This window comes from Lepidothrix coronata, unplaced genomic scaffold (genome assembly GCF_001604755.1).
Source record: "Lepidothrix coronata isolate B3197 unplaced genomic scaffold, Lepidothrix_coronata-1.0 Scaffold56, whole genome shotgun sequence".
Classification (NCBI taxonomy): Eukaryota; Metazoa; Chordata; class Aves; order Passeriformes; family Pipridae; genus Lepidothrix; species Lepidothrix coronata.
In genome coordinates, this window is record NW_016690236.1 from 2,451,366 (window position 1) to 2,523,454 (window position 72,089).

Sequence of the window (72,089 nt, forward strand, 5' to 3'; positions counted from 1 at the left end):
AGAATTTTGTGTTACTGAGAGGAGCAATAACAATTTCAGGGAAAAAACAGTATCTAGCTATCATCCATGTAAATGTGACCAAGGCGTATTTAGGGGATACATATGAGAATCAGAGGAGGGACTGTTACTTTGGTACATAAAATCTTTAGTATATAGATCTTTTGATTATAAGGCTTAATGCTTTCTTTCACTTCTGTACTAAATTTACTTTTGGAATAAATTAGGACAACTTGTTAACCTTTCCACTTCTTTCAGTGACATGCTGAAGTGGTACTTGATGCTCTTTTTCAGAATGTTGTTTCGTTGAGTTCTCTTCAACTCATAAATATTTTAATAACATTTTATTATGCCGCTTATGTGTTTTCCTAGTACCAGCAAAGCAAATAAGAAGATCAAGGACTGGAAAATCCAGAGGACACAGGAACAAATGATTGTTGGAATACGTTCTTTGGATTTGAAATATGGATCTTTGGGAGAGGAAGAGCAGGAAAGAGAAAATACTGCCGAGTGTACCAGCTCCCTAGAAAGTAGGAAACAGGGGGTATTAGCTTTTTAATTTAATTAGTATTAGCTTTTAACATGAGATCTGTACTGTCTGCTCATATGCTATCCTCTTTGTACAGACCTCAAGAATTCAAATTGAGTCACTTGGGGTTTATTTAAGAAAGGAATGAGACAAAAAAAATCCCTCCTGGATTTGTAAGAAAGTGTTTAACTTCAACAATCTTTGATTTAAAATAAGGAGCAGAGGAAACAACCAGAACAAAAAACCCTGATAGATACTCTGAATCAAGAGTGCACAACAGCCTTTCTCCAGATGTGCCACTGTGCAGAACCAGACTGGAAAAAAAACTTCATTTGAATCCTCTTTGGTCAGTTTTGGGCTACAATTTTATTTCAAAAATAAATCAAATTAACAGGCGACTCTGCTCAAGCACCCAGTGTTTAAATATTCCCCTTCAGATTTCACTGTGGTCTTTCTATGGGTAGGCTTCATGGCTTTTATGTTCAATTAAGAACACTAATGAGTGAATAGTTTCAGTTTGTGCATGAATTGACTGGGAAATACTTTGTTGCCACTGCAGCAAGTACCTGTTCTCATGGTCCTGCTGAAATACAGACTTAATTCTATGCAGCTGTTGTTGCAGGTCAATATGTACTTTTGAAACAGTCCTTGCCCTGTGGCTCAAATGAGTTCCAGTATTTGCTTTTCTGCTGATAGTACTTTACTAAGACAACTCATTTAACCAACCAGTGAACATATCCATGCTATTAAGTTCTGGCTAGCTATAACTGTATAAACAATTCTTTATGCAAAATAATTGAAAATTAACATGGCCAGTGACTTAGTGAGAACATCCAGGCATCAGGTTTGAACTGCGAAAGAATTCAGTTGATCTGTTTCAATGTAGAATATTTATTAATCTACTTTTTTCAGTTATAAACCCAGCTGGTGTGGCCTTCAGATTCAATATGTGTATGTCCATTTCTGATCATTCAGTGAAAGTAACTGAAAAATAGCAGACACTGTAAACAGTTATTTGAGATTTGTCTGAACACTAAACCTGTAGCTAACTTTTTTAGACAATAGAGACATAGATCCTTGAAGTCATGCCCTATAATATCTGTTTCTTTTATTCAGTATAAAAGATAACCAGACAACAGCTCTTGATGCAAATGTAACTGTAAACACATAACAACTATTTAAATCTGATCAGACAAATCCCTTCTGGATAAGTTAAATTAATAAAATACAACACACAAGCAACATTTTTTGTTGTAACAAGGAGTCTGAGTGAGAGGGTTTATGTGTTATTTTAAAACTGAAGAATTTTAGATGATTTGAGGTAATGAGCTTCAGGTGGAAAGTATCTTGTCTGCAGGATAGCAAAACAGCAAGGATTAATTTGTCATGCCCCAAGAACAGACATGTTTGGGTTTCTGGAGCGTATACCTGTAGCTGCCAAAACTGAATTTTGCTGATGGGTGGGGTCACTAGAAAAATGTTTCCTATCCTTTTATTTGAACTGTTGCTGGACATGCGGGTAACTGCCTGTAACTCAGGTAGGGGTCAGCAAAAAAGGCTTCATAATTATTAATAGTAAGGTCTAAATAAATCTGCAAAGTACTCCATTAACCTGGATGTGAGTGAGGCAGGTGAAATTGGGTATAAAAACATGAAATTCATAGCTTTGCATTCAAAGCTGAGCTGGAAAACCTGCCTCTGTCTAATGCTTGAGCATACAAGCAATGCAGAAGACAAAAAAATGCAGTATTATGATTTCATCAAATAATATAGGAGTCCTGTTGCAAATCTAATGCAGGATCATAGAACTAAAGCTGCATAAAGGTGCTCTTGCATGAAGAGGCAACTAATGTGGGTAGATCACATGACTTCAGGCAATATTATTCTGGCATTTCCAAACAAGCCACCAGCCTTTGTATTTGTTAGGTATCCTCTGTATTTGTTAGGTATACAGCGTTTACTCATTTTGTACAAAGTGTTGTGAAGAGTTGGCTTTGCTTTTACCTATAATAGTTTGAATATTTAGATTCAGGAAAGGAAGGGTGATTTCAAGTAGAAGCTGATGCACATGATAAGAACTCCATCATTCCTTGGTATCCTTTGGTTATAATTAATCATTTTGCAGTTCTATCAGAGATTATCTGCATCTAAATGCATAAAATATTTGTTAATGTTGAAATGTATGATACTACTATTAACACTCATTGAACAAATGTATAGACCTTTGAAATATTTAACCATCCTTGTATTGTACTAGGCCAAAAACTCATAATATACTGTTTGGGTCCTTTAAACTCCACTTTTGCGCAGACTAGATACTGAATCTGAGACATTTGATACTAATAGGAAATAAACGGCAAAGCCTGAATCAGGAAAGCATCTGAGTGTCTCTGTAAGCCAACTCCAACCACATTCTAGCTTCTTTTGAAAGAAGGATCCTCCCAATCCCTCTTACTTCTGTGACCTAGGAAGGGAAAACCTAGACACAGAATTCAGATGAGAGCTACATCTTCCTTCTAGTCTTCCCTTTCAGATGAACAGGGGGACCTTACTACTCTCCCACATACTACTCTAAACATATGTTACTATATCTGGTGTGACTCTTGTGAAATCTTGTAAAGGAAATTAGGGAAATTGTTTGTTTCCTATTTACCAGAATAAATGATTAATAGTCCATATGCACAGGGGAGGTGTGTTGTTCTTTATTTGTATTCTTATAGTGCCTTAATTCTAAATGTTGGCCATGAGACATTGCAAAAGAGGATACTGTGTAAAACTACAGCACTTGAGCCAACTAATATACTATGAACTTGAAAATCATGCGGTTTCTTTGAGGTTGCACTTTTGAGAGTGATGCTTAAGTTCTTCCCTACAGAAAATTTAGCAATTCATTTTGTCACTTTAGAAATACCATATTTGCATAGAGAAAAGATTGAATTACTCTGAAATGTGCACGAAGTGCTTTCCTGCGTGTGGTTTTGGCACATGATATGGTAAGTAAGTCTAACACTACTGTTGTCTTGATTCTGTATCCTGGTGAAGTCAATAGAAAGCTTTTATAGTTACACAGTGCCTCAGGATTTGTATCAAAGTTTTCAAAATTTATCTTAAGAAAATTAAATATATGGGCGTACAAATAAAACTTAGAGAACTGTGGATAACAATATCTGTGTAAATCCAGACTGTGTTTCACCTCTTTCAGTTTCATTTCCATGCACAATGTACACAGTATACTCCTTGGTAGTCACACACATAGTGGCCTGTTAAATTTACTGGTATCATTTTTACTTTCTCATAAACATGAGTTTTTTTCATGAAAGTAATTAATGAAAGTGAGATTACATTGCAGAATCTTAGCTGGCGAAGAGATAAGAAAAAAGCTGCAAGATAAATATGTCAATATCATTCCTGAAGCAGAACGAAAATCTGAACTTCGGCAATGTCAACAAAAACATGTTTCTCTTCAGATTTAATTTCCATGAGAAACTATGTTAAATTAAAACCTTCTAGTGCAGTGTCCTTCCATTTTTCGCATTTTTACTACCTAGAGATCAAACAGTTTGACACAGCAAAAATTCTAGTGAGTTAGGAAGAAATGCTGATTGGTTTGTTGGCTGGTAGCCGGGGGAATGTTATGACCGAGTAATTATGTGTTCTGGACAGATGTATTAACCAGGCTTCGAGCTGGAGCCACTGGATATTATTTTAGTCATAAGACTAGAGGAACTGAATCATTTTCAAAGAGTTGGCTGGCTGACACTGCTTTAGTGATGCCTGTTCCAATGATTCTTTGGCAACAACTTCCAATGCTGCACTTATGACACAGTAAACAAAAACTACATTAAAGGTTTGTTTTTTAATCATAGAGAAGTTGAACATTTCCACTGAGCTTTTTTTGCTATTTATCAAGAAGCACTGAAGGTTATTGTAAAGCTCCCATCCTTGTTTCTCTTACCAAAGAAGGGGAGCCATTTAGCAAAACTGTTTTAGATTTGGTGATAGTAAGAATACTTCAAAATGCAAGGTTTTTATCAATTAGTTGTCTTCTTATCTCTAAACCTGCTGCGTCATGTTCGTTAAATCACTCACTTTGTGAGGTGAGTAACAATGGGGGTTTTTTTATTGGACTGATGGGAGTAGGATGAGAGAGGCTTTCATTGTCAGCCTCAAGTTAAGAGATGGTGAGATTTCTCCTGTTCTGGTAAGTAATAACATTATTTTGCAAGATCCTGGAGTATTATATTGATAGATGAAGAAAGAAATTGAAAGGAAAAGAAATCTGTACTAAATGCAGTCTTTGATGAAAAAAAAAAGTAACTTGGACAAATAAAAAAAGGCATAATGTGTGCATATATCAATATTTAATATGTTCTAAATGTGATTTGAGATACTTCAGCCAGATTTGTCACCTGATAATCAAGTATTAAAAGGCCTTTGAGTATTGGAGAAAAATTGTTTTATCAATTTTTAAGCCACTTGATTTTTGCATTTTGTAAATGCGCATTGCCAAGATGCAACTAATTTGCAAATGCACATTGTCAAGGGGTTTTCTGGAGGCAGGGGTGTTCTGCGTTTTTTGTAGTTCTAAACTGACTTCATTACTGCTTCTTTCCCAAGGACACAACATAGAACAAGAGCAGCTCTTCATAATGAAGCGGGAAAGAGTCTGTTGTTTTGATTTCCCTGTGCAGTGATGGATTATGAATGTAAACTGTTATGTAAGGTCATTTTGAACATTGCCCTGAAGGCAGTATGTCAAAGAAAGCACAGCAAACAAGTCAAAGATTCTCTTTCTTGGAATTGCAATGGATTTAAATGAAGAAGGCTCTTTCCTGCCCTCAGATTCTAAGGGCACAATATGTGACTGGGAAAACACAGATCTATACCTAGAGCCCGAGAAGCTGCCTTGAGAAGAAGTTTTATTTTTAGGTCTCCTACTTGCTCCTTTGACTGTGGTAAATGGCAGACTCTCTGTGTTTTCAGGTTCACCTTTTGTAAAGCACAGGTGATAAATGACAGCTAGCATAGTACTAAATGTGTGAGGCTTGTGCTTTGTTTGGTTTGGGGCTGCTATGAATAAATGAATAGTAAAAAAACATGACAGAAAGTGTGCGCTATGGCAAAATGTAAAAGAGAGATCAAAACTCTCCCTTCAGATTTGTGCAGGGGTAAATTAACCCTGTCCCTGGTGATTCATGGTGTCTTTTAGTGGTGTGTGCATGCTGGAGTGCCTTATAATTTGTATACCCTGACAATTACTAAGGATCAAGTTGGCCTGCATGTTTTTCTTACTCCCTACTCCTGTTGGCAAAAGAGGGGCTTGTCTGCAAACTTCCTTCCCATATACCTCAGCTGCCAACACTCCAGAGTCAGCTTGCTAAGCTGACTGAAATGTATTTGTTCTCTTTCTTCATCAGAGCAGTATGTTTCAGAAAAGCATAATGTTTCTCCCTGAAAAAATACAAAAGAGGGAAAGATACAGTAACTGGGCTCCTGTACAAATACATGTTCTATAGTTGCTTTGTTTTCTTAATATTTTAATAAGCCATAACTTGTTGCTAGTGCAACATCAAATATTGCAAATTTCTATGGATTTTCTAGCTTGGTAGAAACTTAACAAATAGCAGACAAACAGATGCTTCTTTAACATGTAACCACTGAAGGAAGACTCAAGGGACACCTACATACTTCCATTTCATTGTCAGTTCAGTCATGAATTCGGTCATTGCTCTGATTTGGGTCTCTGAAGAATTTTTTTGTCCTGAGACTTGAAAGAAAGTAAATATTTTTTTCCTTTTCAGGGTCATAAAAGGGAATCAGAAAAGCATACACTTAATTTTCTAAGTAAGTCTTGATGCTCTACATCTTTGTGTATGTATGTGCATCTGTCTAGGTGTGTGCATAAATGATTCAGATGATAATCTGAAAGCCATTCAGTGGAAGACTAACAGAAAAAAATTAAAGCCTTAAGTGGCACTTAAACTTTGTTCAAAATGCCCAATGTGTCTGGATCTGCCCAAGACAAAGTCTGAAAAGGTCTTCAAGACCTGTTTTCTTCAATAAGCCAAACCCAAAACACCTTAAGCCAATAGGAGACTCTCCCTTTGCTTTTGTCTGATTTGGAATGGGCCCAATGGATCCAGCAGGTTGATGTAATGAGAAGCTAAGTGATTGTATATGCAATAAATAAAATCCTACTGTTTTATGTGTCTAAATTATGCTAATTTAAATCCCCAGAATGCATCTGAGTTCTCAACAGTTATTAATTCCTTTTCTACCATAATGAGCTTAAATTGTGAGCTGAGGTCCCTGGAAGATTTATGCAAGTTTCTTCTTTTCCTTAATTGGAAGAATTTGGCTTTTTTTTTAAAGAGTAAAAATAAAACAAATCTTTCTGATTTAGTCATGATTTGTTTTCTTGTAGTTACATCCAAGATGTTAACACTAAAGTGTACAGCCCAGACACTGAAGTCTCATGAGGCAAATATGGTAATGGTTTATAGATTACGATAGTTATTTCCCCATTTACTCTGGGAACAAGCTATGAGATCCAAAAAATGAACAGCATTATGAATAAATATACTGTAACCTAGACCAAAAGTTGTTTTCTAAAGATGAAAAGTGGAAGGTCACGGGACTTCAGGCTGGCACTATTTTGATAATTCGTGATGACAATTGTGTCAGTTTGCTATAATCCTTAGACTATACTACGCATTATTGTACAAATTGCTGTAAATGGAAATAAACAATGGTGCTCAGGGGGACTGGCTCAGTCTACGCAGAGTAAAATAACCCACTGACACTGCAAGAGAAGATCATAACTTTTTTTCTTCAGTTAAATGCTTTAAAGCATGTGTATACTACAAAGTCTATGAAAAAAAATTGAAATGTATTCTCCATTGGATATATGGGTGCACACACAGAAATGGGATGGATAAATGCCCTCAAGCATTAGGACCAGAAATCCTTGATTGTTGTGATTTTGAATGGTAAATGGTCCACTGGTATAATTCTAGGAGCTGAGAACCAACAGCATATTTAGAGAGTGTTTACCAAGAAGTGACATTTCACTGCTTCTTTGATATTTGGAAGTCAGCAGGAAGGAAAAAATGCTACCTTGAGAGAAATTAAATCCTGCTCATCTGCAAGTTGGTGACATCTTTATTCCTTCAATCACAGCAACTCTTGAATCCTGTTTGGCTTATGATTTTAGTTTAAAAAACGTAATAAATACAGCATTCAATACCACCCTTAAAAGCCAAAGCATTTTCATCCTGTGCACAACACGCAGCTGAAGCCAAGTGCCACCTCTGCTCGCCCTGCTGTGTGCTCTAGTTGTAACACACGTTAGTCTGGCTCTGGGCTGCTGCGTTGCTTTTGAGGGATTAGACTAAGTGTGTGATTTAGAGGCTGATTTGCTTTGCCCTGCTATCTTACAAACTAAAACACTTTTTTTGGTGTACTGGCAAAACTCCTGATACAGGTATGTTATGGATACAAAGGAAAGCAGACTGTGAATGAAGATGTTTTGTTTTCAAAACAAAGAAAAAATATGAATCTTGGTGCTAGTGGTTTAGGGATGAGGATGTTTACAGGGTAATTTGAGTGGGGACTAAAACAAAAGGAATGTTTTCATCCTTTTTGATTAATAGATGTTTGTACAGCACCATGAAGATGAGAGGCATGTTAAGTGTTATTAATTAATATTATTTCAATATATTTATAAAATATTTATAATATTTATGTATTTATGACAACAAAACCATTTCAATATCAAAGTGAATTAACCCAGAAAAAATGCCAAGCTTTTGATCTACTTATGCATAAGGTCACTGCAAACCTTTTCCTTTCAACCTAGAGTTACATTCAAAAGCAGAAAGATATACAGCTGACGTTTCAAACTGAACGACACTACGATAAACTAGGGTTTCTCTAGAAGATAAAATACATCATAAATCGGCGTAACACTTACCTCATTTTAAATATTACTGTCTCCTTTTATCAGGTAACACTATATAACCTCCCTTTACCTCCTTTCTTCCCATATTTTATTTGGTATATTAATTCTGAACAATGATCACAACCAGAATTTTTTTTTAATTAAAATCAAATATATGGCTTTGGAGGCTTAGGTTATCTGATAAAAATATTTTAATTAAAAAGATACCAATTCCTTTTGCTCCCTGATGAATTGATAATAATTGAAATGTACAGTGTTAATTTTAATCTGCAGCCAGTTGTTCAAAGAAATAATTCTTACCCTTTTTCAAAGTCAAAAATAAATAAGTGAAAAGAAATCCCTTAAGGGGAAGAGGAAACTCTTGGTCTTTTTATTGCAGATTGTCAAAAAATTACCCATAATTGGATAGAGCTTATTACATTTACTTATAAAGTTATTTTATTTTATTTTATTTAGTTATTTAGTTATTTATTTTATTTTTCTAAGGATAAAGAAATAGTTATCTGACTACAGTTACCGAGTTGTTTCCACTTTCATTTCACTCTACCTCTAGAGGAGCTTTATATGTCTTGCAAATATACTTTCTTTACAAAATGATGATTCCATCATGATCAACTGGGAAAGATACTCCACTGAAGTGAAGATTCACCCCTGGGCCTTGCCCCAAGGAGTATGCATGTAGCAAGGACAAATTTCAAACTGAGAAAACTATCTATATGTCAGGAACGTGGATATTGTGTAGCAGCTCTGCAATATCCGATTAGAGAAATGTGGTTTGAGGATAGGAAATAGCATTCTAACACTTAAAGAAAAAATCAAGGTCATATAAAAACCAAGACAGAGAAAGGAAATGTCGATTTTAAAATATTTTTATTTATTTATTTGTACTGTAAACTGCTATCAGAACAACTTTTTCTCAGGTATTTTTGGGAACTTCTGGGTCAAAATTCTATATGAAAATTTATTCTAGTACAAGTTTTTTAAGGTGGATCAGAAGTTTAGAAATGGTTAATTACTATTTTAAATGGACATACAGTGCAACATGAATCCAAAAGTTGGGACTGAAGCAAAAATATAGATCTTGATTGGCAGCTACTATATAAGAGTTTCTATATAAGAAAAGTTGGAAAGGACAGATACATGTGCATAAGTAACTAAAGTTTTTTCTTTCCTTTTGAGATTGTTGAACTTAATTAGATACTAATTCCAGGTGGGATGTTTCCTGGAATTCTTTCATTTACAATGATTGATTTTTAAGATCTAATCCATTTTTATAAATCACTGTATGAGCATGACTCCATTCAGAACAGTGATTTAATTCTGCTGTGACTGTTCTGACCTTAGATATTAAGCTAATATGGGATAGTCAGTAAAAGCTATTATGGAATATTCTTTTAAATAAACAAATAAAATAATTTAAATTTTTACGGAAATTTCAAGTGTCTTTATTTTCTAAGGCTGCTGCTGATTACTCAAAATCAACTAACCACAATCAAAGGCAATTGAATCCAAATAAGCTATCATGTTTAGTTTAGGTTTCTAATGTATCAACTTAGGTTGATCTACACATTAAAATGAAACAATAATAATAAAAGCCTTGGAAACAGAGAGAATCTGTGTATGCCACTGAATACCACAGAAGAATGAAAACTGTTATGGGGCTACCCACAGAAATAAAAGCATCAACTATTCACAGTAGCAGACCAAGTACACTGAAAGTGTGTGTGCAAGTATCAGGATATGGGCGGTTACTTTCTCCATTTATTGTGCCTTCTGCCTAATCAAGCACCTTATTTAGGCAGTTTAATAAGTATTGCAATTTTCAGAAGTGCGGGACACTTTCCACTAATATTAGTGGGAGTTGTTGACCAGACTTCATTAGGGGGCAAAATAAGATCCTGAGGGTCCAATCGTGGGCATATATCTCTAACAATTTTGTTCTGCAGCTTTAACTTTTAAAATTTAGTCATCTCTGTGTAGTTGATTACTGTCATTCTTTCCAGGTCTTGCAAATATCCCTGGAGTCAAGCTTATTCATGTGAGTTCAGTAGATAGCAGTTAAATATTTTCTCATGTATCAGTTTTCACTTTGCACATGTTTTGCCGTGATCCCGTAGTAGGGAAAGGAGGAAGATTTTTTTATGCATTCCATGGCTTATTTATATGGAATTTCTGCAAAAGTTTCATATGTTTTAATAAGATTTGTAATTTTTTAATATTTTCTGAACATGTAAGAGTAGTGTATGAGAGAGGATGAAACTTGAGTTGGTAAATCAATGAAACCAGAAAAGAGAATTTTAAAAACAGGTGACTAACTGATTTTAATTCCTTGACATTAAACTAAAAACTCTAGGTTTCTGAAGTGGTTGTGTTGTTTTCTCATCATTTAATGTTACAACTTGACACTTTTGCCTTCCTTACATATACCTAATTGCCATTAGGTAACCATAATAATGGAATTAAGGAGGCATTCTGCATAGATCTTTTAAATCAACACCAATCCTTGGTGAATGGTATTCTTTCTTTGGGGTAAAATGCATTTGCTATCAGTTCTTTAAAAAGCATTTTCAGTTGGTGCTCTTTAGTCCTTTTTAGCTCTGTAGTAGGAACAAATAAATGCAAAACAGTGTAGAAAGCTTGCTTCCGCTAGGTCAAAGGCATGATTTAGAAACAGGTTTGTGGCAACCAGATATCAACTGGCTTTTACTTGTTTTTTATCTCATGTCTATACTGTTTGCTCGGTAAGACAACAGTAACAGACAATATGAAGAAATTTGGGCAGCTTAAATGTTATGTCAGCCTGTGCTTTCCTCGAGTAGCTTAAAACAACACATTTTTTCTCTCCTCTGTTTGTTTTTTGCTTGTTTTTTTTTTTTTCCTTTTTAAAGAATCAATCTTTTATTATCTTCCTTCACAGAAGGGTAACATTTGTTTCTTTATTTTTGTATATGAATTTACTACAACAGATAACAGGATATTGCAGTCTTTGTGATGATTTAGAAGCAAGAGGGGGTTCTTTCTTTTTCCTTTTTTTTATGTGCTGTTTCTTTACCTCCTTTGCTTTTGGTTTTGCTCATGTTGGGTTGACCTGCACATGTGCCGTAGACAGTCTTCTGGCTTGCATGCATGCACGCACATGTGGTGCATATACCAATAGGACCCACCATGAGAGTCTGCATGTATTCCTGCAATTATAACTGCTCTCTTTTGGAAAGAGGGCTTATTGACACGTGTCACTACAAACAAACAAAAAACCCACCAACCTCAAATTCACCATATCCTGAGAGAGGAATGCTCAAAAGCAATGCTAATATCTGGGAGAGAGGTCTGGTTTTGTGACTGCTTTTCACTTCCTGTTTCTCTACAGGAGAAATCCTAGTACTGTGTGGGATAGTCTTTCAGCTTTGAAAAACACAGTGATCGCACCCTGAATACGTGCTTACTGCATATTTTGATGATGAATCAATACGTGTTGTCAAGACCTTTTTTGGTTTTCTGATATAGAAGCAGAAATAATCATATGGATCAGAGAAAAACAGTATTTCTAAAAATTTACATATTCACCAGTTAAAATGGCAGTGGAATAGTCTGCTAAATGAGTACATTGGACTGTTTATTCTTAGTTTCTGTACATCCTTTTATTGTATTGGAAAAATGTCTTAAAAAATTTCAGAGGAAAATCATATGAATTCTTTTGAGATAACTTTGATCTTATGTAGGTTATATGTAGAAAAAAATGAAAACTCATTAAGTTATGCCTGAGTAAATATTTTGTTCAGAAATTAGTTGAACTAATGAAATAGTCTTTTTCTTAACCAGGAAAAAAAGAAGAACTCTTAAATACTACAAATATTGCCACCAAGCTTTGCATTCTATAAGTCTCTATCTTTCTTTACATAATTTTACTCCCTCATCAAAAAACAAAAAAAAAAGATCCACTTCTACTGTGCTTTACTCCTAAAGGTAAGAATTTTTTTTAAAAAAGAAGTATAGCATCAATTTACTGTTAAATGTATTACAGAAGCAAAATGTTGAAATGGTGCAATGGTATGTTGGAAGCATTTAATTTTGATAGGCATGATGTATAGCTAGGGAAGTAAATGTACTCAAATAATTATGTTGTCTTTGAAAGACTAGGTAATTTAAAAGTAGATTATCCAATGAGACTGAAGTAGTAGTTTTCAAATTTTCAGGAAGTAATTAAACAAGCAGAGGGTCTCTCTTTTTTACTGGCCATTTCTGGATTACATAGGGATTATGAAGAGAGACAAGAAAAATGACAGAGCAGGCTAAATAGCACATCAAACTTCCCTTGAAGAAAGCTTTTTTTTTTTTCCCCTTAGTGGCTTTCTGAATCACAAATAAGTTAGGTAATGTTTTGTGATATTTTTGGTGCAGGTATCTGAGAAAACAAGCCCTTTAGAAAAGCAGGAGACACCATAGACAACTTATTTTTTTAATACCTCTCAATGAAATATGTGTTACCTCAAAAGACTACTTCCCTGTTTAGAGTTTAGGATTTTTTTTCTCCTTTTTCTTGTTGTTGTTGTTGGTGGTTTGATTTGGTTTACTATAAGGTTTTTGTTTAGACCTCGGCTCCTCTGGTTGGCTGCCACCTGGCACTCTGCCTTTTCTTTCCAAAAGTAGGGCCATGATTGCTTCTCCAGGTGCTGTTGATGCTGCCTGAGACTTCAGACAGCTCCACACCCCTCAGAGAGGACCTCAGTCTTTGTCTAATGAGCCCCACTTCATAATGCTCTGTTTTTTTCAATTTGCATACTGCAACATGAAATAGCTACCTCTGGGTTTCTCAGCAGTAATATGTCAGGTAATGAGCTTTGGTCTCAGTTTCCCTGGCTAAGATATTTCAGTGTCTGCCCTTTGAAGCAGAAAGAAAGAGTCCAGAGTGGGGATGCAGTTAGATGACCAAAAAACACCCACGGGACAGTGGAAACAGGGAGGGCAGGGCTGTGTCTTTTTGTTTTGTAAATTCTTATGTAGCCATCTTAGGAATCAACCCTCCAGTATCTAGGTAATAAGTGCTGTATCAAATCAAGAGGTTTTCTGACTTCAGGAAGATGAGAAAAATGAGTCTCCAGCCATTAAAATTGCTTTCATGCTTTCTCAAATTTTCGTCCGTCTTTCTCTATGTATTTCAGTAAAACAAATGCAAGAGGAGAAATCACAACAGTAGCATCCCAGAAGGTGAGAAAGTAGATCAGATCACTGCAGCAGGTTTCTTGGAGAAATAGGCAGTAAAAACCACTCCTGACCTTGCATGAGACTTTGGGAAACCTCCTGTAGTGCCCTGCGTCCAGATTCACCAACACAAAGCAGTAAGGGACCACCTGGGACCACTTGAGGCCAATCTGACTGGCTCTCAGAAAAATGGGAGAGAAATCTAAGTATTTTGCATAGCCAGACTGACACTACAATTGCCTACAAACAGTCACTTCTCTCTTGACTTTTTCCTGAGGCATGAAATTTCTCCTGTGAGCATTCTGCTGACCTTGCCCTTTTCAGTTGCCTAAAGAGTTAATTCTCACCCACACCAATCAGTGTTTCAGCCACTGTTTCCCCTAGTGCTAGGGCTAGTGTGGAAACTTTCCATATTGACAACAGAGTCATAATGCAAGATTTCTCTCTAAGACATAAGGATTTATATGTGTTTACCTTCTCCGTTCACTGCTTTAAACTGCAGGATGTAGACTCCTGATTAATGTTGCTAATTACTGAACAATTGCTGCTGTGCTCCCTTAGGAGAACTGAAAGTCACTGTTGGGATCTCTCAGAGTCTACAGTTGCCTATGCAGAAAATAATCTGATAACATTTCCATAAATAAACTTTATAAGTTAACTGTAAATTAAATTTACACTTTCATTTTAAAAGTGAGAATTTGAGAAACTGAGCAAGAATAATATTTTTTCAGGTTTTTTTAACAGTAACCTTAAATATTTTTGGCTCCACACCTCATGAATGGTTACATTTTTATTTAAATTACCTTATTTATTATTATTTTATCAGCTTTGTATTTCTACATGAAAACCGTATTTTCAGAACACTGTATCCGGAGCTGGAAAATGGAGATAGTAGGAAATTATGACAGTAGATGAATGTGATAGTTATTTTTTTAAGACTCTACAATCACAGATGCAATGGCCTGGAGTAATCTGAGAGGCCATTGCTTTTCTGCAGTTGCTCCATCTGATTAGCAGGGTATGCATGACACTAAATAGTGTTGATGACACTAAACAGGGCCTTTTCAGTCTCTCCATTCCTGGTAAAACCAGATATGCACCTGCACATCAAGAATATTGCACACCAGTTTTAAGACACTTCTGACTGCATCCATAATGTACAGGACAGGTATTAGAAAAAGTAATGATATTTGTGCATATATGTGCACATTAATTGAGTTTTAGGACAGATCTGTTATAACAGTCTGCTTTTTTTTCTTAACTGAAACAGTTGAATGGAAATGATTGTACTCTCTTTGGAGTTATCAGACAGATGGTTTTTGGGGAAATGATGCCAGAATCAGTGTCCAGTGAGAGGCTGGCTTGTGGAGAGGCTGAATTGTTGCAAACGAGTTTGGGACCAGTGGGGAAAGTATCCTCTTGATATCCTGGAGAGGGGTACCTGAAAGGTCACGTTTTAAAAAAGAAATGGTTGAGAGTTGTTCTGCATATAGTAGTAACACTGAAAACTGCATACTGTAGATCATCAGTACACTTTCATGTGGAGAGCAATATAAGACATTAAATTGAAGTTGTTAATCACAGTTGTTATTAATTACTGTGGGTGAACAAAGAATAAGGTTGATTTGCAGTCTGAAAGCATGTGTCCAGAGTGTCCTTCAGTACTATGCACCTTCTCAAGTAAAAAAGACCTAAATTCTTCAAACAAGTGCAGTGTGAGTAAGTTCACAGTTCCAAGATGCATTATCCTCTACATTTGGGGAATTATTGGGCACGATTATAAATGTAGGGAGAAAAGCTTGTGGGCATATGTGAGACACCAAAAAGCCTTCTCTTGAGATTCGTTTTCAGTTAATTCTCATATTAGGTCAAAATCACAAAGTATCAGATTTGTCCCCAAATAATTAAATACAACTGATTTTGGAGACCCCATTTGATCCTTTGGCTTCTAGGCACAGAAACGTGTACGAATACCCTTGCAAAGTCACTTAGTTTTAAAAAAAAATCCAAAACGTGAAACCCCGTCAAACCATTATTTTAGCCCGCTAAAAAGCTGCGTTCCTTCGTTAGTCCCGTTGCATTCCTGGAGCAGCACAGACTATTTGCAGATGGGAGGGGGCGTCGAAAAGTGTTATTTTTTTTCATTGTGTTTTATTTACACCTTTCCAGCCTTGTTGCCCGTTTGCCACTGGTGCTGCAGGAGCCGCCGGCTCCCAAGCCTCCTCACCGCCACAGGTAATCCCCAACTTCACTCCCCGCAGCGGGGGCAGCTCTCCGTGCCGCTCAGCCTGTCGCCCCTGTTACTGGGCTTCTCTTTTTTTTTTTTTTTTTTTTTTTTTTTTTTTTTTTTTTTTTTTTTTTTTCCCAGAGGAGACGGCCGGGTAAAGGTAAATCTCCCGTCGCCAGCAGGGGCAAGAGGAGCCCCTGAGCTCCCCCCGTGTTCTGGCTTTCCTCTCCGTGAAGCCCTGTGTACACAAAGGGCTCACTTCTGCCTTTCAATTAGGTAACCGAGATTTATTTACTTTTACTCTTTCTCCCATCCCTACATGTATTTAGTGTCTGTAACTCCTGTCAGCCTCAGGATTGGGTGTTCTTTTAAATTTTTTTTCCCCTCCTCCCGATTAAGTTATTTATTTGCATTTCCCGGGAGGCAGATTTAAATCAAACGTCCGTGTGAGGGAGGACTCCATCCAGCCTGAAACCTACAACCAGGAGACAGACGGGGCCGGCCGCAGTGCGCGGGCGGCGGGCAGCTGAGCACTCCGGCTGAGCGCCTCATCTCGCCTCACGGGGCTGGGGCTCCCGCGGCTCTGGAGGTTCCCGAGGAGCCCCAGCTGGGTGGGAGGCTTCTTCTCAGCATGTCTGAGGGGCTCGCTGAGATCAACCTCAGTGCATACCCTCAGGGAAAAAAACAACAACCAAAAAACCCCAACACCACAGAACACAAAAAACCACTAGGGTGTTGCTGAAGAAGGATGGTTTCCCCGTGCTTAAGGGCTAAACTGGCAGGGACAGCGCTTGGCACTGGCGGGTCCTGCGAAGCTTTCCCGAAGCGCCTTATATGGTGCGGGGAGGGGGGCGCCCCGGGTACGGCTGCGAGCGCCGATCCCGAACCCAGGGGAGCGTGTGCGTGGGGGGTCGCTTTGTGTTACACACGCTTGTGTCATTCTAGGGAACAGAGGGAGAGGCCGCCGGAGGAGACGGGGGATCTCCCAGGATAGGCAGTCCCACCAGAAGGAAGAGCGATAGCATCCTTTCCGGCCACAACAGGTAAATCGTATTTGGCCACTACAGGTTGAAGTTGTGTTGTTGCTGTTGGTTTGAGCTTTTTGTTTGGATTTATGGTTTGTTTTGGGGTGGGTTTTTTTGTGTCTTCGTGGGAGGTTTTAGCACATTTTTTTTTTTCATTCTCCCTCTTTTTCCCTCCTCTCGGCGTTTTCTGAATGGCATGGACCTGACCAAGGGGAGGCGGCTATTGGCAGCCCGGGGAGCGCCGCCGCCCTGTCCCCAAGCCAGCTGTCTGTCCCACAACGGGGGGACGGAGATAACCCGGAGACGCGGAGTGCGCGTCCCGCCCGCTGCCCCTCCCTCGTCCCTCGCGCAGCTCTGCCGCAGCCCCGCGGAACTCTGCGGGCCCTTCGCTGCCAGCCACCGCGGGAAATGCCACGGGAGAAGACACTTCCCCTCTGAAGCTCTGTGCGCGACTTCCATGAAGAAATGGAAGGGAGTAAAGCCGAGGGTTTGTCTATTTGGCATTAAAACGGGGGGATAAAAACCCGCGCGGTTCGGTCCCCTGCTCCGCGCCCGGACCGCATGAGAGCTGAGCCCGTCCCTGGGGCGCGGTGGCGCGGCCCCGAGCGAGGCCTGCGGGAGCTTTTATTGCTCATAAAGGGTACTGGGGGAACGGCCAGTAATGCGATCAGGAAGGGAGGTATTAGGCAGAACAGCGCTCAGGCACTAAAAGCGCCCAAAAGCGTGCTCTCAAAGGACACTTCGGGCCAAGCAGCAGTAAAGGTTTTATTGGTAACTGAGAAGCGCCTCGCAGCCGCAGGTTTGCCATTAATGATCGCTTCGGTGGGTAAGAATTACACTGCCGGGCTGATGGCGAGACCCAGCGGGCAAAGGGCACTACGCGGTAATAGCAAGTATTTACTAAAGGAGTTACTGCCAAATGAATGCCGGGATTCAGGCTTCGACTTGCCGGATAAACTTTTTAGTAACTATGAAAGGAGGCCAATAACATTTATAGAGGAAAGAAAAATATTTGAAGTCAGAAACTTCTCTAGTAGCTGAAAATTAACTTCCGACAACAAGCTGGATTCCCCTCCTCGTTAAATCTAAGAAACTCTGTCCTTAAATTTCACCCTAAAAGATCTACTATTTTAAAAGTAACAGCACCCCGCAAGGCAATTTTCCAGCTGTAGAAGAACCTTTAAAACCAAACCAAGTGCTGCCTGTGGGCAGACGTGTATGCTTAGAGCAGTGAGAGCCGAGCATCGACAATATTTTTGTTAGGATTTTCAGGTATGCAGGGAGCACACAAATGTTATATTTTCTTTTTGATCTGCTTGTTGTCAAGTAATTAGTAAAAGGAATTACCCGCTCTGGCGCTGTGCCTTCGGGTAGCAAAGGCATTAGAACTTTAAACTTCGCATTTTCTGAAAGTCTCTGGCTAGACTGCCTCCTCCCTCAGCACCAGTCCTTTCAGGGGGGGGTTAAAATTTTAATTCAGTTCGTTATGATTATGAAGGGGTGGGTTATGTCGCTGTCTCTGCCCATTTGAAGTTAATAGACTGATTCCAGTGACTTTGCTTCTCCGGGCAAAGGCGGGGGGGAACTTTGTGGAGAAGCGCCTTCTCTGTCCCCCCCGCTGCCTCCCGGCCAGCTCTGCGGCAGGGCTGGCACGCATCGTGACACAGGTAGATAAATCAGATGGGGCGACAATCAGCGCAGCGTCCACTGTCTTTGGGAAGGTTCTCTCCTTTTGTCTTCGAAAATCTGCCACGCGAATTTCCCCAGTGGACTCCTGTATTTTAATACGCTCTGTAATGTTAACTCTACCTTAAAAAAACCCAAAAACAACAACAACAAAAAAAAACCCCAAAAAACAAACCCAAAACAAAGAAAAAAACCAACAAAAAAACAAAGGGAGAGAAGACGGCGAAGGCGCTTGTAATTAACTAATCCTTTTACCTTTTCTCAAACACGGATTTAAGCTCTAAATTTTATCCGTGCAAACGAAAACAGTAAATATTGAGGTACAGGTTCATAAAGATACCTAAATGAACACATAGCTTTAGTGTGTGCATATGTATACAAGCAGTTTTGTCATTTGTTCAGTGCACTTCCATTGAAAAAGAAGAGAGGCTGATTAAATGATTATCCTTTCATCAGATTAAAGTCCGTCTGTTATTTTTAAATCTTTAAATCCTTTCGTCAGGACTATGGCTTTATTCGAAATGATGAAATAGAGGATTTTTGCTTGTAATAGGAAGAAAAAAACAAATAAAAAAACAAACTACCCCATCCCCAAAAGATTTTCTCCACCTTCCCACCTCCAAAACAACAACAAAACACCAGAGCATCCGAGAATTTTTTAGTTTTATTTTGCTTGTATATTCAATGCAGAAACTTAACAATTACAGGGTAGAAAACCCATTTGAAAACAGTAGGGCCACGTTACGACAAAGGTCTGGCCAGCATTAATTTAGTGTTTGGAAAACAGTTGACAGCTGCGAAGGTTTCCCCCTTTCCTTCCTTTCCTTTAAAAATAAACCCCTTCAAATCCCAGACCCCATCTCGGTTTCTCTGGGTAGAGTCCCTTCTCTCTCTTTCCAGTTGCATGAAGGGGTGAATTGAAAAATCATTTAATTATTTTCATTCTAATCGCCTTAATCCCCCTTATACTAGGAGCAAATGATGATAATGGGATCCACATGGAAAAGACCCCCGAGAGAGGGGGATTAGGGCAGAATATTCTCCCTACCCTGCACCCCGGCAGGTGGAGACCGGCGGGGCGGGGCTCGCCACGGCACAGCTCGGCTCGGCTAGGCTAGGCTCTGCTCGACTCGGCTAGGCTCTGCTCGACTCCGGCGGGGTTGGGGGTTTTAACATGCAAAAAAATATTGGAGTAAGCCTTCTCAATCTGTGGGTAGCTTGTTTTTTATTATTTCATTTTTGCTCCAGGTGACACAGCTGTAAAGTGACTCGATTGTCACCCTGGGGAGACAGAGGACTCTCCTGAAACAGGGGAAGAAAAAATAAGACACCGCTCCTCCCCCCCTCCCGCGATCCCCCCGCCTCTTCGGAGCCTGAGCAACGACAAACTGATTAATCTTCCCAGGTCGCCCTCGCAATCCCCGAGGGCCGCTCCGCTTAGCCGCCATCCGCGGTCCGCGAACGTGCAAATCCCCCGACTGCGGGGGCTCCGCTGCAGCCCAGGGAGGAGGAGGAAGGGCAGGTCGCCGGCGGCACTATTTAGAACCACCGCCGCAACACTACTCCCATTTGAGGCTGCAGGAACAGAGCCAAGAGGGAGATCACCGGGCGCTTGGTTTTCTTTGGGTGTTTTCAGATCTGTACAAACACTGGGCCTGCCGGTTTTTATAAACAACTTTTGAGACGCAGTCAATCAATCATACTGGCAAGCAAACAGACCAGGAGCCTAGGATATATACAAGGCATAAACATATACATATAAATTTTGTCTTCTTTGGAGTAGTTAGGGTTTCTCTTAGAAAGGCTTATAGAAAAAAAAAATCTATCTATAAAGATTCTGACAAAGTCAGGAAATCACAGTGAAAAAGTAGGAGGTATTGTTAGGCAGTTATGTTACATTGTATGCTTTAATACTAGCAAGGAAAATACTGGAAAAGAGAAAGAAAAAAGTATCTAACCAACTTGAAAACTTAAAAAAAAATATTATGCTTACAGTCAGAGAGACAATTTCAAGAGTACGTGGCTGAAAAACATGAAACGTGGTTGTTTTAAAATACAATGCAATAGATACATCTGGAAAAGACATGAGTTTACCAGATTTGCTAGTCAGCAAAGTATTCTTTATGTTGCAGTCATTTCTAGCCTTACTTTTTAATTTGAAACATATTTGTATCCAGGGATAGGTTCTTGGGAATGCACTGTGTTGTTTTGGTTTGGTTTTTTAAATGATCTTTTGATAAGAAGAGCCCTGCACAGTATGGAGTTTGTGCCCTCTCTTTCTGAGTCTTTTGCTTGCAAAAGGATATGAGCGAACGAGGAGTCCATAGCACAAAGAATGCAACAGATCTGAACATCCCAGTAATGCAGAAAGAATAGTTAGGGTAGGAAAAGCTGATCAAGTGTCAGGACTTAAAAGAGAAGAGCTTATTCTGTGCTGGTGTAAATTAGGAGATTAACAGATATAGAGGACTTGTTGGTGCTGCAGAAACGGTGTGTTGTTCTTAATCTACCCTGCCATGATCTGAAACTGTGGCCCTTTCTGGATAGTGAGATTGAGGAAAGCCTAGGGAATGATGCTCAGAGAGGAGAAGCTGTGCTCTGGCAGAGAGCATCAAGAGAAGCTTTTCCCAACTGGTGAAACCTTCCAAACAAGCTTGTATAATTGAGGACCAGTGTCGGATTAGTTTAGGAAAGACCTTGTGACTGCATCGCTTTTATGGAAAAGAATAATTTTCTCTTTTTGAACTTATTGCATTTGTTGTGCAAGTTTTCCTACCAAGAATAAACTTGGTATTTGGTAATTTCACTCCATGGTTGTCATCTGTTAAAACAAATCCAATAAGGAGCCTAAGCCAAATACTACTCATGTCAGGAAAGTGGGTTTTGGTGCTGTCCTTCCAAGCTGACTGGGTCTTAGAGACATAAATAGTAGGGAAGTTGTTTCATTGGCTTCTCAGAAAGATGTGTATGGTCAGCAGAATAAGATCCCCCTTTTAACGACCTGTGTTTAAAATGGATTGGATTACTTGCTTGCTTAAAGGCAGTTCCATTTTCATATAACAATTTATACTTATCATCATGTAAGTGAAAGCTTTAGCAATCAAAGCTTTATTCTTGCGGACCTGAGGTATTATTTTCCACAGAAATGTATTATGGAGTCCTTTCACAGAAACTTGTCTTGATTTGTGATGTATAAGACTGACACAATGAGTGATAAATGTATTAAATGACAATTTCCAGTTAAAATACTACATGAAATACATAGTCATTAAAATAGTATCTGAAGACTCTGCAAATACCTAATAATTTTGATGTAAGTGATTTTAATGTTATGGAAAAACTGAAAGCTCACATATATTTTTATCCTCGAAGATTCAGTCTTTCCGTCTCTTCCCCCAAGAGAAATTATTATTAAGACTGATATAAGCAAGCTTTTCTGGAAAGAAAGAAAATGAAAAAGGAGGAAAGGGGAGAGAATTATACAATACACATACCTAAGAGTATAAACAACTCCACCCTTCATCCTCCAACCTGGCTTTCTTCAGCCTTTTGAGCATTTTTTCTAAAATTTGTGATATGGCAAGTGACAAATGTCTTTCCGGAAGATCTGACAATGCTACTGACTCACCAAAGACTGTTTGTGAGAAGTGCTGGCCAGAGCAGACAGGTTACTATTCATCAGCCTCTTAAAACACAAATTCTCCTTTGCTACATTATGTGGTACACCTCTACACTGAAAATTGGCTATGAAGGGAGTGAAACCAAATGGACACTTCAATCATTGCTTGAGAAGATTAGATTTTACTAAAACTGAGACGGCTTTTCTTTTAGATCAATATTCTGCCATACCTATACAGGTGGGACTCTGCTTTTTGTTTTACAGATCTCCTATGCATCACGGGCATTGAATTTTACAATTTCTCTTTTTTCTGAGGTTAAACACTTTCTGGCACTATTTGTATTAAGTATGACTTACACTACTTGTAGTAAGCATAAACACTCCAAAGAGTCAACCTGCTTTTGCTTCTCTTCTTTATTGAGAATAGATTATCCCAAAAGATTTGAGAATACTGCTATGTTTCAATTGATAACACAGTGACGTTTATCAGCTTAAACAGTGTGTTGAGACAATGGATTTGTGAGAAGGTGAGGCATTAAAGATAATTCTAAGCTTTTGCTTCTTCCAAATCTCAATAACATCCTGACTCTACTCCTTTGAGTTACTGATTTGCTTTTGACAGCAGTGGGACAACAATTTTACTAGGGTGTAACTTGTTAGCTGTCTTGTAAGGATAATGCAGATAAGCTTCTCCAAGTATTATCTCATATTCTGTGTAAAATTCTTCTTAGTTCAAGTATGTAGCGAACAACTTCTAAAATAGACTAAAGATCATCAATCAGCATTCATTAAATTAATTTGAGGATGATTTTGGAATGGATTGATATAAAACTATGATTGGCAATACGACGGATTAGTTGGAGGGGGAAACCTTCAGGCCCTGGGTGCCAGCCCATTACCTGGAAGGTGAATGCTCTTCCCCCCTGCCCCCCGCCACATGGCCTGGCAACCCTGTAAGGAGCTCACACAGACCACCAGGGAGGGAGGGACAAAAAAAGGAAGTTTATTGTGGGATAGGGGTTTATAAGGCTTTTAGGAGGGTCAAAAGGGAACCAATTACAGGTTCAGGGTCATACAGAAAAAAACAATCAGGTAAGGAGTTAACAGCCAATGGGAAGGGGTTAACAAGGACCAATGAGAAACACCTCAGGACATCTTCCCAGGACACTCCTGTATGGGAGACAATAGTCCTTCACAGGGGGTGTCCGGGGAAAAAGGGGCAATGACTTTGCAGAAAAGCAAAAGCCATTTTAAAATCTGTTTAAACCACCTTAAAAACTTCTGTTTCTATAACATTCGAGCTGTTTTCTTCTTTTTCTTCACTAGTCCATCTCTGACAGGACTTCTTCCATCCTACATATGGCAAATCCATTGCCACATGGCAACATGGGCTTCCTTTTCTGTTCCTTTTTTATAATAGAACAACTGTCTGTTCTTAGAAAATATTGATACTGAGAATACATTTTAACTGCTAATTTATCTTTTATCCGTTATTTATCCACTGTTAAGAAATTACAGAGAACACTTTATATTTTAAAAATAACAAAACTACATGCAGTCTATTTACTAATTTGGTGGAAGAGGAGTAGACTGCAATGGAAGACTGCTCAGCCTCCCTGTGGATAGCTGTGGAGAGGTGAAGAGGTGTTGGGCAGGGCAGGAAGGCTGTTATGTTACTGCAGGAAAGAGGGAGGATGAGGTCTGAACAAGTCTGGGACCAGGTTTCCTCTTACAAAAACCACTAATCTCACCTCTTTAAAACGTCTGTCTTCATCTGCATTAAAACCAACAACATTTTAGTTTTAATGAAAAATCTTATCAAAGAACATTTCTTCCCTTGGCTCTTTCTGTTTTACTAACTTGAATCTTTAGACTCAGATCATAAATCTTGATTTATGTTCGACAATTTATGATTTTAAATGAAATCTATCTTATATAGGAAATCAGAACGTCAGTCTATGTACCATTTAAAACTCCAAATTAGGCTTGTAAGTGCTGTGATTTTCAGTATATGTCATGCAGCCCTATGTGCACTGTGAACACTTAATAGCAAGAAAGGAAAATCATATACTAATGTATTTACTTTTAAAAAGTTGAAAAAGAATTTAACAAAAGCTGATTACTAATCATGTGACTTCCATATTTTATTACATATCTAAAGCTTATATATAGAGAAAAAAGAGTCAAGCATTTTTATTATATTTTTGCAGTGATAAATGAACGTTGAGTATTTATTCTAAATTTCTCTGCTATGCCAAGGGAAAAACCAAACCAAACCAAAAAAAGTCCAGCTTTTGCTAGTACAAAATCAGAAATGGCACTGTCAGACTTGACAGCATGGAGCAGTAGCAAATACATTTATTGATATAAATTCCTAAGTGGAATATAGAAACAAGAATTACACTTAATGTAAAAAAATACATCATCTTGATTTTGACTAAGAAGCACACTGAGAGATGCACTTCTCCAGCACTGCTAATGCAGTTCTGTGATTTTCTTGCTTGTTTTTTTACGCAGGTGATTTATGCTGCCTGAAGGCAAGTAAGCTTCAGAAGTTCTCCAGTTATAAAAATATATTTCAATTCAATTGTGTTGCATGTAATGAAGACAATTAGTCCGAATTCTGGATAGGAAGACAGGGAAACTGCAGTTGTGAAAATAGTTTTTTTAACACACAAGAAATAGCTAAGATAAAAGTCATGCAAAGAATAAGTGTGCCATTGTGGCTCATAAGGAATATGTTCTGCCTAGTGTAGTAGAGCAGTACTAAGTCTTTTTCACCATCTACATCACTGTGAAGCCTCACAGGATTTTTGGCCCGCTGACTTATCTGATAGAACTGGTGTACAAAGGGGTCCACAGGAGTGAATGCAAGGTCAGTTTGTTGATACAACGTTATGTGACTGCAGAAAGACTTTTGCAGCACAGGCAGGAATGTGTTTCCTTGGAAGGGGAAGGCTGCTTTTGAAATTAAAATAGTCTTTTCAGTTTTTGTGTATTTCATGTGTTAAGGAGAACATAATGCTCAAGCTGTAGACCAACAGAACAAATTTCCACAAGGAAAGCAAAAAAGGCAAATTGTAAATAATTTTCAATATCTACCTTACATTTCAAAATAATTACTCATTTTCTTACGTTATGGTCCTGTATGAAAAGTATTGTGAACTTTTCAGATTCTGGCACACATGTGAACACAGATGCATTTCCCTTCAGTCCAACAGAGCATTCCTAGCAACCTATTGGCGTGTGTAGTGCTCAAAGGATGAGATCCTCCTAATGAAATGTAGATGGTCTTTCTCCAGAAAAACGTAGCTAAACAAGTTTTGATATATATTTTTCACTGTTAAAGAATTTCTCCTCTGCATGGATTATAGTATTTTCCATAAGGTTAATAATAAAGGCTGTGCTTGCTCTGGTATTCACTGTCAAAAACAGACTATTGAAGTAACGAATGAGGTTCACTTCCTCAGAATGTGTAAATGTCCCAATTTACAGTTAAACTTTCAACAGCTGAAAGACAATACCATTGACATGTATCTGGCACTAGTTACTCAGGTTTATTTTTTCCTGGAAAGCAGTTTAGGGCGACAGAGTGGCGTCCGGGTTTCCCAGGTTGTTGTGCTGACAAACTGCAGTGGTGGTAAAGGCAGGGAGTCTGACAAAATCTCATTAATCATTTTAAATTAAATCCAACATTCCTCTCCAACACTGCCAAGAAGAAAGCTAACTTTTACAAATGAATACTCTCTCTGAAAAGAACTGTTATCCTGACCATGTTGCTTTCACATAAATAAGCTTGATTTTTTTTTAGGTACACATACTCTATTAATAAGCAGCATTTTTAAGCTTAAAGAATAATGCATTTGTTGCATTATTAGGAATCTGAAAAATACTTTTTGCTCATTTTCTGTATTAGATACTATGAGTGAACCACATAGCTGAAAATTAGAGCCTCTTCCTTCTTTCAATGAATTGCAGTTTTTTGCTTTTGTAAAATTGTAAATACAGAAAGTTCCTTTTTAATTTAAGTAAAACGGAAACGGAAATATTCTATGTAAAGATTTTCTAATCCATCTTTTCTCTAAGCCTATTTATATGAGTAAGAAAGGAAAACTGCAAATCTACTAACATTATGCCAGCAAAAACAGAGGTGATGAAGGAGCAATGTGATCTCTTTTAAGTTTTTTACATACACATTTCTGAAACCAATCCTAGCTATTTGGGCATGATTTAATTGTGCATATTGTATTGCAAGTCTGAACTTTAACATCTGATAAATAATATGAGAATATCATCTAAAACTTTATCCTATTAAAATCATTATTACATGTAGATTATAAAAGTTTGGATATTATTTCTCTTTAAGGCAAAATGAAACCATAACGTGCCTATGGGAGACACAGGAAATACTTTAAGTCTGTTCTTTTTCCATTTTAATAGTGCTTTTGAGCTTTGTTACTCAAAAGGGCAGATCTTACAATGGCAGAGAACAAGTCATCAGCCTTAATGTTTATGAGATCTGATACAACCATGAAATACTTGAAAAAAATCTCCATCCAATAGAAGTCAAGTAAATGTGACTTTTCTAAATACTTATTATTGTTATTTTGACATTTTAACATGATCAAGTAGGTATACCTCAATTTTGTTTAAGTACTTAAAATAATTTAATACTTGTTTTCCAAAAACAGAAATATAAACAAATAGTGAACAATGACATCCTTACACAGAAAACAAAATTATTACCACTTCAAAAAAGAGCAATTCCTGTTGGCAATTTTTATCTAAAGAACATTAATAAACTGCAGAATACTGAAGAGGAAACAGTAACATTTATTTGCCCAGCTAGTCAGTTTATTTTCCTAAAGCTGTATTTTTGAACTGTTTATAGTTTTTCTTTTTCCAATGTGGAGGGTGAAAGGGAAAGGTTGAACAGAACAAATTGAAACTTTTTTTCTGAATGCGATATTCTTGCTCACTTCAAAATTGACAGACATATCTCTAACTTACATTTGTTTGGGCTTTTGTATGTTGAAGTTTAAATTTAATTTAAATTTTAAAAAGTCAAAGATGTATAAACGTGTTGTTTAGAGTTTGAATGGAAAGTATTCTAGACCCAAATAGAGTCTGAGAAAATGTATAATATCAGATACTGCCTATAACTACCATATGAATAGGCAACATATGCTGTATTCCTTCAATAAATGCAATGAGAGTCTGAGAATTTAATACATGCAACAATGAGCTCTATTTGTGCGACACTTTACATGGACACAGGCAGACACACTTCCCCTACATGAACACAGAACAGTTGTCCTTCTGTCACATCTGTATATACTGAAGTTAGCAAAATTTCAGAAATGGTTATTCAGAACGATTCCAGTGTCTTTTAGGACCAGAATAGCCAGTGTTTGCGGGGCAATAGGCTGCAGGCTCATTTCTTCCTTCGGTGCTGTGTACAGTCTGTACACTCAGCATTAAGGCAACACCACATGGCCAAAGTTCAAAGGACATGCAGTGGTGGAATCACAATAGCTTGGGAATCTTTGCAGTTATAGGTTGATCATGCTCATGTAATCAGGCATGGAATCCTCTACCTAAGTCTTCTGAAGTGCTTGATCAAGTAGCTATTTCCACATCAAATCATTTAGTGACACCTGGATCAATTAAGTATCTATCATTATTTTCTTTTGCAATGTGCATTGAAGAAGACACTGCCCAAAACTCAGTTTTGTAAAGGGTTTTTGGAGGATGACTAAGAGAATTTTTTTCACTTTGTAAGAGTACTATTATACCTGCTTATGACTAATTTTTTCTTTTAAGACAGAAAATCGCCTAATTTCACATAAGGTCCAGATTATTAAAATGCAAAAAATTACTTCTGAGCCATCCTGGAAAAAGACTCCAACTGGAAAGAAAAAAAAAAAGGACAGAAGAAATATCTATATTCATTCTTTGTTTCTTGGTTGCCTCTGAGGGAATTCACACTTCGCATGTTGTGTTTGCTACTTCCTGTTCAGCTCTGAGCTAGAAACATAATGTACGACATGAGTTGGGCACTAATCATCTAACACTGTTCGAAATCCTATTGGGAAGATCAGATGTGGTTATCTGTATGCCATTACGGTTTTGTTTCCTTTTCCCTTGGACTTGTCCTATGGAAATTTTAATCATATCACCCTGTTTCTAATTTATCTTCTTGGCTGCTACACTGGCCTTGAAGCTTTCTAAACCTTGCTAATAGACGCATTCATCTACTCCAGAAAAAAACCATGTTCTATCTACCTGGAGGCTTTGTTTTGTATCAGGGTAAATGGAAATTAAGAGAAATGCAGACTAACAATTCATGCTCTCTTATCAGTGCAAAATCAAAACCAGTATCACTAATGCCAACTTAAATACAAGTCAGAAAAGAATTAAGCCTTCCTCTGCATTTATGGTTTGAGAAGAAAACATCTCCTAATAAGAATAGTTTTAACTTCAAAATTCACTGCATTCTTCTTATTACATATATAACTTCTGAGGAGTGTTTTCTAGAAAACTGTATTCTGCAGTGTCCACTTAAGATCACTTTAAGGAGCCCAGGAGACACTTGTCCTTTATTGTTGGCTTTACAGGTTATGTTAAAAGTTTTCCCACTTGTTTAGTTTTTTTTTAATTTATTTTTCTAATACAGGAGCAGAAACCCGTGCCTTAAACAAAGCTCCCCACCAAACCACACACTCTTTATTTGTGCTTAAGATTAATTGACTGACCACTGCAGAACACATCCTTGGACTTCTTGAAATACATGAAACAAAACAGGGTGAAGAGTAGTTATCCTGAGAGAGGCAAGTGATACTGTAAACCTGTCTGGAAGACAGCTGCTATACTGCTGGCTCCTGGCTTTGTGTGTGTATGCTACATAAATACAAATGGCATTTACACTTGATTAAAGGTAATATAATAAAAAAGTACAACTTTTTCTGTGTGCATTTTTATATGTGGACCAGAGCTATAAACAAAATGTACTAAACACTTGAAATAGCAGCAATAGCTACATTTTTTCTTCCTGTCATTTAGGCAGCCCTTATGTGGACTGTCATTGCCATGATTATTCTCACTTCTAAATAAAATATAACACTCCCTATGTACCAAATGGAAAGCAGCAGCGTAGGCAAAGTGTGTGCCTATGAGGAGTATGCATTCAGTTCCTGGCTCTGCCATGGGCTTTCTACATAGAAGATCAGATTAATCTGATAAATTAATGAACTAAGAATGCCTTCCCACCTCACCTCATGGTGTGGTAGGAAAAAAGAATAAATGTACTTGTTGCCATGATGAATCCAGATGCTACTGATAGCTGAATATTATGTAAACAAACCTAATGAAAAACAGCTCTTATTTTAACTATGTTATGTCAATTTAAGAAAAGCCCTGCTCTGTGAGTTGTCTGAACAAACACCAGGCAAAACCTCAATTCCTGCACATGCATAGCAGTTGCACTGCTAATATTCTACATACTTCAGACACAACCTGACCTAAGTAATTTTTGAAGTATTTCCATAAATCTAGAACTGTTTAAAAAGCTAGCTATATGACTGATTTCAAAAGTAACTCAGTATCTGACTCTGAAACGGCTCTTGAATTCTGCACAGTCACTGCTCTAATCTTGCACAGTCAGTTTTTAACAGCTTTAGCAATGAGCCATCTGGTATGTATTTGCCCAGGCATTTCCATCATTGACACTTCTAGACTGAGGGAACCAGCTGAAAGCAGCAACACGTTAGTAGCCCCCACTACTTTTCCTGCTTGGATTTCTCCTTGCTTACTGTGCTGAATAAGTGATTGTAGTTGCCCTGTTTCCCAAAAACTAGTGTCTGCAAAATAGGTTATATATGTAAATTATGTAAAACTCTCTGTACACTGCATTATTTCCCTTGGCAATCCCTGTATGACATCAGGGTTCATCTAAAATAGAGCCTGTAATCTTTAAAACTGAGTGAATAGCAGATTGGCAATATGCTAATTCAAGTTAGTAAATATAGTATAAAATACCAGCCTAGATATTTTACAGGTGTTGTCATCTCCTAGAATAAACTTTATTGTAGTACTCAGACTAATGTTTCTCTAAGTTATGCATCTGAGGTAGTCAGCATTGTAAAAAAAAAATGCAAACAAAAGTACAACACTATTTTAAGAGATAAGAGGAGAAATTTTAGTTAAAATATTTCACAATAAAATAATTATGCTTATAAATCTCTTCAGTTAAATATATACACATTACACAGTATCCTAAAAAGAATGAACTTATTAAAGTTTCAAGCAGATCTAACGCACAAATTCACCACTTTGTCAGCTTAGACTGTAATGTCAGTTTAACATTCGTAAATGGTTGTGTCAGACTAATGGCATTGTTTTGTGCAAAACTGAAAAAAATTATGAAAACCAAGTCCTTCCATTCCCATAGTAAATAGATAGAAAAGGTAGTTTACACATACACACACTTACACACACAAACTTTGATTGCATACAGAGGTTAGAATGACCAGCACTAAAATAACCCCCATCTCTACAAAATAATTAATGTCTTGAATTGACGTAATGTTTGAAAATTACAAATTTTAAGTGCTAGCAAATTGTGCTTTTAGGCAGCCACGTGGCCAATAAGGTAGATGTTGTCATAAAGGTGCCCTACAAAATCTTCACTAATATTCTGTGCAGCTCGTCGCGTATTTCGGATGAATTCCCTCTTTGACATTTTGTTCTTCACGTGAGGGCTTGTTAGATCAATTGAAAGTAGAATCAAAGAGTAACACAGTACATAAACTGCATCTAGACAAGAGAGAATAAATAAAAAAAAGTTTAAAGAAGAAATTGTGATCATTAAAAATATTGTTTCCTCTCTAAGAACCTTATGGTCTTCATCATCTGGGCTCATAATTTTGTTTACATATATGTATGTATATATATACATATATAACAACTCAAAGGGGTATCCCAGTGAAATGAAATTGAATACAGAAACTTTCAAAGTAATAATGTCAGCAGGTTGCCAAATGAGAATTCACAAATCTCTTAATATTTCTACATAATCCAAAACTCACTAAGGGCTTTATTCATGTTCATTTAAACAGCTTCTTGAAGATTTTGTGAACTAAAGCCAATATCCTGCAAAAGCTTATCTTTACAAAAGTAAGCAGTTCCACTGCTGAAAGCTGCCTCCCCCCAACAAATTAGAAATGCTTGTTAACTTCGATGAGGCCCAAAATTCCCTTTCATTTCTGTGAGACTATCCACAAGGTAAAATGCTAAGTGTGTAAGACTTCGCAAGAGGAAACTCAGAGACAGTAAAAAACTCAATTAAAAAGCTGAAGCACAGACAAAAGTGAAGGAAAGATAACATGGAAATAAACTCTATTAATCAGCTAAAAAAAGAATCTGTATATTTGGGTTTTATTATTTTGTTTTTTTTTTTTTTTAAACCCAACTGGAATTATGACTGTATACTGAACCATGTTTGTACTTTCAGAAATATGTGTTTAGGTGCCGATTTTAAAGCTATCAGAAACAGTAGTATCATCCAGAAACAAAAAGACTGATCCACAAAATCAAAGCTCATTTTTGCTTACCAGGACTAAGGCCAAGTTCTCTCATCAAATCAGGATTACAAGCACAGAATCTGTGAGAGAATTTTGTTATGAGAGTTTCAAGGTACTCCCCACGCTCCTCAGGAGCATGAATGTGTCTGAAGAACTCTCTCAGTGCATTTGGCAAGAACTGATTTCTGAAGTTGTGCAGCGTCACAAGGTCATCCAAAACATCTCGCCTGGTAGAATGAAAACTCACATTATTAGAGAAGTTTCTTTTAACTGTTGAAATATGAAAATGTAGGTTTTAAAAAAAACCCTGAAAGCTCTAGAACAGTAGGATCTTTGTTTTCTGCTGAAAGGCAAAATCATCACTAAAAGCACAAAGATAATATCTACACATGTTTTTCACTTATATAGTAGCCAAATACTATAAAAATATACATTAATCAGAACTGAAAATTTCTTTATATGTATATTCAATCAGTCTACATGGAGGCTTTGCTTCCTTTAAACTGTGACAAAGCCATTAAAAAAGACAGTAAAGGGAATAAATTCACGTGTCACACATTTGGGTGCCTAAGTAGAAGCTGCTATAGGAGTGTCTTGTTAAAATCAGACTTCAGCTAGACCTTTCAGTACTAAGATGGGAGTTTCAACGTTAGAAAACTGGTTTTTATTTTTAGTGTCTGAATACACTGTTTATGAAGGGAAGATGAATGGCAGTAGTTGCTAATATTAACTTGCAATCTCATCCACTAAATGGTTTTGTGTATTTTCTATTGACTAAAAGATTGATAATCTGAAGTTTTACAGCGCAGGACTGTCAGTGGTGATAACACTACAGAATAACTCCTTTTATTCCTTTAGTAGTACAAGTTCAAGAGTATGACAAGCAGGAGGGGATTCCTGCTAGGAAGAACAGAAGGACAGCAGCATTTCTATTTAGATGCCTTTATTATTCTCCTTCTCTTTCAACTTCTGTTGAAAGTGCTGGTGCTCCTCTTTCCTCATACCGTCCCACTCCAACCTGATGGCATAAGAAAGTACTGTAGAGACAGAAGAGCACACTACAGCAGGGAGACTGTTCCTTACTGCAGCTCATGATGCCTCTAAGAGGATGCACCACTGCATCTTAGGAGGTGTTTGTGACTTGCAGTTGAGAAATATCAGACAATCAAATAATGGTTAGGTGATTCAAAATTAGTTAAAAATCTATCAACCCTTGGTAAAGTGATAACTAATTTTTCTGACTAATATCCATACTAGATAGGGAAAAAAAACCCCTCCAGTCAAAAAAAGTAGCAAAATATCTATAAAATCTGAATGTTAAACAGTGCAAAGACTATCCTGCGCAGTTTAAATGCTCACCATAACTTCAAAACAATTTATGCCCAGAACTGCAAAAATGCAGGAAAATCCCAGGATGTGAGACTAATTGTTATAGGTGGTATTTTTGAGGGTCCTTATAACGTGTTACAGTCACATAAATACTTAAACTGAATAACTGTTCAGATTTAGCAGCATCATTTAGTTGCATTTTCTTGCCTTTTTACACCTTTAAAATTGCATCACTACAAACAAAATACTGTTGAATGGTGCTATACATTGAAAATTCATAGAAAATGTTTTAAGAGAAATTCAAATTACCTTTCATCAAGGTAGATTCTCAGCTTCTTCCAATTTAGTGTTCTCGTGCAAAAGATAAACTTAGCTATTTCTTTTGGTGAATCGTCTAATATGCCTTTGGACATAAAGTAGTTGACTCCCTGAGATAAAATACATGTACATATAAATTTGTTTAATCTTCATAATGTATTTGGGAACAAGTATTGTACTTCACAATGTAGGAATGTCATCCTACTAATTAGTTGGGTTGTTTTTCAGAATGATCCCTCCTCCTCTAAATCACATTTCAACATGCACAATACACTCTAAAATTATAAATCAAATGCAAAGAAACAATTTATTGTTATGGTTGAGATTTTACATTCAGTCTTAGTAGGAAATTTTAAATTATGAACCCTATAATGAGAATGATGGTTATTTAATAATTTCTTTACAGTGTAGATGAGTATTTTTATTTTCATACTTTGTAATAGTATTTAAAATGCTGCAGGGACCATAATGTTAATTTCATAACTTTTGTAAATAAGAAAATCTTAGCCATAATGTGTTTAGTCTTTTATATCTTCCATTAAAACAGTAATGTTCTCACACGTATACGATGTATCACATTCAAATAGATGCATTAAATGCATTTGTTTAAATGTGTAATAATGCAAATAAACACAAGCACGCTGATTTCAAAGCATAGGTAAATATCAACATATATAAATATGCATACACATAAATAAGAACACTATGCCTAACATAAAAATAGTTTAAAAACACAGAATTGTATATATTTCATATTCATATTATGATTTCCACAATTTTACACTTTTACAAGCACACATTTCTTGCAGAATAAACATGCCAAATTTAATTTTAAAGTATTTCAGTGATATTCAGGATTCTTTCTGGTCATTGAAATATCCCAAAGCATAAAAATATTTCCCTTATGATCTCAGAAACCAAAACCCAATTAATGGATTTAAAAAACATTCACATTTTTCAATAACAAAAATCTAAACCTGAGAATAACTAACCAACTTGTTCCAATTCAGTTTGGTAGGGGCTGAGAGCGGTTCTGAGCATTTGTTACAAGACTTAAGTACAATATATCTTGACTGTAGAATAACATTGAAATGCAGAACATGTAGGACAGTGCATTTCTGCACAGAACAGTGTACCAAGGGCACAACCTAAATCACCTTTAAAATACTTGTGAAATATTTTTTCATAAATCCGCTGATATCAGGCTTCCAAATACTTTGCAAGTTTGCCCTTTTAGTTTACATTACATCTATAAAGACGTAGGGGCAACCTGTCATTCAGTGCGTAAGCTAAACTTCCCAGTACTCTTCAATTTTGTGTCAAAAAGAAATAAAAGGACTGAGTGCAGGTTTGGAGCATTTTAAGAAGCAGATTTAGTAAAGCAAAGCCTCAGTTACATCAAGTAAAAAAAAAAAAAAGTAATTAGAAAATATGTTTAAGAACAAAAGCGAAAAGCCAAGAAACACCTGTAATATTAACTAGCTATTTTTACCACTCCATAATTTTTGCTTATATATTTATAGAAAATATCTGTTAATTGGTATATATTTATTTCATTTAAAAATGGTTTATAAAAATAAATCTTGCAATGTTAATAGAATTAATAGAATCTGTATTTAGGACTGTAATGAAGCATGTATTGCACTATAAATTCACATTTCAGTCCAAATTAGATCATATTTTTGTCCATAACATGGATGGACAACATAACGTTAAGTACTCTTTTGAATTAGAGTTAAATAAGAAACTAAAAATGGGAGATTAAAATGAACAACTGTGTATTAATTCCTCAAGAATTTTGGCAATTTATGTAAGATGAGCAGCAGAACATCTTTACATATATCCCAACTTAATGAGATTTACACTTTTGCTTCAGTAACAGGTATTTGCTTAAGGTAGTACCGACCGAAGCCTGGCGAGGAAGTCTGAGTAGCATTCCTGCCACAACGAACAAACACTTCTGCTACACTTCCAGGAAATACCTGGCATGTCATAGATGAGGCAGAATGAAAATAACACCTTCTTTAAGACAGACAATGGGTTGGTTTCTCTGTGACAGTAAATGCTGTATCCTCTTTCTCATGCACTAGATTGCAACTCAACATCCAATCTTCACCTGATAGGCTACGAGGTGTTTGCACAGCATTTTTATTCCCTGTCTCTAGTTCCCTCTTTCTCCCCCCACCACTTAATTCTTGATAATATCTTTCTCTGTGAATGCAGTCTCATTAATTTTCCTCAACTCCTTCACAAGTAAACAGAGTATAAATGATATTTACCACATGCCATCATTTTTAGTTGCTTTTTATTTCATTCTAAGCTATCAAAACCACTTTGCAACAGCAGAGACTTGATTTCTCTGTTAAGTCATGTCATTGAATCTGCTTTTTGTAGCACTGTAAATACTGCCTGGAAACTCTCTCAGAAACCACACTTCAAATAGATCTCTTTTGGTAGCTAGGGTGGTCACTTGTGGCATACAGACTAGCTGAAATAAGTAGTTCTACACACTATTAAAACCTACGCTAAGATTATTTATCAGTCAGCTGGCGATTCCCTTAGGAAACATTTGACTGCAGTCAGGTAGGCAGATCTGTGCCACTCTCTGCTGGGTCTGAAGAGGCCTTTTTAACACTTGGGAGACACTGAGGGATGAGCACATACAGTATGTTCTTTTAACTCTGATTCAGAACACTATAATGTTCTTAGCATTAGAGAATTAGGAGAGATGCCTCAAGGATGCCTTGCCTCTGTGGTAAGAATATTATCACTGAATTTCAGACAGCTCTGGATAAAATATCAACGTATGGAAGTGTTGATTTAAATTACATATGCAAATAACAATCATAATTATAGACTAATAGTAACAACAAAAGCCATTTGTTGTATTTCAGTATATTTTTTACAGTTGCTCCTTTTTTTCTATGCACACAATGCTTGTTTTCCCAACCTATTCTACTACAGCACTGACACTTCTTGCTTGCTTTTCTGCCTGTTTCCAAGAGCCTTTGCATTTGTTTATATCCATATAGGATACCTAAAATGGAAAACTTTTATTTTTCAGTATTGGTTTCATTTCTGAATTTATTTTCTTCGCTGCTAGGAGTACTTTCAGAACACTTCAGTACAGCAGTCAACATTAAAACTTTTGTAGTTGCTTTTGACACCTCTGTTTACATATGCATACAAAACAAACCAGACATATTCTAAGTTAATGGCACAGAAATTTTGGAATCAGTGTTTTTCTACATATATAAATAATTTCTCTTTTTTATATTCAAATGGAATTGTTTGCGAAGTCAGAGTAGGGAAACAATGAAGCTTTTTATCTAATGCCTACTTAAAGGTAGTGCAGGAAAATATATGACAAATACATTTGTCAATAAAGACAAATTTCACTTAATATTTCAAATTTCACATAAATGGCTTTACACATGCTGTATTTGTTTAGCTTAAGAGTTTTTAAAGGTAACTAAGGAAAACACTAGTAGCATCTTTACATAAACATTTTTAGATGGTTTATATTACTGCAAGTAATAAGTTTTTACATTTTGGTAGGATTACAGAAGTATCAACGAAGTGCTCATTTCTTTCTAGTCTGTACTGTATTTAAAAAAGGTGATTTTAATCACCAACAAAATTAAAACGTTTTTGAAGAAAAGCTGAGAAAATATATGAATTCAAGTTTAAATAATAGCTTAATTATTTAGTTAAATTCTTTGGAGATAGTGACTGTCATTTTATTCTGTATATAGAGTATCTAGCATAGCAGGGTGCCAATTTCTTATTGGGGATTCTAGGTAACACTAACATTATTAGTAAATAATAATTAGACATGTATGGTATTATTGCTCCCATTTTTCTAGGGAAATGCAGTATCTTTATATAGTTCAGGGTGCATCTTCTGGAAAAAATGCACAGTACAGATGAGATATTTTCTACTAGAAATTTTTAAGATTCTTTTACTAAGTAATGAATCAAGTAATTTGGTGACAAAGGTGGACACAATATATAACATACATTTCAGTGTCACTTTCACTGTATGTCTTTAAAATACAGTTTCAGTGATACAAACTTATGATGGCAGAAATTGCAAGTAGAACACAGAAATATTTTCCACATTACACAGAATCCATAACTAATAATTTACAAGATTAAACCTCTCTGACTTTAATGTAGAGTTTTCAAAAGGTTTGAGCTGTATGTTCCTTTCCAACTTTTTTGATAAATCACACAAAAGAACTTCTTCTCCCTATAGCATACACATAATTCTGGTAGTCTTCAGACAGATAAATCAATGCATCTAAAAATTGGATTGCTTAGTAAATGATAATGAAATAGGATAAGTTTCAAAAAAACCTGCTTAGAAATATACAGCATTGTAAACATTCCACCATCTACACACTATAATTAAAGTCTGGTAAGGTAGCTAAATACAAGTGGCGAATCATTTAAAATGAGGAAAAGGTCAGAAAAAACTGACCTCCCTGACAAAAACTAAGGGCAGTTGATAGTGAAGAAGACAATCAGAAGAGTGGAAAGCCAGGCTTAGCATAAGCACTGTCTTACTGAACTTTATTATTATGCTATATAAAGGAAATCACAACCTCATTAAAGACTGACAGGATGAAAAAAAAATAGATCTTTCCTGACCAAAAGATTTTATTTTGTACCTTCAGTTTCAATTTTAACTACATAGCATAGCTCCATATACTAAACTTAACAATATATTTTGCAGGGAGTTAGAAACTGGATACAAAACAGTGGGAAATAACTTCTGGTTGCTTACAAATTCTGAGTCATAAGCACATGAGATGAAATGACTACTGCATGAGAAATATTTCACATACACCATACACTCCCCTTAAAATAAAATACAGCAGCGACCATATAGGCAGATAAACAACGTAATATTCATACTCATGTGTTAATACTGACACTAAATTCCCCCCTCTCCAAAGAAACAACAAAAAACCAGGTTCCAAAATCTTGGCTACAATGGTGGCGCCATATGAAAAAAACCCAACAAAACCAATCAACCAATCAACCAACCAAACAAAAAAAACCCCAACCCAAACATGCACTGGAGGGGTTTTTTATGTGTAGTGTGATTAGGCACATCCTTTCAGCTGAATGTGAGCACTTGTTATGAATTATGCAAGCTCATGCACACAATCAACACATTAAGTTACAGCAGATATCACAACACCATGCACAAAACAATGGCTAACCAGAGAATCCTACCACAAAGTGTGTAGATGCTCTTCCCTACCCCGTGAGCCACCGCTAGCTCTGGAGCTGTTGCTGTGGAGCCTGGTTACCCACTTTCATGACATGGGCGGTGTCCTTTGGAGAATCTTGCTCCTGTGGCTGTAAGTATTCCTATTTTTATAGTAATTTGATCAGGTCTGTTATCAAATGTAAAGCAGAGTTTGGCAGGAAATTCGGAGACACAATTTGTAATAGTGGAACCTCATATCATATAGTCCAGTCACAGTGTCCTTATAATAATAATTCTGCCAATATCACAGTTGTAAACGATAAAAGCAATTGTTGAAACTCAGGCCCTGAATGATTCCTACCAGGCTATGGTGCTCCACAGGGAGAGAGGAACAGAGCCCTTAGGAGATACCCCGAGGTTCTCATCTCTCATTGAAGCAGACTGTTTGTACTACTATTGTACAATAAAACCATAATGAACCCATAAGAAGCAAGAGGAGCATAATAAAGTTAATACCTAACTTAGGTATACTATAAGTTAGCTCTAATCAGCAGATCTTAATTTCCTTTAAAAATAATGGATTTTTTTATTAAGTGCCTTTTGTGAAGGCTCCAAATGCTTTAAACATATGAAGATTACTTTATATAGGGTTGAAATATAACAGCACATTATAAACTCACATAGTTAAGTGAAAAATTATGTTAAACTGAAATACAAAGAAAAATTTGGATGGACAAAGTTGCTACCAATTAAAACTTGATATATTATTGAAAACATTTAAGTCACCTAAATACTGCATTTCATTTGAAAACCTTTATATTTTTTACTAAATTTATGAAAATTCTGCTGAAAATCAATATTAATCACTCAAGTGGCAAGGTGCTGATATCTCAACACTGTGTATCAGAATTCAAGGCAGAGTTCTATGAGAGAAATTACAAAATACTCCAATTTTTGATAAAAGTAGTGGTCTCTTGATCAAGCAGAATATGAGATAAAGCAAGAACTTAAGCAAAATCACATTATTGTAATGATTTATACCACTGCTTTATTTATTTCACCCTGTGGTAACAAGTTCATGTTTTCTGTAACATATCTGCAGAGTGCAATTTGCTTCTAGAAGTATATCTTTTCATTTCTCTTAGTCCTTTTGCTACTTTGGATTTATTCAATTATCACTTCCTTGTGTATGCATAATTATATGCAGGAAGTTAATGCTACTTTTGTTCAATATTGCATTGTGTACCCTCCTTTCCTACTCCTAAGGAGTCTGGCTTAGTCACTTGGGCTCTAATTGCATATCTTCAAGGCAAAAGTTGTCTACTTTCATACTCTTTTCTTCTTTGAAAGGTGATGGACTGAAAGAAGAAACTGACTGTTCCAGTTAGTTACATGAATTAATAAATGCAAACCTTTCAATTTGACATGGGGTATTTTTTTGAAGATAAATTTATATTTTTCTATACTATAAAGATTATGCAATACAAACATCCACAGAAATCAAATCAAACTGAACTTCAGAATAGTTCAGCAGTATATCTTTCCCACAATACTTCAAGATTTGCCCCTTGATAGTGGAAATTAAGTAAAAGTCGCTTACAACAAAACATAATTGTCACAGAAGTAGTCAGACTTAATACCTCATTCTACTTTACCTGAAGTGGAACCAAACTCATACTCTGTAGAAGCATTTTAGTATTTTAATTTATGGAAGTGTATTATTATCCTTTAAAAATTCACTGCTGTCTCTTCAGTTAGGATATGTGCCTCTTTCCTAAGTCAATACGTGGTTATGGATTTCTGGCATCCACAGGTCAGACTGGTGTACAGAGTACTTAAGAGGCAAGTCATGTAAATGGTGTGCACAGCTACAATACTCAAAAAAAGACCAGAATAGGGTTGTAGCTTAGTATTAACCACCCCTACAGTAAAACAAACACTTATTAAAACTTGGTTTTTATATAGCTATAGTTATAAAACAATCACAATTATTTTAACTGTGTATTACTGTCATCAACAGTTCACTTACCTCATCAGGGTTGGCATTAAAGGTGAGACTTCCCTCATCTAGCTGCATATACAATTTTCTAAAAGAAAATCCTAGAGGCGGATTCTTATTATATATAGAACAGTGACCCCAAGTGGATTTGCACAACCTATGAAAACAGAATTAGTCTATTATAAAAATTCTTTTCTGAATTTAAATATATTTTACAGAAGCAAACTGTAATCAACACTGGAAAGCTAAATACTCAAACTATAGGAAAAGTTAGAAATAGGTTATTAATTCTTTCAGTTATTAATTCTTTTGCATGTATGTTGCCACAATCTTCAATTATATGATCATTGTTTTCTTCTCACAGAGGTTTTGGTGTATTTGAGTACAAACTCGAAACATATCCCAGTAGGTGGCATCATAAGGAAATCTACACAGTGGAGACCTCTGGCCCTGGTAGTATCTGAATGAGAACTGTGAGGAGTTGTTCTCCTGCAGTATTATGACAAATAAAACACTGTGTTTCTTTTCTTGTGCAGCGAATGGGACACCACATCTGCACAAAACCATGCCATTAACTCACCACTTTCCCCACCTTTTCTACCAGAATCTTCTTTTTCATGTCTTGGCCAGTCCTAATTACTAGATCTACCCCCATCCCTCCATATCTTCTATAACTTCTCACTTTCTTTCCCTTCCATCCCAGCTTGACTCTGTATCTCAGTTTCATTATTTTCTGTCCTTCATCTCAGTCTCCTTGATGACACCATCTGAAACCCCCTTAAACTCTCATTTTCTATGCTCTCTAGATTCCTTATTGAACTGGTAGTTTTGCTTCAACACACCTGCTTTGTAACTAATTAGGCACAATGTTTAGGACCAGCAAGGAAGACATGGCACAGACTTTGTTTTCAGTTCAGACCTGGGACTTATTTGGACTGAGTTTGGAACCGCAGCCACAGGACTTGCCAAAGCTTAAATGCATCCAATACATGTGGAATGCTGAAGATCTGTAGATGTCTACAGAGATTATGCAAATTGAGGTTCTTATTAATCTGCTAAATCAGGACACATTTTCATTACCAAAGGGCATACTTTGAATGTGACCATTATTTGGAAAGATTTCACTAGAAATGACCAAACTATTTTCCAGAATGAACTTTGAGGAAAATACATTGGAGGTTTTTTTGCCCCTGTATGTTAAGAATATACACTGCATACAACAAAGAAGCTCTAATATCTTCAAGCTTTAGCCTAGGGAATTTATTTCTATTTAGGGTGGGTTTGGTACCAAGAAGTGAGCACAGTACAATGTGTACTGATAAACTTAGAAGGTTACTGGTATCCTTCACTGGAATTTCTATTTCCTGTCAATACAACACTCCCCAACAGCAGAACAATTGTGACTAAGAAATTATATTGCATTATCCTACTGCTAGGTTCATAAAGCAGGATAGGAAGGGAAGCTGCTTAATTCAAACACAGAGGGGCAAGGAAATACACAAGGAAAGGAAGAGATGTAGAGCACAATGAAAGCAAAAGAAACAACCTGAACAAAACCCTAACTATTACAGATATAGTACAGTTGGTTAAGGGGTAAGAAAATGTGAAAGAAGTTACAAGTTTTGCTAACCATCTACTCTGAAGATAAGTATGACATCATGAGTCTTTCCTAGTGTTGTAAAACTTAAAATATCAAAGAAAATATTGTTAATTACATTTTGATATTACGGTATTTTGTATGAAAGAATGTTCCTAGACATACAAGCTCTGCACATGTTTTACATAAATGTGTTTAAATCTAGACTGCAGACATTTCACTTGAGAAAAACCAGCCTTTTTTTTTCCCACCTCCATAACTGTCTTCCAAGAAAACATACACCTAAGTTGCTCTAAGACAAATATAGTAGATGAGTTATCCTGTCTTTTCATTTGGAAGTTTGTCTGAATAGCATTCCTTGCTCAAGCTAGACACTGGTTTGAAGTTCAGAGAAATAATACAAACATTTGAGATGTGCTTTGAGCTAATACCAAAGTGAAAACAAGTCCTGTTTTTTCTCCCCATAATATGCCAAACAATAGGTGTGTAATAATACACTTGTGCCAAATACACTTGTGTACATAGTAATCTCCAAAAATACCCAATAGTAATTAGAAATCCAGAATAACACATTTTTAAACTATATATGCTTCCTCTATGTCAAAACTCATTTAACTTAGGAATCCTTTGCTAAGGTCAGAGTGCCAAAAAGCACTTACTGAGACAAATTTAAAATCTAATTATTTTTATAATGTCCAGGTCACACTTTTTTGTTCATGCTTACCCTTGCCAGAGGAGCTCATCATTAGCAAGATCCTGCCAGACACATGAAGCTAGACAGAGGTCAGTTGCATTCAGGTATGACAAAATGGTAAAACTAAGCTCTGGTGGCAGCATTTCCAGGTTAATGAATCCTTCTTGTTCTTTAGATTTTCTTGTCTTCAACAGGTGGTAGATGTGAATGCCTCCTTGGGCTTGTTTGCGATGGCTTGTATTGGAAACGTTAGCAGCTACCCTCCTACCATGCTCTCTGGTAAGATAGCCTGGTCCACTGTATCCTTGCTGTTGCAATTGCTGGTTCCTAGCAACTCTCCAGAGTCCCTGACCCATCTGCGAGCCTGCTGGACACAAAATCCAAATTCAATGTTGACGGCTATTAATAAACATTTGTAAGAGACTCAGCACACACTGCAAAATAGAATTGTAGGACTGATCTGAATAGATAAAAAGCGAGTTTTGTCAAAATTATGGTGACCATGTCACCTGTCTTCATAAAGCAACTGAAAAAATACTGAAAACAAAACCCATAAAACAGCCTAGATTTTTTCGAAAATTTCCATGCTTGAAGAGTTACAAAATTAACAATAAGCTTCTGCAAAGAGTACCAAATATTATCTATATCCTATGCAAGTTAGGAAGCCTCAAGCTTCAGAACATTTGGAATCTTTAGACTTCCTTTAAAATTTAATAAAAATATCCCATTTAGCGTCAACGAAGCACTATAAAATACAAAGAAAAACAAAAATGCCCTGAGTATTGGGTAGCACACAAGATGAGGTTGTGACTGACACTGAAACAAAGTTTCATGACTTCAAGGATAATGCAGTAAGGATTTTGGGTGCTTAGAAACAAGAGAATGAGTATCTTTTCAAGCTTTCTTGCCTAGTGTCCTAACACAAATCCTTCAGAATAATGTACTCACATACTTAAAAAGAGGACATCACTGCAGAAATAGTATAAAAACCCTTTTTGTAATGTAAAAAAGACTAAAAAATACATTCGCTACTTTAAGGACCAACTGAAAAAATTTTAGAAAAGAAACAAAGTGAGACACAATTTAAACCATTCTAGAACCAGCTGCTGGAAATCCACAAGGCTCCAATATCCGTGTAGCTATTCAGCAGTTTATATGCTAGTTGTTAGAACACATATAATCTTCCTCATCATGTAATTACTTTCAGCTTTGTAGTAATTCAGGAAAAACACTTTCAGAACTCACTCGTAACACAAGATGAGCAATCCCATTGTTATAATAAAGTCTTTTAAGTAATGGTATCCAGAAATACATTTTTAAATTATTTTGAACATACATATTCAATCTCCAGATTCAACAGGCCACTCATATGTATGTTTTCAAACTTCCAATGATACAACTTTATCTAGGAATTCAAACCTTGATAGCTTGGCTGTAAAAACTATCACAGTAAAAATAACCAAGCTTGTTTCTAAATTGCTGATCTTTTCCGGCTCTGTCTGGTATCTATCAAAGGCTGATTTAAATTCTAATTGCGTCTTTTTCATGTTACTTTGCTACTACATAATAAATTCTTTAGCAGTGTTGACAAGCACGATAGGATACTAAAAGCAATCTTGATTAATGATGCATTAGCACCGGTTTCTACTTCGTTAAATAAAAACCAACACGCACTCTTGATCTAAATGCTCTCCGCTTTATGGCAACCGAGCCCTGTGGCTGCCGTTTTGCAGCCACAATCATCCCCACAGGAGAACGTTCCTTCCTTCGTAACCGAGGCCCGTAACCGTGCGAGTCCTAAAGGGCTTTAAACTGACTCCGGGCAACCAGGCTGGCGGGTGGAGACACAGCCCGTCCCGCAGGCCCAAAGCCGCCCCGCGTCTCCAGAAGCTCCGCAGCCGCGCTGCTCGCCGCCGCCGCGGGCCGCGCCCCTCCCCACACAGGGGCTCCTGGAGCCCGGCCGTGCAGGGCAGGGCGGGCAGGGAAAGGCCGCTCCGCTCCCGGCGATGCCGCGCCAGGGCCCCATTGGGCCGCCCCCAAGGCCCCGCTCCCCATTGGCCAGGCCGCCCGCCCGCCCCCCCGGGGCACCGCGGGCCGTACCTGAGCCAGCCCGAGTCCCACCGCCGCCGCGACGAGCTCGGCCCGCGTCCGTGCGAGAGCCGCGCCGGGCGGGAAGGGGCTGCGCGGCCCCGGGGAGAGGCGGGGGCAGCCGGAGGGGCGCAGGGAGGGAGCCTGGGCTGGGAGGGAGCCTCGGCAGACGAACGCGCTGCCGCCCCGTGTCCCCACTGGGCCGCTCTGACGGCTGCTGTTGTTGCTGGAAGTGACGTCACCGCGGGGGGCGCGGGAAGCGGAAGTGGCCGTTGGGCTCGCGGCGGCAGATTCAGAGTGTGCCCGGCTCGGCTCCCGGGGGGAACAGCGGCGCTCCCGGCGGGAACTGCGGGGTTCCCACGGGGGTGCGCCTGGCGCGGGTGAGCGTCAGGATCCCTCCCGGGGAAGGGGTTTGTCCCAGCCCTGCGGGCCGGCTCCAAGTGTAGGGTTCTGCCTCTCCCCGGGGCCGGCGAGCCCCAGGCGGGGAAGGCCCGGCCTCCGGCCTGTCCAAGTGTGAGGGAGGGCGGATGTGGAGCCGGCCCCAGTCCCACTGGCGAGTTCGCCTCAGCGCGCTGCGCCGTGTCCTGGCGGGGACACGCGTTTTTCCCGCTGGAGTTGCGGTGGCGCCCAGGGCAGCCAGCCAATGACACGCAATTCCGTGTGCGGTTCGCTCCTGTTCGAGTTGCCTGTGTGCTCCAAGTGCGACGGCGGTATCTGGCACGATAGCGAAATGCACTGTTTGTCGGTGACGTTTTTGCGTCTCTGCGTAATGGTGCTATTTCCCCTCAGTTCCCCACCCCATGCAAGAGGACCGTCTAGATACAATTAGAGGAAATCAGAAACCTATTTTGTTAGGCATTTCAAAGACAATGCTTACAGTGTTGAGATACTTGATAACCTGTATAGGGTAGCTATTTTGGTTTTTTTTGGTTTTGGTGGTTTTTTGTTTTTGTTTTTTTGTTTTGTTTTGTTTTACATTGATTCTTTGAATACCATGTGCAGTTTTCGAGAATTGTTGTTTGATCCACTTGCAGTTCTGTGTTATCATATCTTAAAACTTTGTTGTACCGATTTTATTCTAGACAGCCAATGTTATGTAGACGTTCTGTTATGAGTTTCTACAGGCATAAGCTACGTGCCACTTTTTACTGTGTTGTAAGATTTTCTACCAACTTCAGTGTTTATGACCTCAAGCTATTTTGTTTTGTTGTAGTAATAGCAGTTTTTTTGTTTTATTGTAACAGTAGTTGCTGGTTTTACATCCAGAGGTCCAGTGTAAAAAGGATTGTAAATACTTTTGGGAAATGGCCTGTATGATTAGACAAATTCCTGTGAGAGTATCTTCTGTGAGTATTTGCATTGCAGGTTAGAGCTCCATTTTTATATCAGACTCTTTGAGACTTGTCTTCATATGTAGTTAAACTGGCAAAACCATAGGATGGATCACTTTGTAAGGTAATGCAGGAAGAATAGCTGTCTCAGTTTCCAAACAAATTGGTTAAATTGTCCCAAACATTCAACAGCAAGTGTTGTGTACTTACATTTAGCACAACTAATAACTGAGAACCTAATGATTAAATTGAAAGAACCCCATAATTAAATAGGAACAAAATACTTTAAGAAGGGCAGAACACATGCAAAGAGCTTGATCTAGAGGATTGCTGATTAAACACCATAGAAGCACAAGAAGAAAAACGCCCTCAACAAACCCAGACCATTAATACAAGCCTTAACTGTCTCTTGAGACCGTTGCTTCGTTTATAGGTTGTCTGTCAATGCCCCTTCACTGCTTGGACTGGTAGGCTTCAAAGTACTTGTTTTCTGGCAAGAAAAGAAATTCAGTGGAGACAGTGGCAAGCAATTATCTCCCAGGTTCTAGCAGGAAGTTGAACAGTGATTTTCTATTCTAAGGCTTAATAACTGAAGTCATTACTCTTTAACTGAGGCTTTTGTGGCAAGTACTGTAGAGGATTAAGCCAGTCACAAGCAGATCTTGAGGATGTGAGGAAGAATGTTCTTTGAGAGGTGTCAGCTTTCAAATTCCAGATTTTAGGGTTTTTTTAATCTCCTCTAAACGATTCAAAAAACACTGACTTTGATAGTTTGCTGATAGGCTTTCTCAAGTTCTGTCAGTCTGTCCAGGTTGTTAAGATGCAAGCATTTGTTTTCAGTTGTGACTTAAGAGCTGGGCTATGATCCAGTCTGTGCTCTTAAAGTTTTGTATTGGAGAAGAGCTAATACTGGTTACATATAAACAAATGGTTGCAAGGTACAGTATTTTTAGGCTGTCTTTAAATATAAATTTATTTTCAAGGATAATTATTAGTACTGATACTTGAAGGTACTGCTTCAGGTGTTTCATTTTACTATATGCCAGCCAGGCAGAATTGCCAGTACTTTTAGATCTCTTATGGCAATTTTTAATTTCTTTTTTTTTTTCTTGTTTTCTCCCCAGTCTTCTCTTCTTTCATTTGACAATTTATTAATCAGTTCTGTTTGGTACATACTAAAAGTGGGTGCTTCCTGTATTTAATTATGCCTTTGATAGATCTAAAAACTGATTTGGATGTTGGTGGTTTCATGCTTTGCTGATTCTCTTTTTTATTTTTTTTTTTCAGTCTTCAGTTTCCTTGTGGAATAGTTCTCCAGGAAGAGAGCTTTTTGTAGTTTGCACCAAGTCCTTAGATTCTAAAGTCTCTTTCTTCTGCAAAGCAAAGCTTACAATAAATTAAAAGTGGATTCTCAAGTTGTATGTTACAATGTAGAAGTTAAACAAAGACTTTTTGGTTATCATCCCAATAAACTATTTTGCCTAAATATCTAACCACTCTGTTACCCCCTCCCCCTTAACAATTTTAAGTGTATTTAACGAATTGTCTAAATAGAGAAGTATTATCTGTGATGAGTTGCTAGTCCTGTCTTCTGATGTCTACAAAGCCAAACATTGCTCTTTTGGCCAGTGAGCTTAGGGCCAGGTGGAGAAAAGAAGCATTCTAAACTGAAGAATGCAGCTTTTCACTACTTGTGGAACTTCTGCTCCTTTGAAACAGCCAAGAAACTTGTTTTCATTCAGTTTTAGTGGATCTAGCCAACACAAAATTCTTAATTCTTATGTTTCCAGATATCTTTAAAACTCTTTGGTAGTTGATCACATTGAAGATTACTGCTTGATCCTCTTTCGAATGAAAGAAGATAATGCCTGGTATTAATTGGTATCGAGCTGTAGTTCTGTGCTGTATTGTAATGCTTTGGAAATAGTAGTGTTTAGAAAGGGGAGCAAAACTCTTTGAATTTAAGTGGTAATTCTATTGCATTTTGTAATTTTTGTGTATATTATTTTTTTAAAGGGGATGTACTTTTTTACATTTATTCCATACTGAAAGAAGAATAGCATTCAGAATAATGGCAACAGGAGACCTAAATGGAAGTTTAAGAAAACTAGAACAAGGACTTCGCTTGTTAAGTTATCCCAGAGATGTGGATTATACAGTGTAAGTGGCAGTGTGAAAATTTGAGCTAATACACCATGACAGTAAGATGTGTAAACAAGCTAGGTATAAATATTAGCATTACACATAGTGATGAGTAAGCAGAGCATATGTCTGCAGGAAGCTGGGGTTTGGTGAATGAGAAATGGAATACAAAAGGGTGCAGTTTTCCTCCTCGGAGCAATCTTTAGAATAATCCTGAAGTATATCACTGTCTTGCTCTTCTGCTGTTCTCTTTTCTTCAGTTAATCTCTCACCTTTGTAATTTCTGTGTAAGTGCTTGCAAAACTTCATTCAGGAAGTTTCATCCTGTAAAGATTAAAAAAAGGTGTTGAATGTTGAGCTGAAAATGCTGGTGGGCTTTAGACCTGTCAATGTTTAAATTATATGAAGATCACAAGAATTTTTTTTTTTTTTTGAGCATTATACAGATAACAGTAAAAACTGCTGAATGAGATATGCCTGAACAAAAAAACCTTAAAATGAAAGAGAGACTTGGATATAACTTGCTGGCTATATTAATGCCTTTCAAGTTAAATGTTTGAATTCATGTAATGAAAGGCTTTTGTTATCTTCTGCTGTGTAAAATACTTTTGTTTCTTAATAGGTTAGTAAAGGGTGATCCAGCTGCATTTTTACCTATCATCAACTATTGTTTTACTTCTTTTTCAACCTGCATAGCAGAGCTTTTGGTAAAGTGTGATGTGGAACTGACAGCAAAGAGTGACTTGCGTTTTATTGAAGCTGTTTATAAGGTATGTCTTTATGTTCTTTGCAGAAGAAATGCAGTTTTGAGTATAGCCTCACAAAAATTAAACACCTACTATGAGTTTTATTAGAAAGTGAAAATTTTTGGCGACAAACGTGAACTGTAGCTCTGTTAGGAGATAAAATGAGTAATAAGTCACTGTGTGGCAAGGGTTTAGGTTTTCATGAAAATAAGGATGGGTGATGTTAGCCAACGGTCTCTCTATTTTGAGATAGCTGCAGAAACAGTAATATGGTTTTTTGTTTTAAAGAATACCAAAATATTTATTACCTAACAAGGTTTATAGAAGTGACCTTGGAATAAATCATACCACCAAAAAAACCCCCATATAAAACTTAAAAAACTGTAATGAAAGCACAATTAAGAAATATGGCTATTTTAAAACGCTATGCCATTTTAATCTATGAACTCGAATACTTAACACTTTATAAGTTGGATTCAAGTTCTTAACTGATCAAAAATAACTTTAAACTATCCTTAAAATATCCATAAGCATGTTTTTAGAAAAGGTGGCTTGATGTATTAACAAATGGTGGCTAATTCAGACTAGTTTTCCATCTGAGGCAGACAGAGACTGCTTTACAGAAAGGTTCTGGAGCAGCTTTACGTAGCCCTCTGACGCATTTGCTGAGATTGAAACAACTTTTTGTTGCACAGTCACTTTGGAAAACCTTTTTTTAAATTTTTTAGTATTAATTACTACAGTCATTTATTTCATGAATCTTAAGACTGTGGGTTAAACTTTAGAAGAGTGATGCAAATGAAATGTTTCTAGAAGAGGAGGTATGTTTAAAGCCTAGTTAAAAGTAACAGCTATATATATATACATTTATATATGTATAAATAATAGAATGAGAAAACATTTAACTGTTTAAGTGCAGAATGAAAGAAAAGATTGTAGTAAAACAAGAATATGACCATGCCAGTTCTACAACAAATTGTGTGGTGATTTTGAAAGTGAAGTAAACTCCTGTTTTGTTGCAGTTTCTTCGAGATCAGTTTCAGTATAAACCAATTTTAACAAAAGAGCAATTTCTTCAGTTTGGCTTTGCGGAAAGAAAAATGCAAATTGTTTGTGACATTATCAACTTTGTGGTGAAAAAACATAAGGAATTGAGTAGCTCTAATAAGGTACTGAATAAAAGGTTACCTTTATTATAAGTTTCTTTTGACATGCTTGATGTTGCAGGTAGAAGCCGAAGACCAGTTTATTTAAGATGCAGCATCGCTGATGGACAAAACAATGGAAAATTAGTATGAATTTCCATTGTTAGATGCTTGAATGCTATCATTCAAGACATGAAGCTGCCAATTCTTTGAAGTATAAATGGAAAAAAATATTAAAATGAAGATATATCTAGTACTTGGTGTCTTTACAGTGATATATTTTCTTTTGCACTTCTTGACATCATGAACATGTGAATCATTAAACTTTGCACATGGATATAAAGGCAAAGCAAGACCATCTGATATATATTGAAGTTCTGTAACAGTTTAAACATGATACTAGTATTCATTTCTCAAATCTGAGTGTTTTCATCAATGATACTTGTTTACATTGTTAAGGCATTATTTTTATCAGTGTATGTTGTGTATCAGTCTGTGTTTTAATGTAAAGAATTTTCAGTCTTCCTATTTTACAGGATTTTGTTTCCTTTGAGTTTATAACAGTCTTCAGGGCTTCTGTATACTTAATTTGCTACTTTTGGGAACATAACTACAATTTTTTCTATTTGTTCGCCTTTCAACTCTGGTGCAAGTTGTCTTTTCTATTTTACAACCACCTTTGATGCAACTTTGCGTAGGCATTAATGAACGTATAAATATGGCATGCACTTGTGCATCTGTGTTCTCTGTAAATTTGGATAATTTTTTTTTAGACATTATCGTACTACAGAGGTTTAAATGTGTTTGTGTGTGCGTGCCATGAAATCTTTCTGACTATTAGTGATGGTAAAAAGTGGGGTGTGTAATCCTGGAAAATTTTCCTATCTTATTTTCTTCTGTTCACTTTGGAGGTTAAATCCCAAACAAGGAAAAAACTCAGACCTTTTAAATATGAAATATGGTCAAATTGTGGTAAAGGCCTTGCTGATCCTAGTGGCAGCGCTCCAAATTCCAAACAGGTATGAAAATAACTTTTATGTTTTATGTCTAAAGGTTAATCTCATTTGTAGCATTTCACACTCTTGATGGAATTTGTGCTTTTATTTAGATTTTAACACTTAATCAAACCAGTTTTGAGGTGGCCTGGTGTTTGTTTGTTTGTTTTTCCCTGAAGTGTGGTTGACTGAAATAATGGCTGAAATACAGAGGATGTTGACTCTTTTACTGAGTAGCTCATCTCAAAGTCTTGGTGGTAATAATCTAGTGCTGTTTGTCATTTGAATTGTATCAAATGGAGGGACAGCAATGAAAAAAAGGTAAAATCAGAACAAGAAGCTACACTGTGTTTGGAGAATGAAGTGTACTTGGCCTAATGCATGTGTTGTCAACTCAGCTTTCAGACCACTTTTTGCTTTTTGTTTGAATCTGTTCAGCAAAGATTTCTTAATGTCTCCTGGCTTTGGTTTTACAAGAGTAAAATGATTATGATTTGAGTAAAAATGATTCTGCATTATGCTACTCTTGACATGGGGAGGAGGCAGCTTTCTTAATATTTTCTGCTAAAAGGGTGCAAAATAAAGTTTTACAAAACTTTTTGGACTATGACTGCCCAAAGTTGGTGATTTCTATTTAGAAGGAAAATACTGCTTTTATCAGTGTGGAAAACTTCACAAAGAAAGTATTTGAAATGGCTTGTCTTCTCTTCTGGTTGTTTAATGGTAGAAATGAGTGGGGATGTATAGTACATATTAAGAATTCCCTAGAAGAGGAGCATTTCAGCTTCACTAAAACATCTAGGAATCTATATGTGTTGAGATGGTGCACAAAACTAGTACTTGTGCATTCTTAATGATTAAGAATTTTATTTTGTTTTGTGGCAGGATCAAAGGACTTAATCCACCTAGAAGGAATTGCAAAATTTTTCTCTTACTTTGTTTTCTCTAAGGGAAGCCTTCAAAGGAAACTAAATTTGTAGCTTGTAGGGCTATTTTGGTGGCAGTTGTCAAGAAAGAGAGAAATCTGAGCTTCCTAGTTAAACTTTCATTTTTTCTGAATCTTTTAGTCATGGTTTTGATGTTGGAACTGTTTATGAATCTCGCTAGATGTATTAACATACCTCCCAATCCACACTTAGAAATCTAACAACCCTTACATTATGAAAGGAGATTGCATTTCATTCATTACTGTTTGTGGAAGGGAAACAAGGTACACAGTATATATGATAAAGTGTGTGCATATTTGTTTTACAGTTCTTTCAAGTCTGTATGATTTTTTTTAAATCAAACTGCCTGCTCTTGCTTTCTGTATTTTGTAACCAGTGGAGATAAGATTGCTGTATTTAAATAAATATTAGAATGATAGATCTTATGTGTCATTAGTTGGGTAATAAATTGAAATGTTCTTGTAATGAATAACGCCAGCAGTTTGTTGGGGTTTTTTCTTTGTTTTTTAACATACTCAAAAGAAGCCTCTAGTAGAGCGACACTCAGGAAATGAAGTTAGTGGTGACGTTCATCCACTACCCCTTCCAGCACAGAGTGGTAACGAGGAGGAATTGTGCCTAGATCATGATATTGTGGAAGTTAAATGTGACCAAGTAAGAACTTTTATTTTAAGATGCTCTCTGCATGTATTCTTAATTTTTTTACAGGGTTTTTCTGAAGGGATAAAGGTTTTTACGTTATAGCTGGATGTTCTTTAAGTATAACTAATAGTTATACAATAAATATATTGAAAAAATTGGAAAAAAGAAAAGTCATTTAAATTGTACTGACCTTTCAAGAGACAGTTTTGTCAACAGTTTCTTTTAAAAGCTGAGTTCCATGGATAGGCATATTATTACAATTCTTAAAGGAAAATATTTTTCTAGTGTAGCAGGATGCAGTTACTGAACTTGAGGAAGATTGCACTTAATTTGATTGATGAAATGATGAATTATCTATGTTTTGAAATTAGAAATTAGATGTTCTTATCCATACTTTCAGGTCATAGAAGGTAATTCTGAGATTGAGTTTTTAAAGAGTCAGCTTGCTGATTGCCAGGAAAAGCTTCATAAACTAGATTGGATAGAAGATAAACTACAAGTTTTAGAAGAGAAACTGCAAGGAAAGGTGATAATAGATGAGAAGGACTGGAATAACTTGTTGAATCGAGTTTTGCTTCTTGAAACAGAACTGTTGTTACAATCCAAAAAGGTATGTTAACTTCTATTTTAATGCTATAACAAACATTGCCCAGACTCAGCATTGTTGGTCTGTTTCTGTTCTTTCTACCTCCTGTATGTGCCTTTTACTGGTTTTAAAGACATAATTTGAATGGAAGTGCTGTTTATGGAGTTGGTGGTGATTTTTTTTTTAATTGTTAAGTTCTGTTGTGCTATCATGCTCTATGAACAAAGCTCTCCATTGGGAACTGGTTTTTTGCAGGAATAGCTAAGCCTGTTTTCATTAATTATGCTTCGGTGTGTTTTTATTTACTAGTGGAGTTATAGAAGGAAGTTTTTGAAGACTTTTGAATATGCAGTCTTCATTCTATACAACTGACATTGACAAAAATAGATGGCATGTGCAATGGAAAATGCGGGGTTAATTAAAGAGTTAATTCTTATTTTAGTCTTTTTTTTTTTAATTTGTGGCTCCTTGAAATTTCTAGTCTAATTGGTGTTTTTTTACTCCTGTTTACACCCTCTTCCCCCACTTCCTATTTCTTGTCTATGATGTTTGTTGCAGTTTTAAATGTGTGAAAGTGCTACAGTTGTGACGTAGCTACATTTGGCATAGCAAATCAAGTCTTATGTTGCATTAAGACTCTGGGTTATTTTTCATGCTGTTGAAAGGTCCTTGTGTGGACATTATATAATTTCATTTAAATACACATGTAAGTATTTCGAGATGCAGTGAACCACAGCATAAATTTTTTGATCACATGCTTAAATTCAAAGTGTATTTGCATATGCATCTCATGTGTATCCTTCGCATACTGTCAGATGCTGTCCAGAAGTTGAAAACTCTTGTGGAAAATAGTTGGATTTTTCTCCACAGATGTAAAAATGCTGAATTTATTTGTAACCGGGAACTTTGTGTGTGTTGCTGAACCCGCAAATTTGAAAATGTTGCTAATATTTGTATACAAGACATTTTTTTCTGTGTGCCTTGAAAGTGTGCTAGTTATGCAAAGTCTTGAAATGGATAAGTGTTCAGACTGATCACAAGATTATTGCTAAAGGCTGTGGCTCAAATAGAAAGGATCGATGTTCTCAGTCACATTTTTAAACAGTTTCATGTCAGCAATGGCTCAGGTGATTTACCATCTGAAATCAGTTTCTTATGGATATTGGAATTTAAGTATCGGTAGACATATGCCCAAATAACACCACCAATGATAGTGTTTTCTTTTGCTAGCAGTCTCAGGAGCCCTTCAGGTGAACAGCCATAGACGGTTTTGGTCCTGTTTCAAATACATTCTTTTCGAGAGATTGTTGTAGCAGCCCAGGAAAGTTTGTGTTTCAGACTAGACTTGTTCTTCTTTTTAAATTTGGTTTATTATTACTTAAGTGACGTGTTTATTGCAGTTGTTCCCATGGTTGGAATAGTGTTTGGAAAATAGTCTCAAAAATATCACTGAAAAATTTTTGAGTGAGGTAATCATATTTCTATACTACATGTTACTGAAAGAATTCACCCTCAGGAACAAATTCAAATGCAGTTACTGTGTGACATTGTTGCTGGTCTTTTTTCAAAGCAAAATAAGCTAATTCTATATATATATATATGTAAGACCACATAAATATATACATATATACACATGTGTATGTGTATATGTATATATATGTATGTATGTATATCTATATTTATATAGTCTTCAAAACCCTGTTTCCCAGTAGACTTTTGAAAACTGCCAAGAAATAATCCTTTGGGTCACAGAATTGCTGCTTCCTTGTTTGATGAAATTGCATGCAAATTGTGCTTCACATACACAGAAACAATTCAGAATTACTTCTTTAGTCTTACTCTTGCACTTTTTGGGGAATTTTTGGAATCTAGCCAACACAGCAGAAACACTCTAAGATCTGTCTCGTGCTGTTGCAAAAGTAGCAGCAGCTGTGCATTTAGCTCTGGGAAGGTGTGAAAGATACCAAATCCGTTTCAATGAAAGGAATTAAACGTAGACAGTGGAAATATCTATTTTTGTATTTTTTAAGAGATATCCATTATTACAGGTTTTTCCAGCATCTTCCCACACCATATGTACTATTTCTCACTCATTCACTTATTTGGGTACAATATTCCCCTGTTAACTGATATAGACTTCAGTATATAAAATGATATGTTTTAAAGGCCAAGATGTCAAATCATAATGATAACTCATTGGTAAAAAAATAGTCTAGATGTTGAGTGTTGTGTTTTTTAACTTTGAAATTAGAAAAGTGCACTCAAAAGCATTTAATGTTTCCTTGCTTATGAACAACCTTTTTAAATTAGATTGACTTAAACTGAGAACCTTTCTTAAAAGAGCACTCTCATTTAGGAGTCTGGGAAACTAGCTTAGGATAGACTTCTGAGTTCTAAGCATTTAAGTGGAAAGAGGTTCATTTAATCTGCAGGCTATTTTTTTAGTACTGAGGACTGCATTTCTGAATATCAACCAGCAATGGAAGGTACACTTGCTTTGTTAAGCTAATGGCAGCCAATGTCAAGAAAAAATGATTAGCATGCTAAGAACTAAGGTTATTTGTTCTACTCATACCTAAGTTATATGAACTATGTTTTAGCCTGTTTTTGACCTGTTTACAAACAGCAATATTGATATTAAAAAACCTCCATGAAATAGACTACTTTTTAAATGAAGTGTATGTATGGAAATGTTGGATTTTTGTTGTGCAGTGCCAACTTGACTGGATGGTGCAAATGCATACATAGTTAGTACTTAAATATAATTTTCTTCAGTCAAAATATGATTTAAACAGGGTGTATGGCTAAAATGCAGTAAACTTGTATTTCAGAGAGACTTACCTACAGAATCTAGCAATGTAAGCTGGACATGTACTTCTGCTAGCATTCCAGTTTCTCCTGGTGAGTATTAATGATTTTGCTTTTAGTTAACATAAATATGCTAAACACTTCTTGCTGACCTTGACTAAAATACTGCTTTTAAGTAGATAATTGCAATTTAGTGACCTCTGAATTTAAATCCGTACTGCAGATTAGAATTTAACGTCCTCATCACTTCCTGTCTGTAATTGGTTCTTCAGAAGATTTATCTACTCTAGCTTAGTAATTAATAGTTACAAATAGCTACTCAAAATATTAAAGATATAAATTTGAGATGCTGTTGCTAAGGTAGTGAAAGACAATGTTATGTGGACTTTAAAGCAGTTACTGTGTTTTGAAAATACACTATTCATAAGCACAGAAGGAATTATTTTTGCTATCACTGGTTTTATGATGCTGTTTTCTAGTTTTATAATGGGACTCAAGATAAATCAGAGTCTTTTTATTCATAAGCTGTGTTCTTTTTCAAACCACTGCTGAATGTTGTCTGTATTTCATCCCTTTGAACCAGTTAGCAGCCATCTAACCGACATTTTTACTAAGCTTTCTCATTTTGAAGAGGAAGACAAAATCTTTTTCTTCCATTTTCAACTTAATTTTGATAACATACAAGAAGTAAATGAAAAAGCCTTAAGTGGGAAAGAAATTAAAAACATTGCCCAGGCCATAAGTATTTTTTCTGTCTTCCTCAACGATAGCTCTTTATCCCTTAGCTTGCATCATTCACTTCATTGATTTGGCCTTTTTCCCCTGTGGCAGCTGTTATTCCTGCCACCAGTGTTAAGGAGGAAATGCTGTTTTCCATTTTTTCTAATGTTGGGCTGTTGCATTGTAATTAAAAGGGAATCTCAGAAATTTCCATGGAAATTAGGAAGGCAGTTTCTTGGTTATGTCAAGGTTTGTTTTTATTTTGTAGTCTCAGAAATGGGACCCTCCTTTTACAGGAAAGCTTGCAACATGTATACTTTGTTTTGTTAGTTTAGTGTTTTGTTAGTGACACTTGAGGACTTCATATCAGTAAACAAACAGACGGTCTTTAAAAGAGAATTTTCATATTTTCAAACTTCTTGAGTTCTTCTGATTTTGTTACTCCTGTTTTTCTAAAATTCAAGAAATTTTAGGCATACAAGTTATGGGGCCAATCTTAACTTTTTTATCTGAGATGTACAGTGCAGGAATGCTTCCGTGCTTTTTGGTTGTAGTGCTCTTCAGAAATCACAGCTGTACAGAAGAAACAATTTTTAATTTTAATTGCTTAAAATTAGTTGATATGATTTTTAGACACAGTAGTGTAGCTAAGCATGTTCCAAAGGTATGATGCATTGATGGTGACCTTACTAAAAATAAGGACACTTTTTCCTAGATACTAAGTTCTCTTCCCTCACGAATTTTAGTAATCTGAAATTGCAAAGAATAACACAGCCTTCCCAATATAACAGAAAAAAAAGTCTGTTTCTGCTGAATGGTTGCTACAGTTGTCCCAAGGGGAGGAAAGCCAGAAAACGGCAAGAGCTTGATACAAATTTTAAGCTAAGAAAGAAGGTGATAATTTTCTATAATGTTTCTGCTACTTATAAGACAGGTTACTTAGCACAAATTAAAGATGTGTTTGAACAGGCAGTTTACAATAAAAATAATGTAAACTATATGGAATTACTATTAAAAGTTGACACTGTAATCAGATGTTCATAAGTTTTGATTTTGCTGGAATCAGGATAAAGTAATCTTCCTAGTAATCTTTTTGGAATTTGCTTTGTATATATTATACATAGTAATACTGCATTTATCTTGTTTTAAAAAGATTAGAAACCTATTTTGGACTCTTATAGTAGCTTTTCCTTTTCCCGCTCTAAACAATGCATTCTCTTCTGTTATTGCATACTGTAAATCAAGTTTTTTGATAGCTGACCTTGCAAAAGGGAGCAAAAAGGCAAAGGTGACACAAAACCGAGTATTTCTCTATAGATACAGAGAGGAATGAGGAGATGCCAGAGAGTCATCTTCAGTCCTCTGGATGCAGTTCACTATTATCCACAAACCCATCTCCCAAAGCCATGACCATTAATTCTCATGATCTGACAGACATTTCAAAGGTAAGTAAAACTGGGGAATGCTCGGTTGATTTCCTTTCTGAGGTCAAGAGAACAAGTAAGCATTGGTTTTAGTTGTATATACTACTAGTGAAAAACAAGGAAACTAAGCAAAACTACATCTAGGTCTGTCTCATAAAAATACTTTTGATATGTAAACAGTGCTTAAAGTCACATTTTCTCTGAATCTTTAAGTTGAAAGTCCATCTGAAGAATGTCAGCTTTGAAGAGATCACTAACTTTGTTGCTTTTAAATTGTAGGAGACAATAAGACAAAGAATGGAAAAGATAAGTAAAATGTAAGTAATAGGAAAGGGCAGCAGGAATTTATTTCCCAGGAGGGATTTGTACTGGACTAAGGCATATAGAGAATGTACATGTGTGTTCCAAACCTCAAAGGTCTTTACATCAGGTGTGGCATTTCCTTATGACTCCACTGGATAATAAATCCACTTACAGTTCTGTATTTGTGGGATGAGTCACTGTTTTGGTTTCTAAAAAGCAATAGAAAGCATTCTTAATAGTATTAAATAGAGATTAAAGAGTGTTTAGAATTTGGTTGACAAAAATTAGGAATAGTATTTATCTTCTGATAAGAATTCCCTGGTACTTGCAACTTTTCTCCTGAAGAATAACTACATATCTTAACTCTGCTTTTTATTATTTAAGGAAAAGTAAAACCAATCTCAGCTTAAGAATTATGATAACTTATTAAGATGTATTTGATACTGATCCTGAGGTCTGTAGTAAAATTGTTTGGTAAGAAATATTTTTATTATACCTGAAGAGAAATGCATTTTTGTATAATGTTTCTTTAGCAAGAGATTTCTGTAAGTGGCTGGCCTGTAAAAATGTCTAGCCTTTTCTGTGATTTTGATTGTGTTGTTTGGGTTGCCTCTTTCTTTATGTGTATGTAAGGTTTATGATATGTGGTAGGCATTTAAAATACAAACCAATTGCAGAGGAAAAGGGAGGATGAGAGAAAACTTTTGGTTTCATGCTGCTTATTAGTATTTTGGATAATTAAAAAGTTAAAGGCAAGACAGTAATTTCTTACCTGATTATAATAAGCATATGTAAACAAAATTTATTTTCAGAATTGAAGAAACCTTCAAATTGTTGAAAACATCAAGCCCACCTCTGAGAATACCTGAAAGCACAGGTCGTGAGATCTGGTCTCTGCAGACTTATGGATACCAGGAGTAATATGTATGTTTATACAGCATTAAATTTTTAAAATATCGAATTTGTAATGATCACTAGTGCTTTTATTTCTTTGAATAAATATTTTTCTGATGTATCTGTGTATTGATTTCCCTTCCCCTGACCCCAATTTTTTGTTTTAAAAACTGCTCAAATAGCTTCTCCCACCCTCCCTGCACTTCTGTAAATTGAAGTCATTACAGCAGTGTATTCTTGTGTTGACATTTGTTAGCAGTGTGCTAAGTAATATGTTTTTTAAAGTGCAAGCTTGAGGACCGTGGTTTACATCCTGTTGGAAACATTCCAGCTGGAACTTGCACGTTACACCCAAGAGGCATTCTTACATACCATCTTACCATCTGTACTATTGAATAAATCTTAATAAAAAACTAATATACACAGTTTCAAATAGGTACCTTTTCTGCTGGGTATTTTTTTTTAAATATAAGTTTTCATGCTGAGCTGGAGAGCACCAACTCTTTACGACTTACATTAACACTGACAAAGTGGGGTTCAGTTTGATCCTAAACATTTAAATGTGCAAGTAAGCCACAGACTTTGACTGCAAGAGATGTGCTGAGTGTTTTAGTGCTTTTACCCAACACATTTTAAGACCAGCAGCACAGATGGAGACCAGCCAGTGTACAAAGAAACACAACATTTTCATTATTTGAAGCCATACTAAGATTTCTGTTTAGAGACATAAGTAGATGTAAGACTTCCATAAACATAATCAGACCAAAGATGTGTGAGGTTTGGTAAGATTTTTTTATTTGTTTATTACTCTTTGTAAATTGGTAGCCTATCATATCAAGGTTTCTTTCTACTTTAATACTTCACTTGAAAGGATTTTTGGAGTTTAGTATTACAAAACCACAAATACTTTTTTTTTTGCAGAGTTTTCAGATAAAGACAGAAGCAGCTGTTTGACATGCTGTAAAAATGATTTATATGTTTTAACAATAATAATTATTTTTTTCTATAACCATTAGGAATATAAGTTGACTTTATTTTATATACAAACAGAATAACTTAGTGATCCATTATGTTATATAAAATGTAGTTCTGCAACTTTTTTGGTTGTTTAAAAAAGAAGAAATAAAAAAGATTGGAAATTAGATGATATTAATGTGTTTTGCTCCTTATTTGAAAACAGACCTTGCAAATCACTCTTCATTATTCTAAAATGAAATTAAATGAAGTCTTCTAAATGTTAGAGCAGTTCATGTTTTTAAAATAGGACTACAGCACCATCTTGTGGAAATCTTTATACAAAGTAATTATCAAAGGAGTAAAAATTAATATTCCTACAGTAGTGATCAAATATTCTGAATTATTATCTCTCTTATTTTTCCTATTTGCCTTGAAGTCAAAGGGACTTTTATGTTAAGTAAGATATTTATTCTCTATGAAATTTCATAATATTTCTGACAAGAACCAGAGGAATGAATCTGTTGTTTGTTGATGCCATGGCAAAAATGAGAAGTGGTAGTCGGTATAATTGATTCAAGTTACAGTGATTTATCACTGAATGCCTCTGGGGAATGCAGCAAGTGCTAGGTCTTTCTGTATGTGTGCAATTCAATATCATCTCTGTTTAGTGCTACAGAATTGAAAATCCAGAGCTTCTTCCAGCAGCTTAAATGCTTAAACAGTAATGAAAAGCTGAAATCAAGAATATGGACAAACTGAAGTTTGAGAAGTGCTTTATTGTCTTGTAAAGGTTAATTTTTCTGAAAAAAAGAAAAGATAGTAAAAATATGTGAGAAGCTACTGGTATTTGTGGAATTTATATAGTAACTTTTTATTAGAGATACTTAAAATTCATTACTAATCATTAGTGAACAGGGTTTTAAAACAGCTTTTTCTATCAGCTGCTTGTTTTGACACCAGAAGTTAAACATGATTTTGAACAGTTGCAGTTGTAATATATTCTAGCTCAAAATTTTTTATTTGTGAATTATTTACAGTTATCTTTCCAAACACTTTATGCCACCTATAGTTCCTGTTCAGTTTTTTTCTAGGATCTTTATCTCTGTGGTGAAAATATATTGGTTCAGTTATAACAGACAGCAAACTGTTTCTTCAGGAGAGGACTTATATCTGCAAAAATTGTTTAATGATAGTATGTTGCTTCTGTGTTATCTAGGCAGAATTCTGTGTGATAGAGGTCTGTGTTGTGGTCTTTGTAGGGTACTTAGGATGATGCACTCTGCCAGTGCTGTCAGATGAGCAGTTAATACAAGGGTACTAACTAAAACACTTCTAACTTGAGTGTTCCAAATGGGTAAAAGGAGTCATACCAAAACTATGATATGCCTTCACCTGAGCATCCTACATCTTGTTTAATGAGGTGTGGTAAACTTAGTAGCTCTGTTTAGGCAATGTGACCTTATCTGAGAGAAAGATGCTGTATTGGTCATTGCAAGACTTATTCTTTATAGATTATCAAGAGCAGATGCTTGATTTGCAGGTAGTGAGGCTTTTTACTCTCTGGGAGCAAACTGCTCTAGTTATAGGTTAACAACAAATAGCAGTAGTGTAGAGCGCTGATGGTCTAATACAGCACTGTGTGTTGGGTTTCCCTTCACCTTTCCTTTTGCAATTATTGTAAAGAAAACTTATACTGTAAAGCAAAATCACTTGATGATAGGCTCCAGAATCAACAGAAATATAATTTTGCTAATGTTAGGTTTATAATGATTAATTTTTAGCATAAGCAATGTCAAGAATATCATGCCTCAGGGTATTTGAATAAAAGATGCCATTATATTTCTAAAACATACTGCAAGATTTTCATAAAGTTTCACGTTTGCCTGTCTGTTCTCTTCTTACCTAGTGTTGCTTCACTGCAGTGCATGTTGAAATATGAACTGGGATTAAGAAAACTGCAGTTAGAGAGCCTTGAATACTTTCCATGAATGCTGAGAATAGTTTCACAAAGCTGAAGTTTTTGGCAGCTTCGGGGATTTCCTCCCAGTGCTGCTCATTCCCATCTGTCTATGTTATGAACTGTGTTTTGTAACTGATGTGACTTAAGTATACACTTCTGAAAATACATAGCAAGGGGTATTGGTTGTTTTTTTGGAGTGGTCTTGGGGTTTTTTTGGTTTTGTTTTTTTTTTTTTTTCTGATTCACATCAGTTCCATGTTCCAGCTTATGACATTGCATACAAACATTTGTGCCTGAACTTTCGGTTGGAGCAGCATGCTGTGCTGTCAGCAAGTAACGGGGCAGCAGAAGAAAGAATGGGTCAAGTTGGTGTTTTACTGCTGAAGGGTAATAGTAAAACTGCCTGTAGTGAGCTAGAAGTGAAGAAGTTCCTATGCAAACTCCCAGTGTAGATATTCATGAAAACTTGTTTATTTTTGAATTGACTAAATGAAAGGGCAAACGTGTGAGAAAAATGTGGAAAATAGGATTAAAGGGAATGTAAATCTACAGTTTGGGATTGGGTCAGTTTTCAGGTGTTAAAATAGCTCTTTTTATTACATGTGCTTGTGATTTTTCTTTCTTTTTTCCCCTGACCAGTTTTTGTGGATTTAGTCATATCTTTCATATATTCAGAAAAAAACCCTCAAAAAACTTCTGTCCTGTTGCTGTGTAAAAGGACCATAAAATATACAGGCAAATACAAATACAATTCTTGGGGAATATTTTTTGAAACCTTTCATATTGTGTAATAAACATGTATGAATGTGTAATGCATTTAAAATAATTTCACATAGACTATCACACTGTATTATAAAAATATGAAACAAATACTCCTTTCAACCTTAGTTTAACTGTGATAAGCTAGATAATATAGTTAATGGAGTTTGAAGCATTTCATTGCTAACAATTTAAGGAAATTTTAATATACATGAATACTCTCCAGTTATTTTTAGCTCTGCATGTTGGTTTGCTTCATAGGTGATCAAGTAGAACACACTATGCCTTTCCTGTCGTACTGATGTAGTCTGGGATTGCATAGTCTTTAGGTCATGGCATAAATAATTTGTAGTAATTTTGCTTTCTGCAACTGTAAAATTAAGTGATTCCCCTTGTTCTTCTCCTGAGAGTATTATGTGGTTTAGTTCATTGTTTATGTCCACTTTAAGAATTACTTAGGAAAAAAGCTAATGGAAAAAAAAGGTGGTCTGGTTTTAAGAGTTCTTTTAATTGAAACCATTCCATTGGAACCTATTGAAGGAACTAAGAGTAAATTCATGAACTTGAGCTTGTGTATTAGTGTAAACTTAAGCTCCAACTTCTTGTAGTTATAAAAGTAGTTGACAGCTGTGACAATTTCAGATAAAGTAGTTGTGCTTTTGTGTGAACTACGGAAAATTCAGTGCTGATATGGTAGGAAATAACTAGCCTGAACATCAAGTTCCATTTTAAGCTGAGATATAACAATTTAGGACCAGTGTCTCAAATTTTCTGTAGGTTTTTTTTCATATATCACTGTTGAAACATCTCTGTATTTTCTATATTACATATAACCTTTTTCATGAAGACATACCAGCAAACAATTTATTGCCATAAGTATGATGATCAAAGGCATAAGACAATTGAATGGCTCTTTTCATGACCCAGACAATATGATTAGAGCTTAATCTCCAAATGTGATGTGCAGAAAGAGAGGAGATGGTTCAGACTCATGTATTCCTCAGAAGTTCAGCAAACTTTCCACCCAGGAATGCCTCTGAAACTCGGAGAGTGGGGAACAGTGATGTAAATAAGAATATGTTTGACATAATTCTGGTTTGCACATGAAGGAAAAAAATGAGACTGTATTCCTTTGGAGAGAGGTAATTGGACTTGGAATCTGAATTGGTGTTTGTTGTTGTTCTTCCAGGATTTAGGTAATCACCTCTGCATTCTCCATGTTTTCATCAGAACACTTTTAACTCTGTTAAAACAAAAATATTGAACTCTCATGCTTCAGAACGTGTCATCGAGGTGAAAGAGGAATTCATGTCCAGTGCGTGTGTATTTGGTGAGGTGTATACAGAGCTTGTGGAGAACAGAATAGGATTTTTGTTTGTCTAAAAAAAAATATGGTCCAGTGTTCATTGCTAATATTACTTTATGCTAATATTTACAAATTTAATGCAAATTTTAATATAGATTCTGTATTGGTATGTTTATTGACAATCCTAAGTACAAATACAGGCTAGGCAGAAAATGGATTGAGAGCAGCAATGAGAAGGAATTGGGGGTTTTGGTGGATAAGAAGCTTGACATGAACAAGCAATGTGCACTTGCAGCCCAGAGGGCCAGGTGTACCCTGGGCTGCATCAAAAGAAGTGTGATTAGCAGGTCAAGGGAGGTGATTCTGCCTCTCTACTCCATTTCAGTGAAACCTCACTGGAGTACTGTATCCAAATCTGGGGCCACCAACTACAAAGAACATGGACCTGTTGGAGGAAGTCCAGAGGAGGACCACTAAGATAATTAGGAGGGCTGGAGCACCTCTCCTATGGTTGAGAGAGCTAGGGTTGTTCAGCCTGGAGAAGACTCCAGAGGCCTCAATAGCAGCCTTCCAGTACTTAAAGGGAGTTGGACGTCTTGAGAAGGCATGGAGTGAAGAGCCAAGGGGGAATAGCTTCAAACTGAGAGTGTGGGTTTATATTAGATATTAGGAAGAAATTCTTCCTTGTGGGGATTGTGAGTCACCTGGAACAGGTTTCCCAGAGAAGCTGTGGATGCCCCATCCCTGGAAGTGTAGATTTTTTTAGCAACTTCATCTAGTGGAAGGTGTCCCTGCCCATGGCAGGGGCATTGGAACTGGATGGTCTTTTAAGGTTCCTTCCAACCCAAAGCATGCTGTGATTCTGTGATAATGGCTTTATCTATGAGGAAACAGTGCACACATAACAGTGTGAAACTGTTCACTTCAGCTGGGGAGAGACCAGATGGAAGAGAGGAGCAGATTTCAGTCAAACTGAATTGGCTTGATACAAAGTCAAGGCAACACCACCAGAAGGCAAGACGGGAGTATGCAGCTGGGGCTACCCAGAAATGAGCTTGGGGTGGATATCCTCATTGGCAGTTACTGCCTGTGATATTGTTGCATTACCCTATTTATATCACATTACCTTCAGTTTTCTGGGGACTAAAAATCCCTTCACTACTAAGGATTTTATTGCTATTAGATTGCCTGCACAGGTCAATTTGCCTCTTTTATGATTTATGGTGTGAGTGGATACTTTGGTACTTTGCTGTTATAGCACCTCCTCAGAAAGGCTCGTTCCAGCCTTCTTTAGGTTTGCTGTGGTGATTTTTGAGTACTGTAACATTTTGGGATATATATGAGGGCCTACTATCACAGATATAAAAGTCACCTTGAATACAATGAAAACCAAGGCAGTGGGAGGGGTTGGTTGGTTTGTTTGGGGAGATTTTCTTTGGGGCTTGTTTGGGTTGTTTTGGGATTTTTTTAAGGTGTTGCTGGCCAACCAGAGTTGTATATGTCTATACTTTTCCTGTCTTAAAAAGATAGCCATGGCTGCATAGCTGTGTAAAAATAAAAAATTGTATAGTAACTGTAACAATAGATATTGTTCCTAACTCTATAAAGCACACAAAACACTTTCCTTTGATCAGTGAATTAGTAACATTCGATGACTTTCATTAATCTTTACATATCTTTCAATGCTTTCTATACTATTTCATTTTGTAATGATGTGCAAAAGAAGAAATAAACAGATTGCTAAGGAAAACCAAACACTGGCACAGTAAGAGCCTCACTACTAAAATAGCGATTACATAAAATTAGTTATTTTCAAGCCTCTGAAATACAGCAAAAGGAATTCCAGCCACTTCTTGTTTAGGTGTTTGTGGTATGGTTGAACTGATATGTAACAGGTGCATACTGCTTAGAGAGCCTAGTTTTTTTCCCTACTGTTGACTGCACTCTCCTAAGCCTATTGTCACCTCAAGATAACTGTTCCAGTGTTCCCTCTTTAAAACAAGTGTTTTTATCCCTGCGGGGGAACCATTACAGCTGAACACCTATGCAGGAATGACAGGTGTTCTCTGAGAAAAGCAGCAGGACCAGGACTTGTTTGTCTTATCAGACAAACTAATCGCTGCAGCTTCTCAGTGAACCGTTGTGTCTTCTCGTTATCACATACTGTTGCTTGTGTCCTTTATTTCACTCCAACCTTATCTACTGTGTAAGTCTCTCTGTATTTTGTTCCAGGTTTTAAAGTGCTACAGGTTATTTAACATATACTGTCCCAGTACTAGTACAGTGTCGCGGTTTAGAAATGTTACTCCCCAACTCAGTGTTCCCACCAACCAAAACCACACTACTGCTCTCTCTTGTTCCTGCCCCCATTTTCCCCTTCCCCTTTCTGCTGTGGTGGGATGCAGTTGAGAGTGGGAGGCACAAAAGGCAAAGATCACAGATTGAGATAAGAACAATTTATTGGAAACAGCAATGAGATAAGAAAACCAACAATAACAGCAGCAATATTAATAACAAGAGTGTACAAAAAAGAGCGTTATTCTCATGCAAAAGTGCTCACCACAGACCCAGAGGAGGGTGAAAAAAGACAGTGATTCACATGCAAAATGCTCACTGAGCCCGACCTGACCACAGCTGGCACCACCCCACCACTCTCTGGCTTGGTACTGGTGCCACGCTACCCCAACCACTCTCTCCACTGCGTTTTCTTGACCATAAGGAACCCCTTCTCCTCAGAAGAAAGAGTCCCTTTCCCCTGCCCCTGGCAAGGACATGAGGGGTATGGAATAACTGCTGTGTTCTAATCATGCCCCCTCCCCACTACTGCAAAAAAATTACCCCTGTCCTGGCTGGAACCAGGACAGACAGCAGTATTGCTTCAGCAAATGATTTCATAGACCTTAGTCAAGGTGAAGATGGAATGTGAGAGTATCTTGAATCTTGTACAAATCACAGACCTGTAAATGAGAAAACTTAATTTGACAGTTTATTTAAAATGGCATAGATGTCAGACAGGGTTTTCGAGCTTTAGCTAATAAGGCTTTCAGACTTGAACTGACTGACCTCAGCAGCACACTTCAGCACATAGCTAGCTAGCTTTAAAATATCCACTGAGGTTAAGTTGTCTTGATTACTCATTTAGCTCTTCATTTGTAGTGTCTAAGTTATCAGTAAATTGAGTAGCTCAGGTCCTGACTTGTTACCAGGGCTGTAGTGTTGAGGTCAGTACAGGCTGCAGGACCCAGGAAGTGTGTGAGTCAGAACACGCCGGTCTCTGTTGCTGTAACTGCTCTTGCTGACAACCCAGCCAGTTTGGTAACTCTAGTCTTAAAGTCTTGGACAGCAGCATATACCTCAGTAACTGAATATAGGATCTAAAGTTAAATGGTGTTCTCAGCAGTTCATGTTATGCAGTTGCAACATCCCATGTATCCCACAATGATTGTTGTATATGTATTTTTTGTGGGAACAAAAGGGAAGAATATGTTTAAAAATATCTATAAAACATTCAAAACATAATTAGTACTAGTTTTTAACATAAATGGTAAAATCAAGTAAGGAATATCTGAACTCAAGATTTCTGTTTTAAAATGGGCTCAATGCTTTCATGTTAAAAATTGAAGTTATATTTGGAGTGATTTAAGAAATAACATCCATGTAAAGTAAGCCCGTTATTCATGCAAAAATGATGATTTTAAATCTGAGTGTTAAGTCAGACAATTTGCTGAAGGATCATTCTTTTTTTGTTGCTCCAGTATTAGTCACTATACAAAATAAAAAGTTGACTCTTACTGACAAATAGACCCCAAATAAAGCATATAAAGTATCATACATGTTTTCTATTTCGGTGTAGTTTATTGGTAAATGTAGACAAACTTGTCTACTATAATATAAACAGTTTAGTCCTTAAGTTACAGTTTTTTTCATGAAAGATTGACATTTTCTGCTTTTTCCAGATAACAGTAGCTAGTGTTGTCTTATCAGGGAAAAGGTTAGCTGCAGTTCTCTAAGTCGTGGAGAAGATAAGAACAACTTTGAGTAATGGAGCAATGGTGCAACAAGGTCTTTGTGTCTGAGAAAAGATTAAAGACTAAAGAACTTCCCAATATCCTGTTACAATCAACCCTTTTCTTCCCCACATAAAAATTCCGCAATCACTTAGAAGTATGAAGATGTTAATCTATACAGGTTTTTTCAGAGAAATATGTTAATCTATACAGGTTATTATAAAAAGCTTAAGTTCTTAAACTTTAAAATTAAAGCTGTCTGCAATATAGAGAATACTTCAAAATGATGTGGGACTTTTTGTAAGAGAAATTAAATTTAATATTTACTTTTTATTCTTCATGTGGGGTCTTATTTGTGACTCTGAGCCTTTTTTGCAGATATAATCCCTCTAATTTAATTTTTTCAAATATCTAAGAAAAGATACCCAAGAATATGTGTTAAAATCTCTATAAAAATTGTTGAGTTGCATTTCTTGCACCTCTAAATGAGTATTTACCCCCTATCTAAGACAGATTTTCCTGATGTCAATGATGAATACATTATTGCACATAATGGTGGATAGGCCCAGTTAATTCCAGCTCTCTTGCTGTTATTATTAGCAAGTATGTCCTATAATCCTTATCATAAGCTCAGTTAGAACTGCTTTTGTAGCTGAAAGGGAGTTTTACTCCCCTTTCATTTCCTTTCCTTATACCTGGCCTGCTAATGTTTTCCTTCTTTACAAACTGAAGCTATGTTTTTCTGCTTCAGAAGCTGCTGCTTGAATTTAATGTCTGGACTACATATCTGGAGGAAGAGAGAAGAGCGAGCTCGTTGCTTCTGCTACCAGTACTAAAGCTGATTCTCCTTTCTAGTTTTATCTTCATATTATTTTTTTTGTTGTTGTTGAAAATGAAAAGCATCAATTCTGCTCTTATTTTAGGATAAGTAGAATTTACTGAGTTTACTCCGTGATTACGTGGGTAAAAAAAAAAAGAATCCAAAAGCAGGAGCTTTCAGAAATGCCAGAAATACTGTTTCTGGCCATATTATTGTAATACGGCTTTTAACATACCTGTTACTTCAAGTTCTTGCATTATCATTTTTGAATAGCATTGCACTTAAGCTGATCTATTTTTCTTTCCTTCAGTAAAGAAGAAATTGTTAATGGTGTTTATTACTGTATCAGGTGAATATGTGAGTATTTTTCTTGCCAGTATTTTCTTTTATGCCTTGCGTTTCAGAAAGAGACAGCTATTATTGTGATGGGTTTTGTGTACCAGTGAATCTAGGAGAAATGGAGGGAATAAATAAACAGGATTAGGCAAGTACTATGGCAAAAGTGCTGTTCTTGTTAACTCATTCTATTCTTTTGGTAGAGATTCTACATCACTTAGGATAATTTTTTGAAAATGTAGACCACTGGGGACATTGTGCAGGCTCTTGCAGAATGTGAACCATGAGAGAGGTCATGGTCTAGAAAAGGTAAATCTGGGAAATATCCCAGGGAAGTTGTTGATAAGTGTACTAGTGAAATTGTGACTATATTTGTATAATTTGCATGACTGGAGAGAAACAATAGAGGCAAAATACACAGACGGTAAACTTCAAGTATGAAAATAATGCTTGCAGAACATAAACAGGTCAGCAGGAAACTAGCATGAGTTTTTCCAATGTTATTTGAAGAGGTAAGTGTTAGTTTGAGGTTCTGTATAAATCACATTCTCATCTGTATAAATCACATTCTCATCTGTATAAATCACATTCTCATCTTCTGTTTTCTGTTTGAGACCTGAATTCTTTTTCATAGCAAAATGTAACATCTCTGCAATTTTCCCAAGGGGCTATTTTGCCTCCTGGACACATCTGTACACCCAGTATCTCATTTTTTCATAGGGGGAATCAACTCAGAATTCATCACTGCAAAGTTAGAGTTGTCATGTATCTTGTTTAATATTTGTCAGCATTGAACTTCTTCAGCAATTCTTTTTTCACTCACTATTTTCAGTAAATATTTTTTCAGCATTTCTCGTCTTAACAGTCTGAATATTGTCAGCCAAAACTGTCATATCACAAGAAAACCACATCTTCTAGAACATTTATGAACAGATTTGTATTTGATGTTTCTACCTTTCTAGCAGTAGCCGCTCAGCTAAGTCTGTGAAAAGGGTAGCACAAATTAAATTTTTGTCCTAACAGCCTTCTTGCAAGTTTTCTTCAGCTTTTTGTTGTCTGACCCTTAACAAAATGTCACTAGAAATTTCAGAGGATTGTCTGAAAGAAAAATTGCCAAAATTCAGGAATTTCAGGATCTTCGGAACCTTTTCCAAATTGTAGACTTGTATATCCATATGCTTCTCTGTCTTTACTTGTTCCTGATTTATCCAGGGAAACCAATTTTATCTTTTCACATCCTTTTTACCTTTCTTAGGTTAAACATTGGGTTATTTTTGGCATTTTAGGTCTGTATGAAATGTGATTTCTAATGGACAATATTGGAAGCATAATATTAAACAAAAGTTCTCGCCTAAAAATCCCTTTACAATGAAGATGCTGAAGAAAGGTTCTGCTGCTTCTTTTGAATTCTTTGAGGCTACTATATATCTAATATTTATACTACTTGAAGAAAATTAGACATTTGTCACCGAAAAGTGCAGAAAGACAATATAGATAAACTTGATGGATTCTTGGGAATGAGCATACCTATCACAGAATTGCAGAAGCTGCAAGTTTAAGCTGAGTGCAGCATCTTTCAAAGGGAATTGAATTTCATACTGTCAGCAGTGTAACATAACTGATTACTTGGTACTTAATAGCAGCTTTAACTTAGAGGTACTAATTTTACATTTAGACTCCCATTAAAAAGATAAACACCTTTAAACTGACCACTCAGCTCACTTAACCATGGTGTCTGTTTAGTATGAAAGACTTTATGCATTTTTTTCCTCTTACTTTTGCGGTTCTGAGGCCCTGTCTAGTACTAAGCCTTAACAACTTGTCTGCCTGAGACCTTAGGGCCACACAGAAGTCTCTGATGAAGTTCAGGAACATTCAAAGCTCCTTATATAGCTAAAATTGTGTCAGATGACCCGTGAGAAACAGGTACCACTGCAAATTCAAGTTAATGTTAAGATTCCTGTCAGCATAGGCAATCATTTCAGCCCTTTCTTGCAAAGCAACCAAATAAAGTATTACTCAAACATCTGTCAGCAGAGACTTGAGGGTCTAACCCTCAGCTAAGCTAGAAACCTATAATGAAGGACAGCTGGTTCAAACTGCTTCTGCTTAGACAAGGCTTCAGCACTTCTTTGATATATTAGGAAGTCACATTTGTGACATTTGTGATATAATTTTCTAGAAACAATCTG

General features: G+C 36.6%; 2 protein-coding genes and 2 long non-coding RNA genes across 11 annotated transcripts in view; 3 read left to right on the top strand and 1 right to left on the bottom strand.

Moving 5' to 3' along the window:
* The first annotated feature begins 16,855 nt into the window (after window positions 1-16,855).
* On the top strand, window positions 16,856-21,424 carry LOC108498160. Its single transcript, XR_001875093.1, has 3 exons — window positions 16,856-16,955; window positions 17,149-17,424; window positions 19,872-21,424. It is a non-coding gene; the product is annotated as an uncharacterized LOC108498160 (long non-coding RNA).
* Window positions 21,425-23,228: 1,804 nt separating this feature from the next.
* Window positions 23,229-45,298, bottom strand: FBXO8 (F-box protein 8). 4 transcript variants are annotated; one of them, XM_017816521.1, is made up of 6 exons: window positions 45,082-45,298; window positions 43,012-43,345; window positions 40,721-40,847; window positions 33,462-33,580; window positions 31,854-32,050; window positions 23,229-31,056 (listed from the first exon to the last, which is right to left on the bottom strand). In XM_017816521.1, exons 2-6 carry the CDS (start codon window positions 43,335-43,337, stop codon window positions 30,869-30,871), a joined length of 957 nt encoding a protein of 318 aa, XP_017672010.1. In that variant the 5' UTR covers window positions 43,338-43,345; window positions 45,082-45,298; the 3' UTR covers window positions 23,229-30,868. The 4 variants fall into 4 exon arrangements, with proteins under 4 accessions (XP_017672010.1, XP_017672008.1, XP_017672007.1 ...); XM_017816519.1 differs by having other exon boundaries at window positions 43,012-43,348; window positions 45,082-45,135; XM_017816518.1 differs by lacking the exon at window positions 45,082-45,298 and adding an exon at window positions 44,656-44,828.
* Window positions 45,200-59,873, top strand: CEP44 (centrosomal protein 44). 5 transcript variants are annotated; one of them, XM_017816514.1, is made up of 12 exons: window positions 45,201-45,449; window positions 46,314-46,415; window positions 48,417-48,560; window positions 49,165-49,312; window positions 50,311-50,457; window positions 51,345-51,452; window positions 52,898-53,029; window positions 53,418-53,627; window positions 56,435-56,504; window positions 58,449-58,576; window positions 58,835-58,872; window positions 59,671-59,873. In XM_017816514.1, exons 3-12 carry the CDS (start codon window positions 48,472-48,474, stop codon window positions 59,777-59,779), a joined length of 1,179 nt encoding a protein of 392 aa, XP_017672003.1. In that variant the 5' UTR covers window positions 45,201-45,449; window positions 46,314-46,415; window positions 48,417-48,471; the 3' UTR covers window positions 59,780-59,873. The 5 variants fall into 5 exon arrangements, with proteins under 5 accessions (XP_017672004.1, XP_017672003.1, XP_017672001.1 ...); XM_017816515.1 differs by lacking the exon at window positions 46,314-46,415 and having other exon boundaries at window positions 45,200-45,449; window positions 52,901-53,029; XM_017816512.1 differs by lacking the exon at window positions 46,314-46,415 and having other exon boundaries at window positions 45,202-45,449.
* A 9,924-nt stretch (window positions 59,874-69,797) lies between these two features.
* LOC108498147 overlaps window positions 69,798-72,089 on the top strand; it is an 11,977-nt gene continuing 9,685 nt past the window's right edge. Inside the window, exon 1 of the long non-coding RNA XR_001875083.1 lies at window positions 69,798-69,918. This is a non-coding gene — a long non-coding RNA (uncharacterized LOC108498147). The remainder of the gene's footprint in view (window positions 69,919-72,089) is intronic.

Bases quoted from the DNA above. Each gene is read 5' to 3' on its own strand.
- FBXO8 (XM_017816521.1), bottom strand. From the start codon at position 43,337: ATGGGTCAGGGACTCTGGAGAGTTGCTAGGAACCAGCAATTGCAACAG. The intron at 33,581-40,720 runs GTAAGTGAACTG...ATTTTATCTCAG, and splicing joins TTAATGCCAACCCTGATGAG to GGAGTCAACTACTTTATGTC. The intron at 32,051-33,461 runs GTAATTTGAATT...TCATTCTACCAG, and splicing joins AGAATCTACCTTGATGAAAG to GCGAGATGTTTTGGATGACC.
- CEP44 (XM_017816514.1), top strand. From the start codon at position 48,472: ATGGCAACAGGAGACCTAAATGGAAGTTTAAGAAAACTAGAACAAGGA. The intron at 56,505-58,448 runs GTGAGTATTAAT...ATTTCTCTATAG, and splicing joins TAGCATTCCAGTTTCTCCTG to ATACAGAGAGGAATGAGGAG. The intron at 58,873-59,670 runs GTAAGTAATAGG...ATTTATTTTCAG, and splicing joins ATGGAAAAGATAAGTAAAAT to AATTGAAGAAACCTTCAAAT.